The 62,749-nt window shown below is 30.6% G+C and overlaps 4 protein-coding genes across 5 annotated transcripts; 2 read left to right on the top strand and 2 right to left on the bottom strand.

Annotated features, from left to right (window-relative positions):
- Nucleotides 1-7,485: 7,485 nt before the first annotated feature.
- Nucleotides 7,486-16,707, top strand: LOC118038846 (uncharacterized). 2 transcript variants are annotated; one of them, XM_035045304.2, is made up of 19 exons: nucleotides 7,486-7,897; nucleotides 8,589-8,692; nucleotides 8,852-8,938; nucleotides 9,039-9,114; nucleotides 9,213-9,287; nucleotides 9,391-9,444; nucleotides 10,601-10,660; nucleotides 10,756-10,872; nucleotides 11,072-11,166; nucleotides 11,259-11,467; nucleotides 11,808-11,905; nucleotides 12,094-12,197; nucleotides 12,349-12,514; nucleotides 12,758-12,880; nucleotides 13,484-13,566; nucleotides 13,969-14,110; nucleotides 14,904-14,933; nucleotides 15,094-15,164; nucleotides 15,616-16,707. In XM_035045304.2, exons 1-19 carry the CDS (start codon nucleotides 7,859-7,861, stop codon nucleotides 16,409-16,411), a joined length of 2,529 nt encoding a protein of 842 aa, XP_034901195.1. In that variant the 5' UTR covers nucleotides 7,486-7,858; the 3' UTR covers nucleotides 16,412-16,707. The 2 variants fall into 2 exon arrangements, with proteins under 2 accessions (XP_034901195.1, XP_034901196.1); XM_035045305.2 differs by having other exon boundaries at nucleotides 15,619-16,707.
- A 566-nt stretch (nucleotides 16,708-17,273) lies between these two features.
- LOC118038848 (ubiquitin-like protein 5) lies at nucleotides 17,274-18,036 on the top strand. The gene has a single exon (XM_035045306.2). The coding sequence runs from the start codon at nucleotides 17,381-17,383 to the stop codon at nucleotides 17,600-17,602; it is 222 nt and encodes a 73-aa protein (XP_034901197.1). The 5' UTR covers nucleotides 17,274-17,380; the 3' UTR covers nucleotides 17,603-18,036.
- Nucleotides 18,037-25,523: 7,487 nt separating this feature from the next.
- On the bottom strand, nucleotides 25,524-29,972 carry LOC118038845 (auxin response factor 10). Its single transcript, XM_035045303.2, has 5 exons — nucleotides 29,532-29,972; nucleotides 28,355-29,434; nucleotides 26,205-27,106; nucleotides 25,952-26,020; nucleotides 25,524-25,778 (listed from the first exon to the last, which is right to left on the bottom strand). Exons 2-5 carry the CDS (start codon nucleotides 29,423-29,425, stop codon nucleotides 25,694-25,696), a joined length of 2,127 nt encoding a protein of 708 aa, XP_034901194.1. The 5' UTR covers nucleotides 29,426-29,434; nucleotides 29,532-29,972; the 3' UTR covers nucleotides 25,524-25,693.
- Nucleotides 29,973-48,816: 18,844 nt separating this feature from the next.
- LOC118038844 (GATA transcription factor 11) lies at nucleotides 48,817-52,680 on the bottom strand. The gene is made up of 3 exons (XM_035045302.2): nucleotides 52,519-52,680; nucleotides 51,901-52,151; nucleotides 48,817-49,787 (listed from the first exon to the last, which is right to left on the bottom strand). The coding sequence occupies exons 1-3, from the start codon at nucleotides 52,526-52,528 to the stop codon at nucleotides 49,086-49,088; spliced, it is 963 nt and encodes a 320-aa protein (XP_034901193.1). The 5' UTR covers nucleotides 52,529-52,680; the 3' UTR covers nucleotides 48,817-49,085.
- Nucleotides 52,681-62,749: the final 10,069 nt, after the last annotated feature.

Genomic DNA, 62,749 nt, shown 5'->3' on the forward strand with positions numbered 1-62,749 from the left:
ATTAATGAAAAAAAAAACAAAAAAGCTAACAACATACTCATCTCCTAGTTTGGCAAGGTTCTGAATTCAAATGTCAAACAAAGCAATCCTATTTTTGACAGCATTGTTTTCAGAATTATGATACATGATGACTCTTGTGGAATTTCAAATTAATGCAAGAGATTCTTGCATAAAAGAAGGCCAATATTCGAAATGCTTCCTAAAAAAAATCAAATTTGAGACTTTTTTATGAGGATGGGCTTGTTTTTTTGAATGTCACGATCTTCGCGACGACTTCATCGTCTCGAAAAATATTAAGCTCGGGAAAACCTGTGCTGTTTCATACAATATATATAGGTCTATTCATAAAGTAAATGCTCATATTAATATTGAAATCTGATTTCAAATAAAGTATTTATTCAAGCATGTCAAGAAAGGTCGGATAGATACATGATGGCTATTCAAAAGGAAAATATTGATGAGACTCATCCACATCATCATCATTACCAGCTAGATGTCGGTTTAGGAAATAACACTCTTTCATCAGATCTTAGAAAGCCAGGATGTTTATGATGGAGTGTGTTTGGTATTATGTTTTAAAAGTGTTTTTTAAAAAAAATTTAAATTTTTTATTTTATATTAATATATTTTGATGTTTTTAAATTTTTTAATGTACTAATGTCAAAAATAAATTTTAAAAAATAAAAAAATATTATTTTAATATATTTTAAAATAAAAAATATTTTAAAAATCAATTATTACTACATTTCTAAGCACACATAATATTAGCTATAAGGAGTGGTCTCCCTGATCAGGAGGATTTAGTCTCGCTCTTAAGTCATGGTAGAGGAACAACATGTTTTTGCGATAAAAATAAATAAATTTCAGGTATGATCCTCAAAAGCTTTAAAACTTTTACGCGATGATAAAAAATGGGTAGAGGTTTTTCCACGTCTCAACGAGTGTCAGAGAGTTATCTATGAATGTGTGATCAAAGCTGTGCTGGCAAAGAAATAGGTCTTCATCTTCGTCCACGGCTATGAAGGAACTGGAGTTTGGTAGTGTAGTAGCTTTTGTTATTGTAGTTTGAAAAAAAATTATTTTATAAAATATGTTTTTAGATAAGATTGATTTGGTATTTATATATATTTGGTTAAAACTGTAGTTAAAATTGAGGTTGAATAAAAAATAGTTTAATGTATTTAATTAAAAGAATGGTTTTCAGATTAAGATTATAAAATAATTAATATATATATATATATATTGATGGTTTTTTATTTTAATATTTTAAATTTAACTACTGATATTACATCATGAAATAAATAATACTTATATCAAATATTTTTTATTATTCAATTAAACTATCTATAATTTCATCACGTAAGAAATCTATCAGACAAGGACTATAATTTTCTTGGTTTTTTAAGCGTGCAACAACATCAGAGGCTACAGTTTCCTTGGTTTCTTAAGTGCGCAACAACATCAGGTAAAATATCATCAAGAACAAAATTGGGATTGTGATCAAATTTTGCAAATGCTAGATTATCAAGCGATCTTCTTCTGATTTTTTTAAATAAAACACAAATAAAAATAAAAATAAAAATTGAATTTTTTTAACTGGGTCAGACCCGGTTCAATGTATTTAGCTTTGGACCAAACCCGGTCCGACCCGAACAGTAGAGTTTCACTCTCCACTGCTCACTTACTCTCCATTGTCCGCAAGTTTGCGAAAAGCAGCTAAAAGCTGCTTTCCGCAAACCTACGGTTTAAAAAAAATTTGTCTGGTCCCACATGAACAATAAAATGCTTTTTAGCATTACCAAACATTCAATTATGTGCGGTTTGCTTTAACAACAAAAGCTACCGCGTAAACAAACGGACTTAAATCTACTCTTTTATTACTTAGAGGAAGAACCACTCATTCAGTAAGCACTATTATAATAAACTAAACATGTTAAATTTATTACCCGAGTTTTGAGACCATGATAACTCCATAAAAAACAAATCAAAATAAACTATGAAGCCTAATTTTCAATCATTCTAATGTTTAAAGATGAAATTGAAAAAAAAAATCAATTAAAAAAAGATATAAAAAAGTGACCCGAGTTGACCTATCAAACCCATAACCTAGATCATAAGACCGAGATAACCTCATTGGAAAAGAAATCAAAATAAAAAAAAAAATGCTTAAGAAAATGACCTAAAGAACGAGTCAAGTCATCCCGGGTTAACTCGTTAAGCACTATTACCAGGTAATAAGGCCGAGATAACCTAAAATAAATTATGAATTTTAATTCTTAATCAGCTCAATATTGAAGGATTCAATTAAAAAAGAAATCAATTAAGAAAATAACATAAAAAATGGCCTGAATCAATCCGTCAAATCCATGACTTAGGTCATCAGACCGAATTAACCTCATAGAAAAAATAAAATAATGACCTAATTTAACCCAGTTTAACCTGACAAATCTGTGATTGGTCATGAGATTAAGATAACTCCATAGAAGGTAAATCAAAATAAATTATGAAGCTCAATTTTAAATCTTCTTTGTCAAGGCCAATGGTGAACGATGAAGTTTATAAAAATTCTAATTAAGAAAATGACACAAAAAATAAGTCAAGTAAACTCAGGTTAACCCGTTAAGCATTTTTACCAGGTCATGAAACCAAGATGACTTCTTAGAAAGTAAATAAAAAACAATCCAATTTAACCAGGGTTAAAATATCAAAACTTGCGACCTTGATCATGAGACCAAGATATCCCTATGTAAAACAAATAAAAAAGATTATGAAGCTCAATTCTTAGTTGACTCAGTGTTGAATGATGAAATTGAAAAAAGATGACATGAAAAATGACTCGAGTCAACTCGGATTAACTCATTAAACATTATTCCCAAGTCATTAAGCTAAAATAACATAATAGCAAACAAAAAAAATCATGAAGTGTAATTCTCAATCAACCCAGTATTAAATGATGAAATTGAAAATAAAAAAATTAATTAAAAAAAACATGAGACAATCGGGTTAACCCGTCAAACTCATGATTCATGTCATAAAAGTATAATAATCCAATAAAAATATTAATATCAAAGGGAAAAAAAATCATTGGTTGAAAAAAATCAAAAAAAAAAAGGAAAAAGAAGAAGAAGCAAAGAACTATTCAAATGAATAGTATTTTGCAAGAAGGGATACAATAAATCCCCCCTTTCTTTTAGTTTATAGATAATTAATTAATAATTTTGAAGCAGTGGATTGCTCATGGCGTGATGTTCTTGCTACTAGTGATCTTGGTTGTCGAAATATACTTTTCAGTGGAAAAGTATAATTATTCGGGGGAGATTTTTTTTTATAAGTTCCGCCGATTTTTCCGAAAGGCACGATGGAAGAGATTATCATGAACATAGTTTTTAAATTCGATGTGGTTTAAAATTTAGGTTCTAGATTTTAATTGGATTATTAGGTTATTTGATTCAATTTTTATTTTAAAAAATTAAAATAATATTATTTTAATAATAAAAAAATACAAAAGTCAACAGATTTTTGATCGAGTTCTGTCGAGTCCCGGGTTATACCGGGTCATGATTTTTTTTTATTTTTTCTTAACTTGACTTGGTTTTTATTTCAGGTCGTCCGGGTTTCAAGTTAACCCGTCAGATGGACTGGATTTCAAAATTGAGTATGACTATTTAAGCATCTCTTTTCTCAAGCAAAAATCCATAATATTTACTCTGAAATAGAGTAAATGTCTTTCGTCTAAGCATCTTAAAGTAAAGCCTGGTGTGAGCTTTCAATTGGTTGAAGTATAAGAGCGTATTTGATAGTGTGGTAGCGGTTGCTTTTCAAATAGTTTTTCGTGCCGAAATACATGCCAATGATGTTTTTTTATTTTTTAAAAATCATTTTTGACATCAGCATATCAAAACGATCTAAAAAGTACAAACCGCACTCAATTTTAGTAAAAGAAAAAAAAAATGAAATTTGATGAAACACCGTTTGGAACGCAATGCCAAACAGTGTCTAAATAATTAACAACAAACTTCGCTAAGAAAACGTGGTTAAAAGTTTTTAATTAAAAATATTTATAGCATTTTCTTCTCTCTCGTTTTTTTTTTTTTTTTTTTTAACTTGGTATCATTGTTTTTAATTTGTATACTTGACAACAAGGCCCCATAAATAAATAGTAAAATATTACTGTTTAATATTTAAATTTATTAACGCATTGTTGATTCATATGTCTTTATCATAAATTATAATTAACATTTAATGAATACGACAAAACACAAGAGAAGAAAACAACATCTCAATCCCTTAAATAACGTTAAAGCTTTATCTAATTCCATTTCTATATTTATTCCAATTTTAAACTCATAAATTCAACTATTAATTGAATTAATTACGCAACCACTTATTAGCACTAACAATTAACATTAACAAAGAAACTAAAGTACATCAGTCTTTCATTATACCACCCACAACTGCTCATCCCTCAGACATCACTATTCATAACACTTTTTACTGGGCAAAAAATTGTGCTAGGTCCCTTAAACTTGTCTCCATGTTCATTTTGATCCTCAAACTAGATTTTCTTTTAATTTTACCCCTAAAGTTTCTTTTTTTTAATGCTCCAAATTCTCATTCACTTTGAATTGCAATTATTCATGTCCCTAGGGATTGTGGATCATCCTGGGTTGAATTCCACTTCAATTTTACATGGAAAATTTAGAATCACTATATAAAAAAAAGAACAACAATCAAATTTGTCATTAATAAAAACCAATAGCCTTTTTCATATTTTCTATTCAAAATGTTTGAGATTTTACATTTTAGTCTCTCAATTTTGCTTTTTTTAAAAAAAAAAACTCTGGTCCCTTAGGGTTTTGGATCTTTTGTTTAGATCCCAAACTTTATGTGTTTTGTGTTCCAATCCCTAAAACCTTGAGGGAGGAGAGACAAAGCCATTGGAAAATGTTTTTTTTGTCAAAAAACGATATAACTAACAAAAAATATATTTTTGTTTTAAAAATGCATTAATTAAAAAAATATACTAACAATTACATCTTCAACAACATTTAAATTATTATATTTATGCTAAAATTCTATTTTTATTATCATATAATTAAATAAAATAAAGTTTTGAAGAACTCTTCGTCTCATTATGTGCATTGTCTTTCAATTTCTTGTTTTGGTCTTTGGTTAGTGTTCGTAGCTCTCTTAACAATCTGCTAGTTCATGTAATTTTATTTTTATTTTATTATATGCATGCAGTAAAATTTCAATTCTCAATTTTAAATTTTTCTATGCTATAAAATATGTTCACATTACTAGGATATTTTTCTATTAGATTAAAAATTAACTTGAAATCCGTTACGGTTGGTTATTAGCTAGTTTTATAACTAACAAAATGCAGAAGCAGGGAATGACCGAAATGGCAAGTAGTGCAAAACTTCTTAGCCAAATCTTAAAAAATCCCCCAATTATGCATCTTGTCTAAACTAGTCTCGTTTTTTTTTTTTTTTACTTCAACTCTCCTAAGAGTATATAAAAGTGAGAATCCTGTCAAAACCATAATTATAAAACCTGGTAATTGGTTTTAGGCTGATTAAGTGGAAAAACCCTTTTTTTTTAATAAAAAAACATATTTTTTTTTTTTTCTTCTTCTTAAAATCAAAGGTTGGGTTGCCTTGAATCAATCTATAGTCAAACCCTTAACTCGCGATCTAGGTCTTAAGTAAAATCAATTATGGGTTGGGTGTTATAACTTTAATTTGACGGGAAAACTAGATTTAAAAATGATGAAACCTTTTTGTTTTTGATTAAGAAAAAAAGAAGAACAAGAATAATTTGATAACATCAAAAACTAAAAACTATAGAAGTAGGGACTTTTTTTAAGGTTAGACCAAAATTTTAATCATCAAACATTAAGTATTATTCTAAAAGGTACAAGTTTTTCATCGTATAAAGCTCCACTATTCATCTTTTCACACATTATCATGGATGGGTTGTGTGAATTTATATATATATATATATATATATATATATATATATATATATACATATATATATATATTTTAATTTAGTCCTTAAATGTTGTTTCTAGCAATTTAGTCCTACCAATTGATTTTGATTTTGATTTCTTATAAAAAGATGATATTGAAAAAAGAGAGATCGAAATGAAAAAGGCGTCAATCATAGATGACATGCCACAAGTTTTGCAAAAAATACACTTTATTCATTGAACTTTAAAATCATGCAAATTATACATTTAAGTACCCTAATATTTTTTCATTTTAATTTTGGTATAAAAATTTATTTTTGTTATTTTTTTAGTTCTTGATTGAGAGGAGAGAGGGAGAGGTTACTGAATTCCAGCAGTAAAGAGAGAAAAGTGTCGTTAACATCGATTAGGCTACCAAAATGGACTGTATTTTATGTCAAATGGTTCAATTTGATTAGGAGAGTTCATATTTGGTGTTTTTATACCTTTAAAATTCATGAAAAAACATATCTAAACTCGGGTTTATTTTTGGATTCGGGTTGATTTTGATTTTTGGGGCAGTTTTTGAGACCATAGATATGTTTATCACGACTTCTGCGGTATTTTATAAGTGTTTTAGGTTGAAAATGGGTTGAAAAATCTAACTCGAGTTGATTTTTTTTAAAAAATTTAGGGCAAATGACATGTTGTTGACTCCAATTGCAAACAAGAAAAAAATAAAAGCCGAATCACATGAGCCTATCGGGAAAAGCCTATATGTGGGCCCTGATAAAATGGCCTAGCCTGGCTTGGCTTTCCAAGTCTCGTAGTGCTTGGCCTTTGCTTTTTTTTTTTTTTCTAAATCTTTTTTATAATTTTTTAAAATTAATGATTCTTTTTTGTCTAATTTTTTATTTTATATTTAAATTAGTACCAATTCTCTTTTTAATTTTGTTTGGAGCTCCTATTTTAAATGATAATTATTTTTTTAGTTATACATTTAAACTTGAATAGTTTTTCTGATTTATCCATAATTTTTTAAATTTTTTTGTATGGATTTTTTTTTAATTTTTTTTAAGATAATATTTATAATATGTGCAGCCTTACATGATTTTTTTTTATTTTTTTATTGATCAATTTAATTTGTATCTCTATTGCTATTATCATTTTCTTAAATAAAAATATTATTTTAATAAATAAATTTAGCAAACACAACTAGATAAATATCCTATCTTTCAAGATTAAACATTTTGATCTACACATGTCCCTTGATTTTTCAAGTTGTATTTTTAAATATTGTTAAAGATTTATTTATTTATTTATTTATTTATTCACATACATAATTTTTTATTTAGTTAATTACATTTATGTATAAATTTTTGGATTCAAACTATAAAAATACACTAAAAAATCTTACAAATATAATTTTTTTATAAAAAATAAAAATATATGATAAATGAAGCTCAGTTCACAACTTCACATAATGATGCCTTTTCGATATCAGCATCAACATCTACACATCAACACCCACATGCATGGAATGGAATGCAAATGCAAAGGCACAATAACATCATAAATTTTTGGTTTTGTGAAATTCGGACTCCCTCATCTGTACCTTTCCGCCTCCCTCTTCCCACCCTCCACCCTCTCTATCTCAAAAAAAAAAAAAAAAAAAAGTTGCTCGCTCGTAGCTACTCTTTCGCGATATTTTTTTGTCTCTCTCGATCTCCACGATCTGGCCTCTTTTTCAATCGAAAGTTAGGGTTCCTTTTCTCTCTATCAACTCCATATCGAGTCTCGTGCTTAACCTAGATTTTACTGGTTCCTTATCTTTTGGGGTTAACAGATCTACAGCGGCTCCTTTAGCTTTTTACGTCTGTTAATTTTCTTTCCACTCTTTTAAACATGTTTTGGAAGCTCACCTCTCTCTCCACCTCCTCTCCTGTAAGTTTATTTTTTCATCTCTAGGGTTTGTAAAGATTGGTGAATTTAGCTTTAAAATCGTTGTTATTTGGATCTATGAAACCTAGGAATACGCGACTTCTAAATTGAAACGGATTTCATGGTTTTAACTGGCTTGGACTGATTGAGTTGAGATGGATGTTGTTTTTCATCGTGTAGATTTATGTGATTCCTTACAATTTATTTGTTAATTCAGCGTTTAATTAGTGAATGTTTGCGTAGAAACTGTAGTGAATTGTCATGTTTTTTGTATGCAGTGCCCTGTGTTTGCATTTGAACCTTTTATATGTCCGTGACATTTATTAGAAGAATTAATTAATTAATCAACTCTTCTAACAAATGTTTTAATTTTAATTGCAGTAGCAGTTAATTCAATCCACATCTAGTGGGTATGTGGCGGCTTCTTAGTAAATGAAAGAAATGATGTTGAAAATTTGTTTAGGTTCTATATTTACTACTATATTTAGCTTTGAATTTTGAATGGGAGGGCCGCCTTGCTAAAAGTGCTACTAGGTTTATACTCTCCTAACTATGTTAATTCCATTGCTGATGATATTAAGTTCTGCGTGATTGGTTAGTATTTTTCTAATAAGCAAACATGTTTAGTTGTTTTATTGATATTTGCTTATCTTATTTCTAGTTTACTTATACCAACTTGCTATTGCATCTGTAGGTGGAGTCATTATTAGACAAAGATAATTTCACGTTGGAAGAGCTTCTTGACGAGGAAGAAATAATCCAAGAATGCAAAGCTTTGAACACTCGACTTATCAATTTGTAATTTTTTTTTTCTCCCTTCTTACCATCAATGCTGAAATGCTCTGATTTCTGCACAAGGCCATTCTCTATCATGCATAGTTTACTGTCTCTCTACTGTTTGAGAGCATATCATAAAGTTGATCCTGGTGGATGCTTAACATAAATTATTGTATGCAGTCTGCGAGATAGAGCCCAAGTGGAGCAGTTGCTCAGATACATTATCGAGGAACCTTCAGAGGATGCTGAAAGCAAACTAGCTTTCAAGTATGTCATTTTAACTAGAGAAAACTGTTTTCTCATGTTGAAATGTTTCTTACATTAACTTTTTGTTTTTTTTCTCTTACAAATTGCTTTCGATTTTTAGGTTCCCCTTCATTGCTTGTGAGATATTTACATGTGAAATTGATGTTATTCTTAAAACTTTAGTGGAGGAAGAGGAGGTAGGTTTCATTTTTTTCATTGCACTTTGTTTTAATCTGGAGGTTGTTGTGTTAAATGCTCTTTACTGATGGTTATCTTTACTTTCTTGCTTTTTCAGTTGATGAACTTACTCTTCTCTTTCTTGGAACCAAATCGGTCTCATAGTGCCTTGCTTGCTGGGTATTTCAGCAAAGTATGTTTTCAGAACTTTGTATCCAGTTTTCACGAGAAGTTGTATCTTTAATATTTTGTTCGGCAAGGATCACATCATTGATGCTATTTGCCATTTATTCTAGGTTGTTGTTTGCCTCATGTTACGCAAGACAGTCCCACTTATGAACTATGTCCAAGTGAGAATTTTTCTTCCTATATCTATGTTGTGGTTTGTTGCAACTTTTACTCTGCTTAATTGTAAAAAAATGTTTGTTTCAATCAAAGGAAGTTGTGCCGTTCAATGCCCATCATTTAAATATTCATTATGGGCTGTGACCTGCTATGCGAATATATATTTTCATGGTTAGGTTTTCATGGCATTTGATGGTTTAGAATTCAGTTTAGTAATACAAATTACAGGAATACATAATGTTTGTGCTAACTGGAGAAAGGATGCAGGTGCATATATATCCACATAAACATTTATTGGGTCATAATAACTGTCACTTCTTTGTGTAAATAACATACTAGACCTCTCATATTTGTGTTCTCTGCTGCTTGAACATAGCATTTCATCCCAAAGTATAAATGCTGATGCAATATGATGAAGAAATCCATCTCTGACTCTTCAATTGACACTTATGTGTTTCATCTATCATACCAAACTAATCAAGTGGCATCTTTACTAACAATTGTAGTTTTTAGGAATTAAAACTGAAGACAAACAAAAGAAGATAGAAAAGTTTTGAAGAGAATTTTAGGAATTCAGATTTGTTGATTTGTAAAGTCGATGGTACTTTGTTTAAGGTTTTGAAACTTGTGCTGAGAAGAGAAGTAATAAAAGAAAACAGTGGAGAACAGATAGAGAATGAAAAAAATAAGTAAACATGGTTATGGCATGTTTGGTTATAATGTTCTAAAGAGTCTATTCAAGAATCTTGTCAGCATAAGTAGTTCTATTGTTCATAGGCTTGGAGTTAAAGTAGCTTTAAGTCCTGGTTCTTTTAGATGGACCACTTTTTATGCACAATTTTCAAACCACTTCATCTCAGTCAATCAATTAATAGAAGTGACATGAAGCATAGGATTTCTGCCTTGCATTCAAAATTTTCTCACTGCATGAACCCTCCCCTCCTGATTAGTTTCTCATTGTTCAACATGAAAATTTTCTTCACTCTGCAATTTGTTATGTATATCATGTTAGGCAAGATGAGCATTTAAGTGAGGCTTATGATTTGCTCAGAGATCTGCAAAATTTGGATTGTGTTGGTATTTCAGTTTACACTTTCTTAGAGTATCTGACCATTGTTAGTAGCCTGTTAGAGAAAATATTCATTATTCGGTTTCTCACAGGCCCATCAAGATGTTTTCCGCCAACTTGTTGATTTAATCGGAATAACATCCATTATGGAGGTAATTGAGATTCTTATCCTGTAGTGGTTTACATTTCGATAAGTTCTTGCTTGTAATATATTTTGTTGATTTTGGATATTGCTTGTTTCATGTAGGTTTTGGTTAGGCTGGTAGGAGCTGATGACCATGTTTATCCTAATTTTACTGATGTGATGCAATGGTTGGCTGATAGCAATTTGCTAGAAATGATCGTAGACAAATTGAGTCCTTCTGTAAGTGCTGCAATTTTGTCAAGAAAACATCTCTTTTTTTGATATGAACTAGAAAAAAATCTGTGGATGTAAGGTTAGTGTTGAGGGTTGACCAGACAACTGAAAATGGAAGAAGAATCTGAAATGATTAGCAAGAGACTCTTTACAATGGATGTATTATATATAAAATAGTCTGATAATTTTCTTTTATGTGAACCAGAATCCACCTGAAGTTAATGCTAATGCAGCAGAAACATTATGTGCAATAACTAGAAATGCTCCATCGGCCCTGGCTACTAAACTCTCGAGTCCAAGGTTTGTTGGATTTTGTATCTTGGCTGCTAAATCTACTCGTCCTTGTTTATGTTTTAATTTATTTGTGGTTTTGATGTTTTGGGCAAATGCAGTTTTGTGGCAAGGATATTTGGTCATGCCTTGGAAGATTCACAGTCAAAATCTGGTCTTGTCAACTCTCTTTCTGTTTGTATATCCTTACTGGATCCAAAAAGATCAGCAATGTCTTCTCCCTTGATGCATTCTTTTCGAAGCCACCATATGTATGAGTCTCCAATCCCTGTAAATCCAGAGACTATTAGTGCAATGTTACCTAAACTTGGTGAGTAAATTTCTATGGTTGTGTGAATGCTCCCCCAACCAAAAAAAAAAGCAGGAATACAGGGAAGATTTTTCTGAGATTTTTCCCGTTGTTTTTTCCTTCTTTCTTTGGGGTTTGGCGGTGCCCACAAACTTTTCAGTTTTCCCTATGCATTTTCATTAATTATATGTTGTGGATGCATCCAGTCAAACCAAGATTAGCATAACCATATTAAGTAGTATAATTTATAATGTAAAAAAGGATAGAAGAGGCATCTGACAAATGATGCTTTTATATAATTTTTTCTATCTTTTCCCTGTCAATGCCGGTATTTGTTAAGATTGCCCATTCCATTTTGCAGGTAACTTGCTTCTGCTATTGAATGTCCGGTCTGATGAGAGGATTTTACCTACAACATATGGAGTACTGAAACCTCCTCTTGGGAAACATTGTCTTAAGGTAGGTTTCATGCTTTTGCTGTAATCTTCATATGGAACACAATGCAAAACAGAAAATTTCAATAACATGGTTTTGGAAACTGCTGGGCAGCATAAAATGTATGGTTGGTGGAATATATAAACCTTTAGTTCAAATTACACTGAAGTATAAACTTGTTTGGAAATTAACTGCTCTCAATTTCAATTTAGATTGTGGAATTCATTGCGGTGCTACTAAGAGCTGGAAACGAAGCCACTGAGATGGAGTTAGTCAGCTCGGGAACCATCAAAAGAATCCTTAATCTGTTCTTCGAGTAAGTTTCTGCGTCATTTTTTAGATGGCGAATTGACAAATCAGTAGATTAATGAAGTTGGTAGCCAGGAACAGTTGTCGTCTTTTTGAAGTTGCTCCAATTATGGTGTGCTAGGTGATCATTCATGATTCTGATGTTTTAACTGATGCAGGTACCCTTACAATAACGCTTTGCATCATCATGTAGAGAGTATCATAATGTCTTGTTTGGAGACCAAGAGTGATGCTATGGTTGATCATCTTCTTCAAGAGTGTGATTTGATTGGAAAATTTCTCCAAACAGATAAAAACCCTTTAATATCCGGTGATAATGATAAGGTATATGGAGCTTTTTTATGATATTGGAATAATCTTGTATGATAGCAAAATCTTAGCAATGGTAATGATAAGGACTTATTTGCATGTTATCTGCTGAAACAAAGGGGAAAGAGCTGAAGACTATATTCCATGCTATACCCCCTCCACTAGAATTTGGTGGAATGGGAAATTAGATGCAAGTAGTGTCATTTATATTCTGCACTGGCATGTTTTATGTGTTGATAAACATGTTTCCTTATGCAGCCAACGGTTCCTGCTGCTGGAAAACAAGCACCACGTGCAGGAAACCTCGGACACATTACACGAATTTCTAATAAGCTTTCTCAGCTGGGAAACATCAGCAGCCGCATTCAGACCTATCTACAGGTGGGTGGTAAGCTGGGATGTACATTGTGCATTTGTTTCACCGAGTACAAATTTCCTTAAAAAAGGCCAGTCCTACTGGCATGTGGAACTAGTGATAAAGTTTGGTTGAAGGTTATGAGTGCTTAAGAAATAGTCTGCCCTCAAAACCATTGCTGAGAGAAAAGTTTGGAGTGACCTTTATCATCTCTGATATAAATCACATCAAGCTTGTTTTGGCTAGAAGCATCCATAACCAGGTGCTATGCTGTGTTTTGTGGCTGTTGCTACTTTTGATGATGACATTGTTTTCCACCTTGCTGCTCTTTCCTCCTGCAATTTCGAAGAGTTTTTGCTCTCTCGTGTGGGAACTGGAACTCCTAAATCTGTTCTTTTTTAGTAACCTTTCTAAGTAATAGAGTATTTTCAAATATCCTTTTTTATACTTATACTGAAGTACACAATGTTATGACTTTAATAGTTTTGTTATTTGCTCTATTCAACTCCTTGTTTCATTTGGTGCATCTTTGCATCCAACATCAATGTAGCAGTGTGATTGAACTGATGTCCCTTCAATGGAATTTTGGTTTAATATCTTTTCTAACATGTATTTTTATATATCTCCAGGAAAATACTGAGTGGATGGAGTGGCAAGCCACTGTTTTGCAAGAGCGTAATGCAGTTGAAAATGTCTACCGATGGGCTTGCGGGTATGCTCTTGCCTCTTATTGTTTATGCTTATGCACTCTTTAAAACAGCGTTTGTAGCTGTGGTATGCTCATCGCTTGATGGGTACTCAAATATGTGATACATATAGAACTAGATGTTTGTCCAAAACATATTTAAATAATAAGGATATGGTGATGAGGATTTAAATTTATTGGCTATCTGGGTGTCACACTTATAATTTTCTTTTTTCTCCCTCTAAAAATGTAACAGTATGGTGGGTTATCATTTTTCAATATGAATTATATGTTGAAATTTGCTAATAACTTTTTACTTGATAAGCATAATTTTCTTCCATTTGTGTTTCTGCTGTAAATTACTGCCACTGGAGTTCTCCCTGGAGAGAATGGATTGGTAATCTCACTTCATCCTCTTGTTATGTACAGCCGCCCAACAGCTTTGCAAGATAGGACGCGTGACAGTGACGAGGATGACCTTCATGACAGAGATTATGATGTGGCAGCTCTAGCCAATAATTTAAGTCAGGCTTTTAGATACAAAATATACGGGAACGAGGATAATGAAGAGGTACATAGTGGCTTCTCTTTTTGATGACTTTCATTCTCCTTTTTTTTTGTCCTGTTATTTATGTTTCTGGACTTTGGCTCTCAACTTGTATCACTCATAAAAACAGGGAGTAATATCTCAATAAGCCCCTTCTAGGATCTGAAATACAAATGAGTGCCTTATGAATGATTCATTGAAATTTCATCCTTCTAAGGTTATTGCATCAACACACTGGTCCAATTGATACCAGCAGTTTCCTTCATCATGTGACACGCTAGCCTGCTTCTCTGCTGCCAGTTGCCATCTCTATCCCCATCTCCACCATTATTTCTTATGCATCTCTCACTCGAGCCATCACATATTCCTCCTCACTCTCCCCTGTCTCTCTCAAAACCCATCAGTTTCTCATACTCTCCAAAATAACACCACTGTCCCCACTCTCCTCTCCATCTTTCTAAAACAAGAACTCCAAACTCCATCAATCAATACACTCCCTATCCTTTACAAGAATCAATTCTCAATCTTTCACAAAATCAACTCTCTATTCAAATAAAAACAGGGAAGATGTCAGGACATGACTTGTGCCTTGGTTTAATAGTAACTATTTATTTCCAAACTTTATTTTAACAACGACAATATAATCAATGTAGTATGTATATCAATTCAGGAATCTGTTCAGATAATAAAATCAAAAGAATGATTTTTGAGCTAATGATTCTGAGTGGCTCATTCAAATTTTGTGATATATAAGAGGGATCCTTTATGTATAAATCTACAAGAAATGGTTCTTAATTTTTTATCATTTTGGTTGCAGGACAATGGGAGCCTTGATCGAGATGATGAGGTAACAGTTTAACTTTATAATACAAGTATGTGTTTGTGTATGAATCTTTGTTTCTTTTTTTCTTTTCATTTGTCTTTGGGAGAGGGGGATTCATTGGTAGCGACTTTTCTCTATATTGCCTTCTGATATCAAACATGTGTTGTTTGGTCTTTAATATCAGGATGTCTACTTTGATGACGAGTCTGCTGAAGTTGTTATATCATCCCTTAGGCTTGGTGATGACCAAGGGAGGTAAGGGTTTTAGCCATCACACTGTTTATATTGAAATATTGGATCTTCTATAAGTTGCAAGTGCACCTGCCTATATGTTTCATTCATCCTATTTACTGGATACATAATAGAAAAGTTGTTTTAAAACTTACTAATGTGCAAGTCTCATTGCCCTTGGCCTGAAGCTTTAGCAATGTCTAGTGTGTGCATCTGCCTGCCATTCTTTCACCCTATTTACCAGAAAACTCTATTGTCAAAGTGTATTTAAAATGCTATGCCAAGTCTCGATGCTTTTGACTTGGACCTTTACATCTTTTTGGTTGCTAGCGTAAGCAGTGCATTTGGTATAATTTCTTTAACAAATCATATAATATCAATAACTTGGATGTCAAATTATTAGCATACATATTTGAGAGAATTCTTTTTGGATATGATTAGGAATCTCACTGATTTTTAATTTATTTAAATGCAGCAGTCTGTTCACAAATTCAAACTGGTTTGCATTCCAAGATGATAGAATTGGCGATTCACTTGTGAGCACATCGCCTGGAGAGATGATGGATCAGATTAACTTAAATGGAAATGCTAATGGCGGTAACAGCGGTAGTGATGATGAGGTGGTGGTGGGAGAGGAAGATGAGTTGACCGAAAGCAAGGATTCTGTCAATGGCACATCCACTTCCAACACAAACCTCATCGATCAATTTCCTGGGACTGGTCTGGATTCACAAAGCAGCGATGCAAATGCCCCTGATACAAGCTTTTTCAAATATGAGACATCAGTCAAAGAAGAATTGTTTGGAGATAGGCCTTTACCTGAATGGGTAGGGTGGGGAGAGTCATCAGATTTGCAAGTAGGGGGATCAACTGTGAATCCATTTGAAGATAATGACAGCTCTGACGACTCTCTTTCCAGCCAAGCGAAAGCAGTAACACCTGGTGCCAGTTCCCCACCAAGTGGGGAATCCATACTTCCAAATGGCTTATCACCCTCCAAGGATTCTAGTGATGCATCCGTTAGCAGTGATTCAAGTAAAAAATCTCCCACCATGCCTTCTTTGTTTGAAGAGGATGTTGAATTTGTTGGTGTTGAGTTAGAAGGCACTGAAAAGGCAATGGATCAAGCTCTCAAGGAGGGGATAGTTGGTGAAGCAGGGCCTCTGAAGAGGAATATTTCACCGAAGGTTCCAGAGAAGGAGAATTCCGATACTGCCGAGGTTGATAATAAAGAGTTCAATGATGCAAACTATTGGAGGATTGATCAATAGGGTTGCTGTCGTGAAAAGATGATGATCGATCCTGTTGAGGTTTTCTGAACCTGAAAACTTGGATCCTAAAGCCACAGACCCCATTTTTGGATGGCAAGGGATTATGCAGCAGATATATGTACAGTATTTTGGTTTCCAAATGGGGATTGGATGGTAGGTCGTGTTATGGTTTTACTGCTTGTTTAGTTGTCATTATTGTTAGTTACTCTAATTGTTTATTATTCAATGTCTCTTTCGTTCCCTCCTGTTACTGACTTGTAGGGTTTTCCTCATCCATCAAAATTTATGTTTTACTCTGGCTAAAGTCTCTTTCTTGGTTTCAAGTCAGTTGGTACTAGCAAATCTTGGAATTTGGTGCTTATGATGTGCTTGATTAGTACCAGGAATTTATTTTCCCAGGAATTTCTAGGTGGAAGGAAGATCAATTCTGAAGTTGTAAAACCCCGGAGAGGGTGATAAAGATCATATTTTAAAATGTGTTTTTTATATATATATTATTAAAATAATATTTTTTTATTTTTTAAAAATTTATTTTTGATACTACATCAAAACTATTCAAAAAAAAAAAAATTAAATTAATTGGAAGTTAAAAAAAAATATTCGTAGCCCTGGAACATTTTGTTACAGCAAATAAATTGACATCTTGATTCGGAGTTCTAGGGTATATTACATGAAATAAACCGGGTGATGGGAGTGGGTTTTTTTTTTCCTCCCCAACCAAATGTAGCAGTATATATATGTGTACATACATACATGGTAAAACGCCGTGCTCTTGTTGTGTTTCGTCACGTGTAACGCGTGCAATTGCGAAGAGAATCTACACCAATGGAGATTATTCTAGAAGGGCATGTATGGAGATTATTCTAGAAATGGCATGTCCTCATTATTATGTATATAGGCAATGCAATTGTGAGTGAAGGGGAGTGAAGAGTAGAAAAAGAGAGAAGAAACAGGAAGGGGAAGGGAAGGATGATAGAGGTGGTCTTGAACGACAGATTGGGCAAGAAGGTGAGAGTAAAATGCAATGAAGATGATACGATAGGGGACCTCAAAAAGCTGGTGGCTGCCCAGACCGGCACCCGACCCGATAAGATCCGGATCCAGAAATGGTACACGATCTACAAGGACCATATCACTCTCAAAGACTACGAAATCCATGATGGCATGGGCCTCGAGCTGTACTACAACTGATCAGTTACTCTCTGGTAATTACAACTTAAACAAGTATTTCTTTCGATTGTTCTCTGCTTCTAGTTTCAGGCGATTCGATGCTTCCTTTGCCAGGAAAGGATACAATAGAGAATATCATATCATATCATATATCTGCGCGCGTTATCTGTGTATAATGTCGATGTGTGTCCTTCAATGCTCTACCAAAATTATCTGTTCTGTGTTTCATGTTGATGTGCGTCCTTCAATGCTCTACCAAAATTATCTGTGTAGTTTAATTTAATCGTGTAAAATGCTGTCTGCCACCCATATGAGATGTTTGTTTCTCCAGTTACGAGACTCTTTCCTCTTTTTATACTTCACATGATTTCATGTGGATTGGATTCTTGCATTGTTCGGCGGTGTTCCAGAAAACCGTCTCATATATAATAGTTAAATTGATTTTCTAGTTTAAATTTCTTTAGAGGATATTAATATGAGTTTTAAATAGAATTTAATTACTACAAAATAATCAAAAGCAAATCAGGGTGTTTGATTTGATCTTTTAGAATTAACTCTTAAACACTTTGTTGCAAATATGGATGCTGAAATAATGATCCTGTTCTACTATCTTTGGAATATTCCTGCTGGAGTTGATTTTAACCCTTTTGCTTTTATTACTAAAATTTTTCTTCTGGTTATCCAAGTCTTGGATATTCAACGTCGTTCCCATGGCTGCTGCCAAAGCTGCTGTTATATCTGTTGGCGAAGACATCGCTACTTTTGGATTGCTTATAAAAAAAATAATGATTTTTGCTATATAATTTATGTTTCTCTTTTGATTTCTCTCTTTCCAGTTGTCTTCTCAGGTTGCACAAAAAATTTTTTTAATAAAAAAAAGATTTAAGAGCAAAATATGCAAAATTGTTATTTCAATTTATTATTTGATTTTAAACAAATCAATAATAATTAAAAAAATTCAGCATACAAAAAACCAAGGCAAATATCAGATATCACATGAAGCCTTTTCAATTAGGTTATTCGTCTTTTAAAGGCACAATTTATAAGCATCCATCACTTATTATTTTTTTCTTTTACCAAAAATTTTATTAAATTCGTTTGACTAGGATAAGGGAAAATAAAAACAGAAAATCTGTCTAATTTGAGGGCTGTTTCCTAAATTGATTTTGCAATAGCCATCTCAATGAGTTACATATGCTTGGCATTTCAAATGAGTAAATAAATTATATTTTTTCTGTCATAGCGAACATCACTGGTCACCCCTACCGACTACCAGAATCAACAAATTAGCCTAGGTTTTAGTTTAAATAATTAGATTTTAAATTTATTTTTAAAGTTCACCGATTCGAGTTTCATAAATCTCAACTAACTATTAAAGGTTTTATATAATCATTAATTTTAAAATCTATAGAATTAGTCGAGGTGAATATAAATTAGCTCAGCTATTTATATTAATAATAATAATAATAAAAAAAAACAGCCTAGGCCAGCCTTGAGTTGCACAACTCAAAAAAACACAACCACACCAAAACTTATCTGTTTGAGATTGTGGTTTAAAATGATTTTCACTTAGAAATACATTAAGATAATTCTTTTATTTTTAAAAAAATTATTTTTGATATTAAAATATCAAAATGATACAAAATATAAAAAAATATTAATTTTAAACAAAAAAATAAATTTCAGAATTTTTAAAAACACGAATTGAAACACATTTTCAAATTGATTACTCTATTGTTGAACTTGTGTCATCTAATTGGCGATGTGAATTGGATCTATATAATCAAAAGTAGTATTTAATGATGAAGTGTCAATACAAGTTTAAAAGATTGAGACTTTAATTAATATAATTCTAACAAGTAAAGGAGTTGGGAAAGTTTCATAGTTGCAGATTGGATAAGAAATCTTGGTAGCTTATGGATTGGATAAGAGGAGGTGGTTTTTTTATTCATGTTTTTTAATGTCTTTAACAAATATAATTTTTTATTCAAATTAAAAATTTTCTAAAACAATTTAAATGTTTTTTTTTCTATAGGGTTAAAATTTAGTAGCACTTGGAGTTTAAAAAGGCTTTGCAATAAAGTTTAGAAGCTACTGTACGAGAATTATATTATTTTACTAGTTGGTTTATGATTATTTTTTTTATTTTATTTAATTTTTTGTTATTTTTTTAGCTTTGTTTAGAATGTTTTACCTGGTATAAATAAAGTTATGTAATTTGTATTTTAGATTTTTTTTTTAGATTGCTTGTTATTTAGAAACATTATTTTGTGACCGGCAAGGTTGCTCATAATCTTGATTTTTCATCAAACTCTTATACATCATGTTCCTAATTCTTTAAAATCAACAAATTGAGTTTTTTTCATTCAATATCTTTAGTTTCTTAGTTTAGATAATTATTAAGTCAAGTTTTTTATCAATATAATTTTAATTTTTTTAGGTTGATTTTTTATCTTGATCGTGGGTTTTAAGATTCTCACCTTGTGCGCATCAATTTATATCAACCATAAGTTGTTATTTTTTTTTTTCCTTCTTATTCCTCCACCCTAATAGCATAATAGTCCGGGAAAACTGGAAAAGTAATAGAATTAATAAATCAAGGATTTTAATTTGAAATTAAAATTTGGTTATGTAAGGTGGAGAGAGAGGGAAGGGAGGTTAGAAGAAGCTAGGAGGAGAAAAAAAAAAAAAAAGAGAAACAAGAAAAAAAAGTGAAAATATAAATTTGAAAGAACAAAGAAAATCAAGTTAAAATTAGCTATCAAAGTACAGAAGGAAAGTATTATTGTTATAAAAAAAATAGAAAAGTCAAGACAATTTTCCTCTATTTTATATAAAATAAAATAAAAACTAAATTGTAAGGCTATTTCCATGTATACTTACATAAATCATTTCTCTTATAAGAAAATCATTTATCTTGATATTAGAAATATTATTATCTTTTCATATAGCATGTTAGTCATTTAACATTTGTTTAGAGGTATTTTTATTTTCTTATTATTTTTCACAATTAGAAGAACTTATTACCCTCCAAAATGGATTTCTTTAGCTTGTTTGTGGGGTGTCTTTGCCTTTGTCATTTTTTGAAAATAGATAAAGGACAGTTTTGCTCATTTTTTAAAGAAATTAAATCATGAATGCAGGGTCATTTAAGTTTTTTCAATATGGTTTTTATGTTAATTTTCATAAAAATCAAGGGTAATTTAGTCTTTTGCTACTGGTTAATAAATTAAAAATAAAAAGTTGGTGTGTGCTTACAATGCAATAGGCTGAAACTATATATTTGTCGATTTTGTTATGGTGAGGTCAATTGGCGGATCTGAGATATTAAAAAGCCGAGGGATTAGGAAATAAATAAATGGCATGTAAAAAAGGTTATTAATCTTTGTACTTTTTATATGGAAGTTGCCCGTATATATGTTTCTTTCTCTTTTTTTACTACTTTCATTGCATAACATAAAACTATAAATGAGCTCTCTCCTCTTCTATGTGGTCTTTACGATGAAACCATATCACTACTTATAGAAACCATAAAACTACTTTCATTACCTTAAATAAGTAGATGAGCCTCTTCCTCGACAAACATGTTTCTGCAATTTTTACCTGCTGGCCAAGGATATTCAGTAAAATTTTACAAATTCAACCTGGCAGGTCTGGTTGGTTTTGAATCATAGCAAATCATTTTTTTTTAATTGTGAATATCTAGATTAATTTATGCATCAATTAATTTTTTACAATTTTAAAAGTAAATTTTCAGTAATTCTATAATTTATGGCATTCAAACTAATACCTTCTAAAAAAATAAATTTAAAATCTAATTAATGAAGATACACTACTCTGATATATATATATATATATATATATATATATATATATATATATATATATATATATATATAAAAGCCACAATCATTATTTTAATTATTGCATGAAGGCACAATTATTACATCCAGTCCCGGTCAAGCATTGTGATTGGAATCAAGCTAACTTGTCACAATATACAATGTTTCACCAACTTTTTTTATTTAGTTTTTTAAGATAAAGGTCCCTTTACCAAAAAAAATAAAATAAAGAGAGCCACGCATGCGTTCATTTACGGGGCCAGAAGTTAAGGCATGATGTCTATAGCACACGTGCCTTAACCCTTATCTTTAACGCACATACTTGACCCTTCTCGATTTAAAAAATAAAATAAAATGCATTATAAAAAATATATTTAATATGATATTTGAATTATTCTTTAATTTTATCATGATTCTTAAATCATGTTATGGTTTTTTTTTATAAGAATGTTAATTTTTTTTATGTTAATTCCAATGGGCTTAATAACTAGTTTTTCTATTAAAAAAAAAAACCCTTGATATTGATTAAGGAAATGGATATACCACCTTATTTTCTAATATTTTAGTAAAATTAATTTCTAAAATAATATTAATTTTAATAAATGAGAATATTTTAAGTTAATATAAATGCTCGTAAGAAAGCTAAAACAAATCCTTTAAATTAAAGACAAACTCTTTTTAATAAATCATCTAAATAAATATTAAAAACTTAATTAACTGAAACTAAAAAAATAAAATAACTTAATGATCTCAAGTGTAAGAATTAATTATATTATTTTCACGTGAGCTTTCTATAGATACAAGTAATCTCTCCATACAGAATTTTCATGTGAATCAATTCAATATACATGTTATCTAACAAATATCTACATATTAGTTTTAGATATTTATCATACCTCGACTTATAAGAATAGTTATTTTATTTCATAAAAAGAAGAACATAGCATATATTAGTCTCAACATCTCTAGTTAATGTTCAATGTTAATAGAGCATTGACCAGGAACAATGATTTGATGCAAAAAAAAATCTTATAATTATAACAACTTTATAATTTTCTTTGTAAAATATTTTTGTTCCAAAAAATTTATCATTACTCTATATTCATTAATCAATTATAAATGAATATTACATACATATTTTTTTTATTAATAATAAATATGTTTTGCTTGAACAAAATCAATATTACATGTAACTAATTGATTGGCTAAAAGGCATATACACAAATACCTCTCTTGGGAAATAAAACTCATGAACACTAAGAATGACTCTTTTTATCGTTAAAAGGTGGCAATTGTCCAATATCTCTCTCCTCTCTTGTTTTTTGGTGACTTTCTTTTTTATTTCTCAAATTCATGGATTGAAACATGAACAAAATAAAAGTTTTGGAACAAATGTTAAAATTGTAAAACTACAAAGACCAAAAATGAAAAATACAAGAAATTCAAAGACCAAAAATATTTTAAAACTTTATTATTTATTTAAAATGAAAAAAGAAAGTAGTATATTATATCTAGTTGTACAATATGTCTAGTTGTACAATATTTATACATTAAATTCAACATGCCTTTTAGTTTTTCTTGTAATATTGTTTTTTGAAAATAAATGAAAAAACAATTTTGTTTTGGAATTAAGAAAGTTGCTTTTAATCATAAACAAAGTAGTATATTATGATCCTACTGTTTTTTTAAAGTGAAAATTAATCATTTAAAAATACAACAATCAATTGTAAAATATTATTTTTAATCTAAAACATAACAATACCAAACACCTATTAAGATATATAACTTAATTTATTGAAAGAAGAATAACAAAACCATGACATGGCACGAGCTTTTTTATTATACGTGTACATATAATAGTATGTCCATGGATGGATCAATTTAATTACAATTAAATCTGAATTAAATAATTTTAGTTCCTGGGATACCTTATCATCGATTGAAGAAAAAAAAAAAGATGTGGTGCCCCGTTTGTTTGCAGGAAAGTGAATTCCTTTTGAAAAATGAATTCCGGGGAAAGTGAATTCCTGGAAAGTAAATTCCGGGAAAGTATTTTCTGATGTTTGGTAGTGTTATGGAAAACACTTTCCAGTGTTTGGTTGTGTTATGAAAAATGAATTGGAAAATAATTTATTAATAAATAATTTTTTTTTCAAATTTATTTAATATATATAAAATATTTAATCACTTACAATAAAAAAAATAAAATCTAAAATGTATAATGATGAATTTTTTTTTTATTATATTCTATATTCATACTTAGCTTATTTTATAAAATATAACTATATATATATCATATCATATTATAAAGAAATAAGCTTGTGAAATATTTTTTACTATTCTATGAAACCATTTATAATTTCATTACGTACGAAATACATCCGACAAAAACTATAGTTTTAATAATATTTTTAGCATGTAATAAAATTGGATAAAATATTAAGGTATAAAATTCACTCTAAACTATTTTTTTTAAATGTTAAAAAAATAGCACACTTAAAAAAAAAAAAAAAGTCCCCGCAGGCAAGTGAACAGTGCACTAAAATGCACTGTTCACTATTTTTAGTGAACAGTGTATGCAATACACTGTTCATGTTAATTGCACTGTTCATTGAACAGTGCAATTAACATGAACACTTACAGCAAAAACATGACAGCGAAGTTTTGGCCAAGTCAGGAAAGTGTTTTCCGAGAATTAAAAGCGGAAAACACTTTCTTTATGTTAAACTTAACATTTTCTTTGACTCACTTTCCATGTATTGCCAAACATGGAAAAGTGAGGAAAATGGTTTCAAGGAAAGTGAATTCCTGGAAATAAACGCCCCCTAAATAAAAATTGGAAAAGATGGACACATTAAAGTTTCAACTTTGAGCAATGGGGTGGGGTGGTGGGTAGGGTGGAGTCAAATCCAAGCCTAGAGGCGGACGAAAGGCCCGGCCACCAAAACGGCGACACAAATGGAAACCACATGTGGATGTAGGGAGTTGTGTAGGCTCCCACTTCCACGTGCGTATGTTGTTTAATAGAAGTGGTAGGAGACAAGTATTAATGAATCATTGTATGTGTCTGGAGAGTGTTGTAGAGTATATTATTGGTTTTGTTTTAAAGAATTTTTTGTTTAAAAATATATTAAAATATTATTTTTAATACAATATATTAAAATAATTAAGAAATATAAAAATAAATTAATTTAAAATAAAAAAATTCAAAAATTCTTGAAAATATAATTTAACCACAATATCAAATGCAACCAAATTTGTTTAAATTTGGTTATTTTAAAATTATATTAGACTAGACCTCGCCAGCAAGCTATTTTAAAATAATTTTTTTTTTGGTTTTTAAAAATTTATTTTATTTTTGTTTTAAATTAAAAAAATAATATTTTTTAATTATTTTGATGGGTTGATGTGAAAAATAAATATTAAAAAATAATTTTTTTTAATATATTTTAAAATAAAAAATATTTTTAAAAATAACATAAAAACTATATTTTTTTTCTACGTACTGTACTTTACAAAAACTTCCTCACGTGTGCTATTTAAAAAACCTCTAAAAAGTAAGGCATCATGCAAGCTTGCATGTTACATTACACATAATATTCTATTAAACTATTTTACCGAGTACACACTCCAAATGATTTAGAATAATCAGAAGCGTTTCTTTAGCATACGATTAGGAAGAATCGATACTGCTGTTCATAATTCTTGGATTCACCGGGAAATGAGAGCAGCAACAGCTAGTAGTAGAAGGGAAGTGCTGGCTGGCCATGTTTGAGCATCAGCTTCTTTTGCAGCTCATATTCGGTGATAAATGTGTTTCTTTACCTCTTGTTTTTCATGGGATTTGGGGATTCAATAAACCTCTCTGTCAACCCTAATAAATGATTCAACCACCTCAGGGCTGCACATGTTTCTCACTCCGGTCATCGGTTACTGTGCTGGCCATTTTGGCCTTCTACTACTACGACTACTCCTGTACAAATACCCCCTGTTTAATAGCAAGCTCAGATATAATAAATGGCGCTCAGACTCAAACCAGAGGCATGAAAGGGAAACTCAGGAGTCAGGAGTCCGACCATGTTAGGCAAAAAGACACAACATAACAAAAACATCCAGTACATAGACTTACTTCGCATTTAATTAAGAAGCATAATATTCAGACTCCGGGGAGTTGTATGTTCTGTTTCCTAAACACATAACAGTAACCAACTAAAAACTCTTCAACACATATTATGCTTTTACACCAACTGCTCTCAGATCTCACACTGTATTAGGCAAATATGCTCAAGGGACCAGTCTTATTTGGAGCCTCTAGTCCATTCTCAGCATTTCGCATCCCTGTGATCCATGTCCTCCTGCAAGACAGATCATCAGCTTTGATTAAGTCTAAAACGTTTAACTGACTGAAATATCTAACAAAGTTCTTCGTTTGAATTTTGTTTCCATGTGCAGAGATAGAGAATAAATCTTTATTAGTGCAAAGAATCTCCAAGACCACTATCACTTCTTTTTCTCATGTTAGTCTTACCTCCCAACACTGTTGCCGCTAGCCCCGTTCATCAGAATCGTCAATCTTTTTGCAGTTTTCATAAAAACACTGCATTTCCAACAAGAGAATTAAAAAAAAAAAAGACGATTCATTAAATACATGTAACACTATCCTTGCTTCCAAAGTTGCAAAGTTAGGTTCAAGTAGTTCTTATCAACCCAAAATACAAGGTCTGCAGGATGAAAAGATAACCAATGATGAAAAAAAAAAAGTTTTTCCTTGCAACAGATACCTGAATGGTTCATCTCCAATCTGTTTAACAGCACCTGTCACATCTCGATAGAGAACATGGCTCAACATATCTGATCTCTCTATTGCAAACATGATGGCCAGCTTCCTGCGTAGCTCTTCATAAGAATGAAGTGCAGAGAGGTCAAGGGTCCGCCCCAAGTCTTCTGACTCCAAAAAAACCTTGCAGTGACCAGTATCCATGTCAATTTCACTGGCATTCTGAGGACTTTGGTGCCATGAAAACCCAGTAGTGCACGACTTTTCTTGTGAAATTTTTTTCCCAAGTGCTGATCGTAAAACATCAGAATTTTTTTCTCTGTTACGATCAGATGAATTTCTCTCATTAACAACTTGCGGGAATGCATCTGCGGAACAGCTAAGAGATATCTGCTGCTCCACAAGTATTGGTTGACCAAAGAGCAGAAACTGGTGTTTCTTTGCATTATCAGATTTCTCCAAATTTGGATTGCTGCTCCCCTTTGTTAATAAGCAAGATAAATTCTTATTGTTGTCAAGGTGTCCGGTCGGGTAATTTTCAGAATTTTTAGTGCGTGGATTGAACCTCTGGAGACTGGACAGAAACAGCCCTGACTGCAGCTTGTTTTTAAACTGGAAATCTGATAAAGATATTCCAAATTGAGCATGCCTGGCTCCCTGTATGCCTGCAGGAGTGTTATCGGATAGACAACACAAAGGGCTGCTGGGCCCGAGGGGGTTGCCTGAAAATGAAGGCAATTGAAATTGGCCGTCAAGGGGAAACTCTAACTGTTGTGGGAATCGCAACTTCTTTCTTGGTGGTGAGAAGGGTGATAGGTGAATGGCTGGCATATTTGACACCAACTCAACCAGCCATGGACTGACACACTTTACAGTTTGTAGTAAATCTGGCTCATCCCATGCCACCTGCCACACCATTTGGCAAAAGATATAAGAAAATAAGATGCTAAAGCAAGATCATGTGAGTTTAGAGTTTAGGCTAACATTCAGCAATTCTCAAATGCTAGAGAACAATAATTAATTCAAAGTTTCAAGACTTTTTAACAGACTCTGGAATCCACAATTATCAGCAGAGAATCCATGAGATGCCAAACTCAAGTCACACAAGTATCCATAGTGCAATATTTCTATGCTTAAAGCATGATTAGGTTAAAAAAAAAACTGAAGCCTTTTAGGAAGTCATCTAGAATAGAAAACTAACTTCAAGATTTATCCTAAATCAGCATTTTCATTAAGACTTCCCTAATTTAATCGGTAAAAAATAATAATTCTGGAGACACTAGTTTGTATATCATTTATTGAAAGCCTGTAAAGTACAAAACGTTAACTATATATGCAAACAGTAAAGTATATGGGATCATGATGCCACCTCAACAAGTAAAAAATAGCAGTGTAAAATCCCTATCAAAACCTCGAAGGGCAGTGAAATGCTGCGGACCTTGTCAATCAAGATATAATGCGATCTGTTTCAACTCATCAGAAACTTCAATTATGATAATAAATTTCCCACCATTGATTTACGGAAACTTGTCATGTACAGCTGCGTGACACTGCCTGTCATTGAGACATTTAACTGTGTAGAATACTCCTAATGTGACTTCCATAATTATCATGCCATAAACTTGTCTGGAACCAACAAATAGGTCGGTGTTTTTTCTAGCACCAAAGACAGCCACATCACTGTATAGTTGAAAGTTAGAAGTAGGTTGGGAAGTGGCATTCATCTTGGCCGAAGAGGAAATAACTGGTTACCCAAAAAAGGCAACGAAAATGAAACAAGAACAAACTTGGGCAAATGAAATGTTTAAGAGCAAACACGAGGAGAATGGCATCTACCAATTTAATCCTTGACGAATTTAAAGGCATATGGAAGCATGTAATTTAGCAAGGAAGAGGCCTGGAAAAGCAACTGGCATGTGAATCCATCTCCAAAATCAAGTAAGATCTTAAGGAACTTCACTCACGGTTTAAAATTGAAGAGGAGAGGATAAAAACAAACTGAAATATGGGAAAAACTTGCAAAACCACTTATATTGGTAATGAAGAAGAAAGCGGTTACTAAATGCTAATTGAGCAACAGGCATAATCAACAATCTTACCCAAGGAACAACAACAAAGTCGATAATTACAGATAAGACAAGACAAGTAGAGAACCTGGAGAAGACGCCATGGAGAGTTAGGCCATCGGACAGGATCAGCAACCTGAACAGAGGCAACAGTCCCCATAAACCAGCTAATCCGTGAAGAGTCCTCTGTTTCAAAAGCCATCTTGAACCTCATCCCAGAGAACCAACTGGTCCTCATTGCCGCCCTTACTGAAGAGGCCTTAACACAAAACTCTGGCGTGCTTGCTCGTGGATAATAAACGACTTGAAAAGGATTTCCATTAGCAGCAAGACCAGCAGCTTCCAAAACCTCTTCAGACTTCACTCTTCCCCTTCCCTTCACTCCCCCATTTCGCATCTCATCCTCCTTCACAAAAAGTGAAAAACCGCCATATGGGTTAGCACAGGTAGCATTGTTCGAATTCCACCCAATGTGTGATGGTGATGCTTCAGGTCCGCTCCCAATTCCAATCCCCCTCTTGGCACGGCGAATTCCAACACAAAGATCGCCATTTTCAGCCCTCAAGAACACAATTGAATCCCCAGCAACCAATTTCTTCTGGTTAACAAAGGTGCTCCATCCAGTTGTCAACAAATGCCTCCTTGGTGTCCCTCTATAAATATGCCTAAACTTCCACACCTCACCGTGCACATCTTTAGCAATCAGAGTCTGCACGGGAGGATCCGCGGAGTAGTCCAGCCTTGGGAAAATCGTCTCCGCACAGTATCTAGGCACAGAGAAACCCCCACCATTGTTGGCATCAGATTGAGTTAGTGTCTTTGCAAAAGAGGCCGGCTTCTCTGCGTTGTTACTTGCGTTCCCATCACCACAAATGTCCACATCTTGAGAGAAATCAAGGTCAGCGTCTGGTAAAGGAACAAGGCTGATCTTGGCGAATACCTCATCAGTACCAGGGTCGGCGAGGAATTTGACAGAGTCAACGCGGCAGAGGACGAGAGAAGGGATTCTTTGGGGGAAATCGACGGGGGATTGAGAGTGCTCGGCGTGGCCTTGTGGAAAGTAGAAGACTTTAGTGTTTAGTGGAGGGACTTGCACCATGCTTCCTGCACAGGCTTGCCATAGTTGTGGATCCAAGCTCTTCTTATCTGTCTTTTTCATAGCTGCTTGCTTTACAAAATGAAAGGCAACGATATTCAAGTTAAATTTTTTTTTGAAGAAAATCCCAGTTCATTCCTTAAAATTAAATTGAAGAAGCCATCTTTACCAGTTTTTGAAGGCCAAAAAGGAGAACACTGTGCCTAGCTTCTTCTCCTTCTCCTTCTCCTTCTCCCTTGGGAAAAATAATATAAACTCAGAACTTTGATTGGAGTATTAACAAAGAGCAAGAGCTTGTTTTGGATGGAATAGTGTCCACATTTAATTCTTCTTATTTGCGTGGGATGAAAAGAAGAATTCCTCAATTCTTGAAGGGCTGGGTTGCTTCAGTAATTAAAGAAAGGAAATGGGGTCGTAGGATTTTTGAAGAAGGTGACAATATATTTCACCTTGGCGCAGAGAGAGAGGCAGACAGGAAAACAGACAGACAGAGAGATGCAGGGCGAGTGAGACAGACATTAAATTCATCGATGGGATGGGAAGACCTCCTGTTGCTTAGCATAGCAACGGGTGCCACCTCTCTCTCTCTCGCTCTCTCTCTCTCTCTCTCTCCTACTAATAAAGGATTGGACAAGAGACAGGCCCATCTTAACTTGTTCACACTCTGCTAAACTCCAAAAACAAGTCGACCACTTCTGCTTCTTGCTTTTATTACTTTACAAACACATCGCCATCTCTCTCTCCCACCTGGATTTTTTTTCCCCTTTTTTTACAAACACATCAACAAATACTTCATGTTTTTTTTCCTTTTGTTTTAATGTTAGGTGTCTTCAGCCAGCTTTCCCTGCCGTTTCTTTGGATCCTTTCAAGTTTATTGTGCTTTGAACTCCACTAGTTTGATTCCATGCGCTAAGTTGCGTGACAGAGGATTTATTTTTAACGCAAAACAATTGCAAATATTATTAAAGGTTCTTTTACAATCATTTTTTTTTTAATTATGACTTGCATTTAATAAAATGAATCTCATAAATAATAACAAGTCTATGATTACAACCATATTATTTTTTTTTAAAAAAAATTATGTATTTATTTTAGTTTAAAAATGAATTTCTAAAATTTTTATTAGCTCCAACCAATTGAATTTTATTTTATCAAATTAAATTTTTATTTAATATTAAAATTTATTTTTAATATTGTGAGAGTTCTATATAAAATCAACCAAAATAAAATATCAAATTTAATCTTAAATTAACTCAATCTAAAAGTATTAAATTAAAAAAAAATCAAGTGACAATAAAAATTAAAAAGAAAAAGGAAACCCTATGTGTACCTATTACAACCCACATTAAATTGTGTATTTCTTTTATATTGTATTTCCATTATTATTTAATATTTCTACCAACTTGCATTAATTTGCATGCTTGTAATTTTAAATATCATTTCATGGTTTACTGCAATATTAATTTTGTAAAATTTAATGGAATTTATTTTTAAATTTAAAAGATCATATTACAAATTTGAAGATTTTTAGGCTATATATAATGATTTTTTTGGTTGACGATTACGTCCACAAGTCACAAATAAAAGTCTCGATCATATAAAGATGCAATTCAAGACCACAATTATAACAAACGAAACCTAATTCTTTCTTGGTTTGGTATTATGCTAAAATGGTTTCAAAAATCACTCCTTTGGTGATGGCATTTTAGCCTCCTAAAACCTTTTTTTTTTTCCAATATATTTTTTGTTTTGTGTTATGCGTTTTTGTTTTATGCTAGAGCATTCATGCATCTCACCATCACTTTTAGCCCTTGCTAGCCTTGAGAAATATAGGCCTTACTATTTTTTATACAAAAAATAATATTGAAATGAATTAAAAAATAATATAAAAAATCAATCAGGATAAATATAAAACAATGTTAATTAAAGATAAAATAATATTATTTATTTTTGGACAACGTATTCTATCCATAATAGAAGAGAAAGCAACAAAGAATAAAATTGTATGATAAAGCTTATTTTTAAGTATTAGGAGCCGCTGCACACACCACCCAAAATTCATTATAGCCCCAATGTACTAGCTGTTTTTTTTTTTTAATTTAAAAATATTATTTAAATGTTAAATTATTTTATCACCTTTGATCAAACCTACAATTAATAATAATAAAAAAACCGAGGCTAGAAAACTCTAAATACACATAACCGCAATTACTTACATTTCTTTGATTCAATGGCATGTGTGTAATTTGACTATTTTATAAAAAAATAAAAATATCAAGATACCCTTGCCCTGTTGTGTTGATTCTTTTATCCTTGAGGGATATTTTTGTTATTTTTTTGTAATTAAAAATATTAAATAGACAAAAATATCCTCAGTCAAATCTATAATGACTAATAAACTGTGTGAAAATGCAAAAATACTCATAATTCCAAAAAAAAGTGTTTTTTTTAGGAAGGTCATAGACATCACTTGACTATTATAGTGAATAGTGCATTATCCATATGGCTATAAAGAAACTCTTTTTTTTTTTTAGTTCTTTTTTTATCAGTTTATTATTATTATTATTATTATTATTATCATTATCATTATTACTACTATTACTACCATTATCATCGTTATTACTACAATTATTATTATTATTATTATTATTACTACTATTACTACTACAACTACTATCATTATTATAACCACCACCACTATTTTTAATATAAACTATTATTATTATCATTAATATCATTGTTAGTAGTATTATTAGTATCATTACTATTATTTTATCATTATTATGGAAATAACAAAAAAAAATATAAACTTGATTTGAATGTTATTATTATCACCACCATCACCACCACTATTATTATTATTATTATTATTAAAGGAAGGAGGATACAAAGGATAACCAAATGAGACGGTGGACACTTATTTTATACCACCAAGAGACGCCGCACATGCCGCCCAAATTGCATTGCATCTCCCACGAGCCAGCATCCTTTTGCATTTAAAAATAAAAAATTAAATGGTAAATTATATTATAACCCTCAACCACACCAATAATTACAAAAAAAAAAGAGAGAAAAGGATATCAATACCCTAGTTTCAATGGCTTAATTTTTTCATCCTTAACGTCATATACATAATCTTATTGTATTCTAAAAAAAAAAATGACAACACCCCTGCCTTAAAGTGTTAGATTTTATTCCGGAGGTGTTCATAAATATATTAAATAGGCATGATTGCTTCTAAAAAAATCCATATTGACCAATGCACCAAAGGCAAAAATATCCCTAGTTCAAAAGAAAATAATTTTTCTTGAGAATGATAAAAAAAAAAAAAAAAAACCCCACCACACTATAGTGGTGAAGAAAAAAATGTTAGGAAGCTAAGATATTTTTACCTTCTGTTTTTGTTGTTTTGTAATATCGAGACCGTAGTATTTTAAGAAATTATTCACTATTTATTATGTCTATATTATTATCAATTCTTCTTAGTCTCCGTATGTACACCGGTTAAAAATGTTACATATCAATCTTAATTCATCAATTTTATACATATTTCTAGCTAGTTGACTTTTAAGTATATTCTTGGTAAAGTAATCTTGTGTTAATTATAATAACCACCGTAATCAGAGAAATGATTTATTTTTATCCGATAGCAACAAATATTCTGGGCTAGTTTATGTATAAAACATAACTATTTTTTTAAGATAATTTTAAGGATCTTCACAATGGTCTAATATAATATATCTTGATGAATTTAATAAGTTTTTAAAATAATAATTTCAAAATCTAAATTTAAGAAATCAAAAGAAGAAACATATTTCTTGAAGGGGAGGTTGCCTTTTTTTTTTTAAAAAAAAAACATAAATTTATGCAAGAAAAAAATACTGTTTATAAAAATTATAATTTCTTATAAATTAACCTTTTCAAATCAATCACAATCGTAAAAATTATTACCAAGAAAACACACACTAGCTATCAAATCGCAGCAGTCCTAGATGTACAAGCCAAGCTAACCCTTGTTATTAATATATCCATATTGATTATGACCACATGAAGTTACCCGCACAAGTATCGTTTAAGGATACATTATGGATATTAATAAAATTATGATTTGATTTTTTATATTCATCTTCAACAAAAATTTGACTTTTAGGCGTCCAATTAATTTAAAATTCCAAAATAAAATATAATAAGATGTAAAAATTAAAAAAGAAAAAAAGAAGACAAGATGAGTAGTTCTTACTAAATTTTAAAAAAGAAACAATGAAATTAGATTTTATTTTTTATATTCATCTTCAACAAAAATTAATTTTTAGGCATTCAAATTTATTTAAAATTGTAAATAAAATATAATAAAAATCTCTATTTTTTATTTTATACGTTATATATTTTTTACATAAATTTTATTATAACTCATGACCTGGATCATTGACAAAAAGCATTTTCAATAAAAAATACCACGAAACTAAATTCCTTATAAATCAAATGCTAAACAATAAAAACAAAAAAACAAAATGAATTACCCAAAAAATTTTGAAATAAAAAATTATTAATAAAAAAATAAAAATAAAAATAAAAAATAAATTATATGATAACCATAAAATCTTGACTGGATGGTTAAACTTGTGTGAAAGGGCAAACAAATCTTTGGACAAAACTTATTTCTCTTGATAATATATTTTTTCACTATATTTTAAAAAATATAAATACCTTCTATCAACATGTTTAATTTTTATTTTTTTAAATTTTTTTTTTATCTTGGGGTAACAAGGCTTCTTCTCTGTTTTTTCCCCTGGGAAAGGAAAAAGGATATATACATTATAGTAATGAATAGTAAACCAAGTATAGGTTTACAGTGTTTTCCTATGCATTTTATAATTTTTGTTAACTATATGTGGATTTTATTTGAAGAAAGAATTGCTTTAGATAAAACTAAAACATAAAGTTATAAATAAAATCACAAAGTAAATTGCAGTAAATATAAAGTATTGTAAACTTCAGAAAAATTGAATATTCGTATCCCGAACATTTTAAAGAATTATAATGATGTACGTTATCTTAAATACTAATTGTAAGACATTATTCTTGTCCTACAAAATAAGAAAAATAACCAATGCAAGAGCCGGTCTTTAACAAGGACCATGATTAAGAATCCATCCTATAAAAAAAGAACCAAATAAAGGATTTTTAATTATTTTTTATGAGATTATCTTATATTTATGATGAATCATAAGTTTAATAACTTAATTCAGTTAATTCAAGTTTTTTTTTTCCCTCTCAATGTTATTCTTCAACGTTAAATTGATTGAAAATTAGACCCTATGATTTGTTTTGGTCTATTTTTATGAAATTATTCTTATTTTATGATTTGGTTCATGAGTTTGACGAGTTAATTCTGGTTGACTCGAATATTTTTTTTTTAATTATGTTTTTAATTTTAACTTTCAATACTAAGTTAATTAAGAATTGAGCTTCATAGTTTATTTATATTTGCTTTCTATTGGGTTATCCTGATCTCATAATTCGAGTTATAAGTTTGACAAGTTAATTAAGACTAACTTTTGGATAATTCTTTTAATTAATTTTTTTCTCAGTTTCATAATTCAACATTGAGTTTATTAGAAATTAAGTTTTGTAATTTGTTTTAATTTGCTTTCTATATAGTTATCATAATATCATGACTTGATATGCAAATTGACAAGTTAATTCTAGTTGATCCAAATTGATCTGATATGTTACCGTCTTAATATTTATTAAAAAAATATCTTAAATATTTATTTTGACTCAAACTATATTTTTACGGGTTATCCAGATTATTTTTGAACATGTCAAAATAATCAACTTCTACACGATTTAAATTTCTCTCTAATAAATGTTTTTAGCAAAACCTAGATATTATTTTAAGTTAAAATGTATTTTGATGAAATAGTATTCTCAAAATTTATTTTCTTTCTAATTTCAAGAAATTACTATCAAAACTTTAAACTTGATGAAATATTTTGATTTTTTTTAGTGTTATTAATTCTTTTTTCTTGTCTTGGCTTCGAAACACGATTGCTTTTCTATTATATTTAGAGCATGGCAAAACATCCAACTTGTATTTTTAAAATTAAAAAAAAATAGAAACATTTTTTTCTTTCTAAAAACAACAACATAACCATATTCCTAAACTATCTCTTAGAAATATTAGCTTGAAAGCTAAATTTAGTTATAATTGTTAAGAAATATATATATTTATTTGGTTTTATTTATTAAAGATAGAATAATATTTTTAATTTAGTCTATGTATAATTTTTTTATATTTAGATTAAAGTAACACTTCCAAATATGATGATTTGTGAAAATTCTATTTTTTGTTTATGTTCGAATTATATATATATATATATATATTGTTAACTTAAATTGCTTTAAAAATAAGGTTTGACGGAGCAAACGCTAATAAGTGAATCAACAATTTGTTTGTCAAAATTAGTCCGTTTGGAAACACGGGTCAACCCATGTTTTCAAAAAAAATTAATTTTTTTAGTTAAAAATATTTTTTTATATATATTTTGGATCGTTTTGATGTATTGATCTTAAAATAATTTTTAAAAATAATAAAAAAATTATTTTAATACATTTCAATATGAAAAATACTTTAAAAAACAACCACAATCATACTACTGAAAAATGCCTAAGAATATCTTTCATTGAAAACTTGTGTGTCCATATATATATATATATATATATATATATATATATATATATTATCATTATCATTTAATAACCGTAACAAAGAAATTGAAAGCTTTAATTTGCTCAAGTACCAGCATCAATCTCGACATAGAAACATCAAGACAACTTGCCACACAACAAAGCTCAATGTCAATTTTTTTTTCATGTAGAGCAAGAACAGAGGGAGAGAGGGCTTCAAGAATTTTGTGAAAAGTTTTGTACAAATCCTATATATTACAGTTATTTTTCTGCCGCCATTGTTTTATTGAAAGGAAAGAAGAGAGAGCCTCCATGGCCGACTATCATCAATGTCTAATAAACATCTCGTTTCTTTCGTGTTTTTTTTTTTTGTTTTTCTTCCTATTAAAAGTAATTAGATGTATAATTTAAATGTCTAGCAAGCATCTAGCATTCCTTGCCACTCTAAGTACAGCACAGTGTTTCTAAAAAGACTGCAATCGAGTATTGAAAAGCTGGGGAGATTTGATGGCATTCTTCTAGCTCTTAATGTTGAAATTGTATGGTTGGATCTGCTGTTGTAAATTCGTGCTCCAACAAGCATGGTCCATGCTAAGATGATATATAGCCAGACAGGCCGCCCTAATAATCCCAGTCTTTTTTTTTTTTTTTAATATAAAATTAATCCTAGCTACCTAGGCATGGACATATAGAGATAGAGAATTGTTAAAGTCTGAGCAAACAAATAGAGATTGATTCGAGTTAAAAGGACATAAAATCATTAAGCAAACCAACGCTGGAAATGGTAAAAACCATACCCAACTTCCATAGACGAGAGTTGATCCGAAATGATTTTCTCCGACCCATAAAATAGTCATGAAAACACTTAATTTTGATATATATAATATTCAAGAGTGGGACTAAGAGTTGTTTAAGAGTATCATAAATTTTAGAGTCATTGGAGACTTATATAATTATTAACTTTAGAACCCGTGGAATTAGTTGAGATACACGCAAACTGGTCTGGACACTTATGTTACTATAAAAAAGAGTTATTTAAGTGTGTGGTAGCAATTTTTTTAAAAATATTTTTTGTTTGTAAATATATTAAAATAATATTTATTTTTAAAAAATTATTTTTTGACATCAGCCCATCAAAATAATATGAAAATATAAAAAATATATTAATTTGAAACATAAAAAATAAAAAAATTTAAATATTTTTTAAAATATAAAAACAAACAAGAAATACACCACTTTTTCAATAAAATAATAATATAACTTGTGATCACTTGGTTATCTAGACTCTGATACTATATCGAATAACTATCTCCACCTAAAAATTTAAAAATATAATTTATATTATTTTTTTTTTTTTTTTTATTATTCCGGTACATTAAATTCAATAGTTACTATTATATTATTATATATTTTTTTATTGAGTTATTCATTTTAGGTAGGCAAGTTGGTTTGCTGTGATATTCTTAGCCAATCCCTTTCACAACCTTCACCTAAAAATGTGAGGCCAAGTTTGCGGCGAGGCTAGAGAATGGACAAGTTTGAGAAACATCACACCGCACCCTTTCTCTCCTCTACTTTTGGCATCCCCAGTTAAAGAACACAGTCAGGACCTTTTTATGGAAGATAGTCAAACCCCTTTTTAATTTCCGACCCTACTCTCAAAGACAATAAAATAAAGAGTACATTATTATTTAGTCTTTGAGGTTCTAGCAAATAATTATTTAGTCTCTCTGGTCCAATATTGCATCCCTGTATTTTATTTTCATTTATAACTTACTCCCTCCACCATTTTAGCTATTTTTCTTCCTAAAATAATACACTTTGACTATATATTAATTGAAAAAAACTACTAGGGATAGTTTGATAATCTTCTAAAAAACTAATGAAACTTTTAACAACATTGAAGGTTATAAAGAGCTCAATTATGGTTTCTTAAGCTAGAAAAATTAAGTAAAACAAAGCCTGCTTGCCATCCCGGCCTTTCCAGCATTTTAAAGTAAAACAATCTTTGTTGTTATGAATTCAATTTTTTGGTATTGATTCGGGTCTGTTTGTTGAGTTTTTCTTATTCTTAGTTTCCTTATTGTTTTTCTTGATTGTTGTGTCTTTTTAAATCCATCGGTTGAACGGTATAATCTAAAATCTTTTATTGCTTTTGTTTAGTTCCTTAAAGAAATGAAGAGGGAAGGTAAGAGGGGTAAAATACAAGGGAAACACGAGGAGAGTTACACATTCTTGGGTTTAAACATTTAAAGGAGTGTGTGAGGATTACTTATTAATTTATTTTTCTAGATTTGATGATGTCTTCTAAAAGCAAGTCATCACCTAATAAGAAAAAGTAGGATACTTTTTTTTTTGTTTTACAGGTCATGCAACAACAATTTAAGAGGATGAATGCGTTGTTTGATGAGGTAAAAGATTGAATGGACGACAATGTACCATGATTGATAGTTTACAAGAGAGGCTATCCTAAAGGGTTCTTAATACTACAAGGTTGGACAGACGTGTTACCACATCTATAGATGAGTTTGTTGAGGGGAATGAGGATGATTATTTGGATTTATTTGATCAAGTTTTATTAAGAAGGTAGTATTCGACAGCATGATATTTTTTATGATAAGAGATTTCAACTTCAAGATGATTTTGGCTATTGAGAATTTAGGAGAGATATTGAGTTTCGTGATGGTTTGAACATAAATATTGGGAGTATTAAAATGGAGATCTCTACTTTCCAAATGAGGAATGATCCAGAAGCTTACCATGACTAGATTCTTTAATGGTTTAAACCATGAGATAGTGAATGATGTGGAGGTACATCACTAAATAGAGTTAAAAGACGTGGTACATATAACAAAAGAGAAATGGTAGTTACAATAAGTTTAAAATTCAAGTTTTGTTTTTCATTATAAAGGTCAAATTAAAAGAAAAGGAAGGTTGCCAAAACTAAGCCAAATGAGAGTAGTAAAACCAAAAAAAATTAAGGTTAAGAAAGAAGTCTCCACCAATATTCGAGATAAATCTAATTCCTAACCACCTTGTAATAATGATATTAAATGTTTTTATTATTTGGGAATCGATTACATAGCTTCTCAATATTCAAACAAAAAGAGTTATAATCTTGCATGACCATTAAGAGGTGGAAAATAATTGTGACATCGACGATAAGAAGATAACACCCTTAAAAATGCTAGTGATGACGGGGTAAAGTATTTGGTGAGGGTGAGTCATTTGTAGTTAGGCATGCATTAAGTATTCAAGTTAAAGATAATGATTTTAAGTAGCAAAGAGATAATACTTTCCATACAAGATGTCATGTCAATAATAAGGTATGTAATATGATTATAAATGAATGAAGTTTTGCTAAATAACTAGTAATACTTTTGTGAAAAAGTTAAATTTGACTACTACAAAACATCATAGACCATATAAATTGTAGTGGTTGAATAAATACGGGGAAGTAAAGGTGAATAAACAAGTTTTGGTCTTATTTTTTGTTAAGAGGTATAAAGATGAGGTTTTATATGATGTTGTTTCTATGCATGCATGATATTTACTTTTAGTGAGACCATGATAGTTTGATAGGAAAGTTGTACATGATGAATTTAACAATAAGTATCCATTTGTAAGAGATGGAAAATTCATCATCCTTATATCATTATCACTAAAACAAGTTTAAGAGGATTAATTGAATTTTTTTAAAAAAGTGAGATAAAGAGAAGTGAAAAAGAAGAAGTGGCTAAAAAGACTAAGGAAAAAAAAAGTAGTGAAAGGAGAAAAAAGAAAGAGGAGCCATATGATAAGAAATGAAATGAGAGTTTTGATGGAAAAAAAGAAAGATACAAATGAGTTTTATAGAAAAAAAAGTGAGATAAATAATATTTTTTATACTTTTATGTATGTACTTTTATACAAACATACATGTTTTAAAAATAACAATCTTGATCCTTCTATTTTTAGTGTTGTTATTTATTTGTTGGAAAAATTTAAAGATATGTTTCCCGAATATGTTTTTAGTGGTTTGCCATCAATAAAAAGAATAAAACATCAAATTGATCCTGTACCTGGAGTTGTGATTTCTAATCATCCAACATATAGAAGTAATCACAAGAAGACAAATGAGCTGTCAAGGAAAGTTGAGGAGTTGATGCATAAAAGGTATATAAGGGAGAGCATGGGTCCATGTGTGGTTCTTGTGTTACTTGTGCTGAAAAAAATTTAATATTAGAGGATGTGTGTCAATTGTCAAACTATTAGCAATATTACAGTAAAGTATTAACATCTAATTCCTATAATAGATGACATGTTAGATGAATTGCATGTTTCACGTGTTCTTACAAAGATTGATTTAAAAAGTGGATATCATTAGATTAGAATAAAATAAGATGATGAATGAAAAATTATTTTTAAGACTGTGTATGGATTTTATGAATGGTTTTATGTTGTTTGGTCTTGCTAATGCACCTAGCATATTTATAAAATTGATGAATCATGTTTTGTGTGTATTTATAGGCATGTTTATTGTTATTTATTTTGATGATATCTTGGTTTATAGTAAAATTTTAGATGAGCATATTGAACATTTGCATTGTGTGCTTAATATTTTGAGAAAGGAAACGTTGTATGCTAGTCTCAAGAAATGCACTTTTTACACGAAAAAAAGTTTTTTTCCTTTAATATATTGTTAGTACAAAGTGTATAGATATAGATAAGAAAAATATGAAGGTTATTCAAAAATAACCCACACCTAAGTTAATTATTGTAAGACACTTTCATAGTTTGGCTAGTTTTTATAGAAGATTTGTTAAGGATTTTACCACACTAATGACACTACTCACTAAAGTTTTTGAGAAATCTTTATTTAAATGGGGCAGTGAAAAATAACATGTATAAAACTTAATTAAAAAATTGTCATGTTCATTACTTTTATTAGCATTACCTAACTTTTCTAAAACTTTTGAGATAAGTATAATGCCTAAAGAATATATATTATAGCTATTTCGATGTAAGAGAACCAGCTGATTGTCTATTTTAGTGAAAAGTTTAATTAAGCAATATTGAACTACCTAACTTATAATAAAAAGTTTTATGTATTGGTGTGGACTTTGGAGACTTGACAACATCACTTATGACTGAAAGAGTTTGTTATCTATTCAGATCATAATTCATTAAAGCACTTGAAGTGATAAGGTAAGTTGAATAAGAAGTATGCCAAGTGAGTAGAGTTAATTGGAACCTTCATATATGTCAGTAAGTACAAGCAAGGTAAGGCTCATATAGTGGTTTATGCATTATCTAGGAGGTGCATTCTTCTTTCTACTTGAAATTTGAAATTATTAAGTTTTGAGTATGTTAAAGACTTTTATGCTAATGATAGTGTTTTTCCTAATAAGTATGAAGCTTTTAAGAAGTCAACATATGGTAAATTCTATAGACTTAATGGTTATTTATTTAAAGAGAATATAATTGTGCCTAATAGTTTTATACGTGAATTGCTTGTGCATAAAGCTCAGAGGATGATTTAATATGACAACTTGGTGTTAGAAAGACTTTAGAAGTTTTGCATGAACATTTATTTTGGTATAAAATGAAACATGATGTACAAATGGTATATGAAAGATGTATCATGTATATACAAGCTAAATTTTAGGTCTTACCATATGGATTATATACTCCTTTATTTGTACTTAAGGAACTTTTGATAGATATTTCCATTGATTTTGTTTTAGGTTTACTTAGATAAAAAAGGAGTAGAGACTTCATATTTATAGTTATAGATAGGTTTTTTAAAATGATACATACCATGCCGTGTCATAAAACTAATGATGCAATCAATATTGATGATTTGTTCTTTAAGGAGATATTATGACTTCATGATATTCCTAGAAGTATAGTTTCATATTGAAATGTTAAGTTCTTTAGTTACTTTTGAAAGGTTTTATATGGAAAGTTAGGAACTAAGTTATTGTTTTTTCTACTTGTCATCCATAAATAGATGGTCAAATGAAAGTCATAAATAGGACTTTAACTAATTTGTTTTTGTATTGTCATTCAAAAGAATTTATGAAATTATGAGTAATCTTTGTTGTTTACATTCACCATTTAAAATTGTTTATGGTTTTAATGCACTATGTAACACCCTACCTCACTAGCAAGATATTATCCGCTTTGGGCCTCCCAGTTCACCCAAATCCAGGGCTTCCACCCAGGTCCCCCTCACGGTTTTATTCTTGGCAGCCACGCATGACCTCAAAACGCGTCTTACTAGTCAAGGTGAGCATGCACTTTTAAGGCCCTGGCTCTGGACGCTTGCTTCTGATGTGGGATCTTACAATCTTCCCACCTTAAGACGATCTGTCCTCGACTCTGATACCAAATGTAATACCCCACCTCACTAGCAAGATATTGTCCGCTTTGTGCCTCCTAATCCACTCAAATCCAGGGCTTCCACCCAAGTCCCCTTCATAATTTTATTCTTGGCAGCCACGTATGACCCCAAAACGCGTCTTACTAGTCAAGGTGAACATGCACTTATAAGGCCCTGGCTCTGGACTCTTGCTTCCGATATGGGATCTTACACATTAACTCTTTAGAATTTGTTACCTTTACTTATTGATGAAAGAGTTAGCCTTGATTAAAATAAGAAAGATAAAATGGTGAAAAAACTTCATGAGAGAGTTCGACATCACAAAGAGAAGAAGAATGAACACTATATATATATATCTAAAGCTAACAAATATTGTAGGCTTATTATTTCCGAACCTAGTGATTGGATTTGGGTGCATAGTCAGCATAAAACATGTTTTATGAGTATCAAAACAGATTGATAAATACAGTTGATGTAAAATATGAGTTTAAATTATTGAAATAAAATTTTATGAGTATGCAAATTGATTGATAAATATGATTGATGTAAAATATGAGTTTCGAGTACTGTAATGAATTGAAGAATCTAATCATATGAAAAATGGGCTATGGCGATTAAGGAAATATATTAATGAATTTGAATAGCTCAAAGTAAAAGAAATGATTATAGAATTTGGGTTAATAAACCCTATAATTAAGTTAAGGTTGAGTAAAGGGATTGGGTAAAAAATACAGTTGTATCAAGGCATAAACCATAAATAAAGAAATGGATTAATTAATCCAAAAGTTGAATTAAATCACAAGTTAAGGGTATTGCATAAGATTAATTAATCCATAATCACAATAAAGCATGAGTTATGATTATTGGAATAAACTAATGAATATGGTTGGCAATAAAGCACGAGCTATTATTATTGAAATGGAATAATGAATATAGTTGGCGTAAAGTATGAGTTATGATTCCAAAATGGATTAATGAATGTATATTGGATATAAATTACAAGTTAAGAGTATTGAAATGCATTGAGGAACATGGTTAACTTAAAATAAGATTTATGATTGTTTGAAATGAATTCTTGAACAAATAGTCGGTCAGATTTAAGATATTCATGACAGTGCTAAAATAATTAAGAAAATGATAGTTTATTGATTGACGAAGAGAATACAAAAATTTAGAAATATAGCATAGATCTAATATGCTCGAAGAAGGACTGGTGATGTTGTGTTTATTCCTAGAGTTGTAGAAAAGATAATAGTGGTAATGGATATAGATATGCTTACTCCATTATTTATATGTCCATGTATCACAAGTATATTTTATCCATCATCATCACCATAACCTTGATATTGCAATTCAAACTCTCATGAACATTTCATTATCAGAAACATATTTGGCAACTTATCAAAGCTACATAAATAACTTTTATCATTTGTACTCTCCTGAAATTGTTTTACCTCATTTTACATGTATATGATTATAGAAAAAAAAGATAAAGTTTAATTAAAATTATAGGGTGTTACAAAGATTATTTAATTAATTTCTTTGTTGAAATTTTAAATTGGTTACTATATTTTTTGTATCTCACATGTTTATAACAAAATTTTAATTATATAAATTTATATGTTATTTTAGAAAAAAATAATCATGACTTCACCTCAAGATTTGGTTACTTCAACCATTGTTACTACTTCAGTATAAAGATAACATCTTATATTGCCACCAGTTAAAGTTCAATCCGTTGAACATTTTAAACAACCTAAAAAGTTCAACGGATTGAACTTTCAAAGGTGGAAACATAAAATAATTTTTTATATAATTACCTTGAACTTGGTAAAGTTTTTAACTGAAGAAATGTCATATAATGAATATGACCCCACTATTATAGAAGCTATGGAAAAATAGAATTTTAGCAATTTTATAATACAAGAACTATATCTTAAATGGATTAGACAACATACTATATAAAATATATAGTTCAATCATGAAGGCACCGTGGAAAGATTTGAACTAAAAGTACAAGGCTAAAGATGTTGGTATGAAAAAGTTTAGAGTAAAAACATTTATGGATTTCAAGATGGTCAACTCAATGACCATAATAAAATAAGTTTAAGATTTCTAGCTCATCTTGCATGATATTTATACTGAAGGTATGGTTTTTAGTTAATTTTTTGAAGTGGTTACTGTAATTATTGAAAAACTTCCACCATCTTGAAGAGACTTTAAGAACAACCTTAAGCATAAGTAAAATGGAATGAGAGTTGAAGATTTTATTTTGAGGTTAAGGATAGAAAATGACAATAAATTATTTGAAAGAAAGACCAACTCTTCTAGTATGACTTTAAAAGCAAACATTATTGAACAAGTGATGAAATCTTATAATAGAAACCAAAATAAAAAGCCTAATGTGAAGGAAAAATGAATTGATAAGTTCAATAATAAATAGTACATTTGCAATAAGACTTGACACCAAGCCAAGAATTATAGAAATAAGGCTTAACAAGGAAAACATGAAAAAAAAGACTACTTAAGCCATTGCCACCAAGATTTATCACCTCACAAATGAAGTTTTAAAAATTAATTTGTCTATTGTTGTTTTCAAAGTTAATTTGATAAAAAATACCAAGAAATAATGGGCATATATTGGTGCAAGAAGACATATATGTGTCTAGATGATGATGTTTTCCACTTACAAAGAAGTGGTTGGTTAACACTTGTACATGAGATATTCATTAACCTCTAAGGTATTGGGCAATGGGAAGGTTATACTAAAGATGACTTGTGAAAAACTTCTCACCTTTAACAATGTGTTTTATGTTTTTAATGTTAGGAAGAACTTAGTTTCTAGCTCAATGTCAAGAAAAAAATCGTTTTAAGATGGTTTTTGAGAGTAACAAGTTTATACTCTTAAAAAATAGAATATTTGTAGGAAAGAAATATCTTACTAGTGACCTCTTGAAAATAAATGTAATGACTATTGCAATCAAGGATGAGATGAATAATAATAAAAATATATCTTTTTCTTGCTTTAAGTCGTGTGATACATGATATGACAAGTTAACATATGTTAATTATATTTTATACAGAGATTAATTAATTTCAATTTATTACTAAGTATGGTTTTTAAAAAAGTCATAAGTGTGAGGTTTGTGTAGAATTAAAATTCACAAAAATTTCTTTTTAAACAATTGAGAGAAGTAGTGAACCTGTAAATTTAATTCATTAGGACATTGATGATTTAAAGTTTGTGCAAACAAAAAGTAAAAAAAAGAGTACCACATTACTTTTAACATAATGTAATATTATAGTTATTTGTTTAAAAGTAAAGATGAGGCTCATGCAATGTTTAAACATTACAAGAATGAAGTTGAAAAACAACTAAATATGAAAATAAAGATAATAAAAAATGATAGATATGGAAGAGTATGAAAGAATTTTTAGTGAATTCTATTAAAACATAGTAGTATTAAAACCCAAAAAGATCAAGATAGGACTTAAAATTATGAATTGTGTTTTTATAGAATATGTTTATAATAATAATGCATATTAGATATTCATCTTAATACTATAATTAAATATGAAAAGGCTACATTCTTTGAATATGTGTTACTTAAGAAGCATAAGAAGTTTGTTTAATTAAAAGAATAATTGAAGTTAGTAGTCATAATCAATTGCAAGATGATGAAGGTGAGTCAAGGAGTAAAAATGCAAAAATAACCAAAACAATTTGTCCTAATTTTCTAACATGCTTGTTAGAAAATGAACCTCGAAACTAATTTGAATCAATATTATATCCTGAAACTTTCTTTTAGAAGGGGATAGACAATAGTAAAATCAAATTTATTATGAATAATTAGATATGTAAAATAGTGGATCTTCCACCTTGAAGTAAACTATTAGGCTATAAGTGGATCTTTAAATGGAATATGAAAGGTAATGGAACTATTGACAAATATAAAATAATATTTGTTGTTAAAGGATTCACAACAATCTTTCTAAACTTCAGCTGATAGAATTAAAAATGGCTATATGTGAAATGACTAGGACAATAAAAAAAACTTAAAGTAATTAACCAGACATTATTTACAGTAAGGGAATAAAAATTATGCTTGTGGATTTACTGAAACAATGCATACTAGCACGACAGCTAATGAACAATCAATTAATTAAGATTGTTGAAACTTTGCCATTGTTGTATCTTCCCCTTAGAATCAAGCTATGCCAAATTCAACATGTGACACAATATTTCATTATTGAGTAAATATCCCTTTGAAGAATTTTTTTTTTTAAAAAGTAACATTTCAAACAAATATGCATGCACCAATGGATATATAAATGTAGAAAATATCTAAAAATTTATAATAGACATCAATAACATCACACTGAGTTATTCACACTGTTATACAATTAATAACATTACATTGAGCTGAAATCATGACTTAAAAGTTAAAAGTAAAAAACTAACAAAGAAGAAAAATCATGAAAAAAAAAATAAATCTAAAATAATTATAAAGAGTAAGTTTGGTTTATTGTTGGGTAGATTAAGGTTACTCCTAGGTTTTAGTGAGAGTTGTTGGTATGGGTTTAGACAACAGAGATCGAGAGATTGGGTTTTAGTGAGGGCTATTGGTGGAGGACAAATTAGGGTTTTTATCGCTGAACATTAAGAGAAAATGTGAGAGTTGTGATTTAGATGGATGAGAGAGGTTCTACCTGTGTATGGCTATGCTCGATTTCAGATGAAGATCGAGAGAGAATCAGCGAACGAGAGAGTGGTGAGAGAGGATAATGAGATTGGGGGAGTGGGGGCTAAGGGTTTGTGAAGTTTAATTTTAAGGTTTTCTTTTTACATGTTAGCTTTTTATAGTTGGGTTAAATATTGGTTGAACCGGTTTGGTTCTGTTCGATTAATCAATTTTGAATTTTTAAAACTAAACCGAACAAAAATATTTTTTTAGGTTTTGTAATCCTTTCATTTGGTTTTTTATTCTTGTTTTGATTTTTTCAATTAAATTTTTATAATTTTCTTGATTTAATCAGTTATTCATGATTTTGTTTATAGCTAATTATAAAATTTTGTTAGCTATTATACCATGTGTTATGCAGAACAAGAATTAAGCAGCAGCAAGTAACATCAAGCTTCCACAAACACGCAGTAAAATAACAAGGTACAAAAACTAAAAGAGCTTGACGGAAATTTCAAATTCTGATGGCCCCAGAGGTCGGAGACTGGTCCGGTTGGATAAAGCAGGCTGAAGTTCAGCAGAATCATTGTCGACAGCAACGATGCCAAAATCTGAAGATAAAGCAGCCTAATCATGAAGGAGGCATGACAAAAGAATATAACAAGTAGCGGTCTTGTCTAATTAGTGCACATCAGACTGTATTGGATAATTATTATGTTTTGCATTTAACAATTATTATAGCACATAATAAGACAACATGCTATGACACCCTTAATTATATTCTTATTTATATAAATATAAAGATAATAATCTAATATTTCTTAATTGTGATAAAGTTTATAAATAACTAATTTATTAATTAAAAATTAATTAGTTTTATTAACGTTGAAAGAATACTTAAATATCCCGTGTCAATTCAAGCCTGCGGCTAAAGGCGCCGCCCACCTGACAGTCTCTTTCTTTCTTTCTTTACTTTTGAACAAAACCTTACCTGACACTCTTGGAGCCCAAACGAATTCACCAAGGCATGTAGTTGATCATTATGATGGCAGCCATGCGAGCGCAGAGAGTAGATCTTGTTTTCTTGAAGGAGAAAGAAGTTCAACTGGACACAAAATGTTCTTTAGAAGAGGACTCAAATCTTTTGCCCAGGAGCTTACCACTGAGGAGAAAGGGAAGGGAGGCTCAAACTTCATGTTCCCTGAGCAAATTAGAGGCCTGCGAATTGGCAGGTGGTTATTTCTCCGATTAATAAAGAAGCTGTGCAGATATATCAGCATACAAGGTGTCACGATATGATTCATGCAACCAAGTATTTCTCGAGCCTCCCAAGTTGTCTGAAAAGATGGCCTACGGAAGGATTTTTACTTTTAAGCAAGTAATAGCTGGTGGGTTTTGTTTCCTAGGCTTTATGCCCTGTCTGTAACCCAGAAAACAAAAGAAAGAAAATACTTTTTAGGTATCAATTTTTCTCCCCCCTTCAGAACAATACTTTCTGTACCGACATATTCAAGGGCAAAACCAAACTACGGTTGGATGTATTTATGAGCTAGCGGTCATAATTGCTTTGAAACCGCCATCCATTTCCCCTAATAACAGGTCAACTCGCGGCTTCAAATTTTGCTAAAGGTCAAGAAAAACCATCCAATATGAGAACAAACACTGCCTATGCATGCGTGTCTTTTAAGCTTGATAATTCCATTCGAAAGCCACCTCTCTGTCCAAATACGGAGATGCATGTGTTAAGCATTGCTGATGAGTGATTGGCATTTGGGCAGAACACATAATCATTGGTACTTCTCTGCCTCATTAGGATGTTCTCTACCTCCGCTGCTACTAAACAACCGATCATCTAGGGTTCCTAGATCTTATTCCATCAATGTACAAAACGAAGAAATTAACTAGCATGAAATAAGCAGAAAATTGAGAAGACAGCTCCCCACTACAAGGCTCCCTAGTAATAATCAGGCAAATACTGCCAACAGAGCTAATGTTCTGGTGCCATAGGCACTAACACATCCATTGCTGCCGTAGGGGTCACCTGCTCCGTCTGCTTTCTCATCTCTAACACCTTCCTGTGAGAGTTGGAGTGCAAAAGAGGAACAAAGGTAGGGCTGGCAGCTGGTCGATACTCTGGAAGGAGGCGGCCTGATCTGTACCGAACTCCACAAGCATTGCAAAGGGTTTTTGGCCCCAATGGTCCTTCTCTCCATTGTGGAGTCTTTGTCACATGACAATGTGTGCATCTCCTGGTTTCAACTGGCTGCTTCATCTTCGGGGCCATCTCTACTGCAGAAGATAGCAGCATCAGATTCCTTTTCTTCTGTGTTTTCCTGGAAGAATCCAATATTTCCTCATCATTATAGTATTCTAATTCTGGATCTGAAGAAGCCGAACAATAAAACTTTTTAGAGGCACAGGCAGTGGGGATGAAAGGGAATGTTTGTCGCCCCCGGCGTGGCAGCTTGCTTCGAGGGCGCTTTACTGGTGTGACAAATTTGGGGTAATATGTTGTCGCATTTTCGGTGGGACAAGAACTGCCACTGCTTTCCAGGACAGAAACTGGGCTGGTGGCCTGGAACAGATGAGAATATTTGCTGTCTGAAGACCGACAAAGGATGGGTTTGCTTCTGCTTGAAGATGCTTCAGCAGAGCTTGCCCAATGTTTTAACTCTAAAGATCCATCAAGCTGGGAATTATATAAAAGGTCAGTTGATAAAAGATTGAGAAATCTCCGTTGCATTTATCTAGAGAATACTCGGATAAAAGACATTCTATCTTTGTTTCATTGAAAAACAAACTAAAGAGATCTACATTGTTTCTTCCAATTAACAAAAACATATTTAATTTAATGAGGAAACATGAAAAGAGAGCCACTATGGAACAAGTTATCCAAAAACCTAATGCTGCGATGTTGATATTACTTAACTATACTGAAGGAGTTCAAGTTATGAGATTAATTCCAGCAGGAGTGACCAAACAATAGTTGAATACAAGGGCTTCAACAAGATTCAAATTACTATTTCTGTATGGTCCCAACATCTACAACAAATTTTAATCAAATGACCCAAGAGATTCAATTAAGAATAAAATAGTAGTGATGTGAGGGAGAACAAGTCCAACATCTATGAAATGATCAACATGAACAGATATGCACATTCTGCAGCAGCATCAACGGCAAGTGGGCATACTCTATACAGGCCTCTTGATCAGAAGCAACAAACAAGCAGTTATTGACAAATTGATATTTCTAATTTGTGCATTGCTTCATTGTTAAAAATGATAACAAGGAAGAGCTTTTAAGAATCCAGTCAAATATTGTTAATTTCTAGGCAACTGTGTGCAGACATGCATGTCTCATGTTAATGATAAGTCCTAGTGCTCCTAAAGCTTCATCTGATCACTTTAGAGGCCATTTGCTACTGGTGATTAATGATGATTCTTAGTCCTCCGTGCTCACATTTCTCTCATGCATGTGAATGAAAATGCCATTTAGAATTGAGAGTCAATGCTATTTCTTCCTAGAATAAAAGTTTCTTGTTTGCCTCTTGGTTCTTGCTAAAAAAATTTAATGATGAGACTTTAACAAAGAGCTTTCAGGGAAAACGAAGCATATACTTCACTAGCTAATATTCCTTCACACAAAGCATCTATTTAATTTTACACAATAAATGAAAACTTGATAAATGCAACACAAGCTCACAAATTTTGCACTTTCTCCCGAACCACTAATTCATTCTTTTAATGAGCAGCTGTGAAACTCCCTTCTCAACAAAGGATATAAAGGAAAACAAGGCATGAAAGACCAAAATGAAAACCTAAACATCCTAGCAGATGGAGCTGAAAACTAATGGCAAATTAAGTAAGAGCATAGTGCAAAGAGATAGGTGATCAAATTCGCTTTTCAAAATAATAATTCTAATACCATAATACCAACAAACTTTTTCCAGACACCTAGTTTGAGCCCTTGGCACTTTATTATCCCACCTGTTGCTAATATTGTGACAAGAAATAACTTATCAGCTGAAAAATATAGTTGCTACAGAACTTGATTTTCTTGTAGTTTTTCACTGGATGCTCATCTAGATTAACCAACATTGCATAGCACTTGAAGCATGAGTTCCTTTTCAATGTGATTATTCAAGTTGTTCCATCCAGCAATGTTTCTTTGGTTCACGAATTACATCAAAATTGTAAGTATGCCTCAGGATAATAAGAACACCTACCTTTGAAATATGCTAATGTAACTTGCAGCAGCTGCTGAGCAAATAAAACAAATGCTTTAGCAAAGTAGCAATGACACAAGCTCTCCACTAACCATTTGAACACATGAAAAGACATTAGCAATTTGCACTTATTTGTGCATTGCAATTCTAAAAAGAAAATGCTAGTCAACACATGCTAAGGAAACCAAGAGGAGAATCGACCAGATGATTTAGTTTAACAGAACCTACACCAAAGTTTACAGAAGCAATGTAGAGATTAAGGAACAAAACCATGTTCCTCAATTTAGAACACATAGCAGACGGGTGCATGCCCACACTCACGAACGAAAACAATGGCACACAGAAGAGATAAGAAAATCCCCAGATGTCCAACTTCAAACAAGATATCAGTCATTAAAACAAGCCCCGGCCCCCAATGTGTGTGTAATTGACATCAACAAAAGGAAGTCATAGCAAGAGTACGGATTGAGTCTGTAAAAAATACAGTACGTTTTGCAGAGATAAGATAGTAAACAAGATAGAGCAGAAGCTACTTCATAATACAGATGTGTGAATGAAATAATAAATAAAACTCACCAAAACCGAACAAGAGTTATAGTTGGGTTCCAGGGAGGAGGCATCTTCACCACTGAGAACGGTTGAAAAAGTGGTTAACAGATTAGAGGAAGGGGGCTCGAGATGTCGGAATTTAGACTCCCAGTCTTCTCCATCATCACCATTTGGTTCTACATCTTCCAATGGGAAATCAAAGCACCCCAAAGTATCCTCGAAAAAATTATCCGGAACCCCACTGAAATCCTTGTCGAAAAACCAAGATTTACTCATCCCTGAAAAATTATTATTATTATTACAAGATGAAAAAAAAAAAAAAGAGAGGTTAAGAACACTCTATTCATTATTTATTTATTTAACCCATCCTATTCAAGGTCATTTTCAACTCGGATACTCTGTCGTTTTCTTGAAGCTTTTTTTTAATCAATGCACAAATACACAATTAAGAGAGAGAGAGAGAGAGAGAGAGAGAGAGAGAGAAAATGCAAACCCTAAAATGAATAATGAACAAAATAAAAGAGTGGTAAAAATTAAGAAACAATGAGAAGGGAAGAAAAGAAGAAAGTAATTTGAAATTTGAAACAAAGAAAATGAAGATGGATGGAGGAGGAGACAATGCAAGTGAAAAAGGAACAAACAAACCTTCCTTCATTGCTTCCTTGCTTGCTTGGAAGAAATCAAGCCATGAGCGTCAAGAACGACGCAGTATTTTGAGTTTAGTGAAAGAAACACTTGTGTTGTGGAGAGGAGAGAGGGGAAAGGGAAAATGGAGGTGACAGACAGAAATGATGGATTAATTAATTGGTTGGATAGAGAAAAGCAGAGAAATGATGTGTGGTGTGGTGCGGTTGCATGCTTTTTTTAACAGAGTTTATGATTTTTGTATTTTGTATTTAAAATTATATTTGAATAATATATTTTTATTTTTAATTTTTTTTTTTAATATTTTTTACATCAAAATAATTAAAAGATATTACTTTAAAAACAATATTAATTTTTAAATTTTAATAAAAACATAGAATGCACTGCAACCCCAACCAGGGTTTTGCTTGAGCTAAAGCTAAGGGTAAGATTATATTTTTTAAATAAAAAAAGTAATAAATTCTAAATAACAGAAAAGCTAAATATATGATAAATAAATAAAAATAAAGTAACAGAATAAAAAAAACATAATAATATTTTAAAAAAATATTGACACAGTGATGTATTATATCAATTTAAATTAATTTGTTATATTAGTAATTTGGGTTATGATACCTTGAAAATAATAAATTCTCTATCATAATTTTTTTTTCTAATTTATAATATTTTAATTAATAATGAAAAGTAATAGAATAAAAATAAGTGAAATATATCTTCCTCATTTAAAAAAGAATTAGTATATAGCATCTTAAGAAATTCTCCCACGTTATTGGAAAAGGCAAACCTCAATTTTATTCATTATTGTTTGATAATAAATTTTTATTCTTATAAAAAATATTTTAAAACCTTTCTAAAATTAAATTATTAAAAACAATTTAAAATATTTTTTGTCATCCTCTAAGTTATTTTGTGTTAAATTTGTATCTCTAATAACATAACAAATATAAAGCAAGTACATCAATTTAATTAGATTAAAATCAAGTAATTAATACTATAATAAAAAAGTAATTAATGGCAAATCTTTTATTAGAAAGAGGCCGCCCATATCTACGGTACAAATAAAATTATATTATTCTTTATTAAATAAAAATATGTTAATTAGGAATTAATAAAAGGACTTAAAAATTAGAAAAATAAACCTTTAGACTAAAAATGAACTTTGCTTCCGAATATTAGATATATTATGTTTCTCTGTATTTTTCTTTTTAGTCCTCTATCATTGAATATTTTTAATCCTTAATAAATTTTGATAAATTAGTCATTAATTGAAACATATAAGGATGCAATAAAAAAAAAATTAAGAATGAAAAAAAAAACCTACAGTAAATGTCCTAGGCATTTTAGTATATGTCATAAATTTTTATTGTTAGCCCCTGGTTTTCTTAAGCTATGTCTCGCTTCATCAATCATTCACGTGGATTTCATTTCTAATAATCACAATGTTTAATTAATCTGAATTTGATAAATATTGATTCTAATAAGTGAATTTTTTGAATATCTATTTAATTTAATGAATAATATATAAATATTTTCAAACTTGATTTAAAATCCAAACCAAACCAAACCAAACCCGAGATATGCAAATTTGTATCTCTGATCTCACACACACATATAGAACATTAATATTTTTTTTTTTAAATGCGATGAAATATATACATCTCTACACATAAAAATGTATAGCATTAATAATTTTGTATATATATATATATATATATATATATATATATATATATATATATATCTATATTAGCAAAGGGTTCCATCTACATATATTTTTGTCAATGATATTCTCCAATTAAAATAAAATAAAATTTAGGAGATAGCATTAGTGTTGCACATGCTAGTTAGGGCCTGATTTTTCCCTAGTCTTGGGTGAAAAATGTGGCAAAACTAGATTCTAGACAACTAAGGCAAGTCTATACTTTGATTTTACATGTCTTCTTTCATGTGTGAATGGAGAAGTTAGGTATTTCCACACCTCAAGATTGTCCATTGCATTGTTATAAATGACATCCATCCAATTTTCTTAGGAAAGGGACCGGTTGAGAAAAGGTATAGAGATAGGAGACCTCATTGATAAAATTGAAAGTTATGGGGACTGATATAGAAATTATATATAGTAGAGTGACTCATATGAGGTTTGTCCCGAGACTCTACATATACATGGCAATAACGTATGTTATTGAGGACACGCCAATACATGTTAGCAAATCTGCTCACATGATGGGATGCATTTCAACATCTTAATTGACCAATCAAAATAAAATGTAGGCATATGAGTTGAAGTTCACAAAGTACCTTGCCTTTTTTTCCTTACATTTTTTTCTTTCACTTGACTACTTTAATAATCTAATGAGATGAAATTAAGTTTTAAATTACCAAAAAAATACTAAATTAAAAGATAGAAGACTCAATTATAAAACACCGAAAAAAAACACATGACTCACCCTAAATTGAAGACAATTTTTTTTTTTTTCAATTCTAAAGTTCATTTTGTTTATTTTTTAGTTAATTGATTTGAGAGAGAAGGGATTTAGCTGGATAACAATAGAAGAGAGAGAAGTTGTTAGTTGTAACAATTCTTATAGCAAAAATAATCAAACTTGGTGTTAAAGAGTTTTATTAGACAAGAAAAATTCAATACTAGTTGTTTTTCCTTTTAAATATCACACAATCAACAAATCAAGTTCAATTTTGATTTTTAAGATTTAGTTTATTTTGTTTTAGTCATGATAAGGTGTATTTGAGGATTGTTGGATGGTTTTTATTGTTTTTTTTATTGTGTTTTTGGGTGAAAATTGGTTGAAATAGAGATTTTTCAAGAAAAAAACCCTTATCTAATTTTTGTAGTCGCCATAGTGGTATGGAGATTATGGGAAAAAATAGGTGACTTGTCACCTTCTTAATTAAAAAAAAAAAGGAGTGGCAACGCATAATCATAAAAAAAAATCTCAAGTGCGCTTGCACCTTTCTGATTCATATAAGAACTTGTATGCCTGATCTGGTTTTTTTTTTTCCCATTAATTTAAATTTATATTTTTTTATAATTAATTAGTTTAAAAATATTATTAATATATTAATTTACTAAATTCTTAAATTAATTAAGAACATATTTTAGATGTTATTTTATTAAATACCATTCAACATTTACTTTGTTTTTAAATAACAATATAATTGTTTTTTTTTATATAATATTAACAAGTCTTTTTTTAACCTATCATTATTTTTTTAAAAAATTCTATCTGGTTGTTTTATAATAGCGTATATTTGTTTCTATGCAATTAATTGTTTCTATGCAATTAACCAAAAATTATTTTAGAAAAATGATACTATTAAGTCCAATTGAGTCTAAGACCTGAGTCGCTAGTTTGACATGTTAAATTAGGTTAGTTTGAATTGATTGAATATGTCATAGTGTAAGATCTCACATTGAAACGAGCGTTCCAGAGCCAGGGCCTTATAAGTGCATGCTCACCCTGATTAGTAAGATGTGTTTTGGGGTCATGCGTGGCTGTTAAGAACAAAACCGTGAGGGGAACTTGGGTGGAAGCCCTGGATTTGGGTGGACTGGGAGGCCCAAAGTGAACAATTTCTTGCTAGTGAAGTGGGGTGTTACATTTGAGGACGACTCGTCTTAAGGTGGGGGGATTGTAAGATCCCACATCATAAGTGAGTGTCCAGAGCCAGGGCCTTATAAATGCATGCTTACCTTGACCAGTAAGACGTGTTTTGAGGTCTTACATGGCTGCCAAGAACAACACCATGAGGGGAACCTGGGTGGAAGCCCTGGATTTGGGTGGACTGGGAGGCCCAAAGCAGACAATTTCTTGCTAGTGAGGTGGGGTGTTACATTTGGTATCAGAGCCGAGTATGCCTCGTCTTAAGGTGGGGGGATTGTAAGATCTCACATCGAAAGCGAGCGTCCAGAGCCAGGGCTTTATAAGTGCATGCTCACCTTGACTAGTAAGACACGTTTTGGGGTCATGTGTGGTTGCCAAGAACAAAACCGTGAGGGGAACCTGGGTGGAAGCCTTAGATTTGGGTGGACTGAGAGGCTCAAAACGGACAATTTCTTGCTAGTGAGGTGGGGTGTTACACATAGTCTTCGTATTTGAAAAACAAATATTTATTTTATATACATTAACTTTTGAGTTCATAATTAAAACATTACTTTCAAATATAAAATAAATTAGTAACACATGTATAATTTGTTTTACGGTTAAATGTTTTTTGGTTGTTTTGGTATGACTAGTAGTGAAATATGGAATAATTACTCTAATTAACAGAACCTAAGCCATGTGGAAAAACCATTATAGTTATGCCTTTAATTACCGTTGATTATAATAGTGAATTGATGTCTTTGCCCTTCACGCAAAATCACACAATGTTGTCTTCTAGGGGTAAAATAATCTTTTTCCTTAGATTCATTTGTTATTTTAGATTTGTATGGGGGTGTCTTGGTCTTTTTATAATTTTTTACACAGTTAAATTACTTCGTTATCCTTAAAAGCAAAGAAAATAACTTTGATCTAAGGGTTTTTTTTTTATATTTCCTTTGGGCATGCATAATATAACTACTCTGTTGACTTTGGAATAAAAAGTTCTAAAGCTTGACTTTAGGGGCATATTGGTCATTTCATTTTTTGGGAATTATTATGTGATTTTAGGGGCAATTTTATTGTTTACTTAATAAACAAATAAGAAAAAAGAAAAGAAAAGATGGTGGTGTATTCGTAGAATGCACCAACAAATGAGCCACCTTGCCATCTTTGGACGATGATTGTGAAGTCCCACGACAGAGAAAAATCAACTTTCTTGGTGCATTCTGATTCACAATAGCGAGGGTTACCTTTCTAGGTGACACATATAGCTTAATTCCCAGTGGTTTGGCAATTATTGACTGTAATGTTTTTCCTTTTTATTTTTCCTTAGTTTTCGTGCTTGCCCTTGCAACATTTTACAACAATTTTTTAATTTTTCGCCTAAGGATTTGAATTTTTTTTAATTGCTATTTTTTATTTGAATTAGTTTAAAGAATTGAATTTATTTTTCGGTTTCATCCTCCATTAATTTTTTTCATTTCATATTTGATTATCATTCTTTTGATTGTTATTTATTTTATTTGAGATGGTTTTTAGAATTGATTTTCTTTTTTCTTTTTTCTTTCATACATTTTCATCCTTTTTCATTATATTTACATATCATATTTTATCTTCATCCTTTTGACTATTTGTTTTAACCTTGACAAGTTTTTAAAATTAAATTTTTTTATTTCATCCCTTAACATTAAATTGAACTTCCTAAATAACTTCAAGTTTAGGATTTAACGGGTTATAAATTTGAAAGATTAACCCAAGTTTAGGAGATTCGCCTGAGTTCATTTATTTTTTTTTTCTTTTTTAAACTCATTTTTCTCAATTTTATCCTTTGGTATTTGATTTCATTAGACATGGAGCTTAGTATTTGTTTTCTTTATATAAGATTTTCACTATTTTTAAATAGATCTCAGGCCTTTTTATATTTCATTCTATGTTCGATTTAGCTTTTTTTTTTTTAATATAATTTTTTTAATTAAATTAAATTAATTACTCAATATTTATTTTAAAAAATTATTGTCTAGTATATCATCATCTTGATTTATTTTAATATTTTTTGAAGTTAGAAAAAAAATACTTAACCCACAACATGGCGTAGGTAAAAAAACTAGTGATCAACTAATTACAGTGAATTACTTACTATTGTTACTACAACAAACTAAGTGGACATTTAATTAGGAGTTTTTCAATCAAATGTTATCAGAATATTTCAAATATGATTTATTAATATTTTTTCAAACATGACAAAATATGTTATGCTAGTGTAATGTAGCAACAATAAGATTAACTAAAGTAAAAAAAAAAATTTATGGTAAGATTTGACTTGAGAGAGCACCGACGATTAGATTGACAAGAAAAGGAAGAAGAGGAGAGGGTAGGCTAGCAGTGGCATCGTCATGTTCTTTGGCATGAAGGCCCACCAACACCACTGATAGTAGTAGTAAATTTTTCGATGATGTTATACATTATTATGTATTTGTTTGGAAACGCTTTTTCCCATCATTTCCCCTAAAAATGAAATAATTTCAAATGGAGATTATCTATTTTCCACTTCAATAAAACACAACACTCCCAACAATTTCATTGCCATTACCAAATTTTCGTCCTCAATTTAAATGGAGTTGTTGTCCCACACATAAGGAAAAAAAAAAAAAACTACTCAGAAAACTAAAAGCAAGTTGAAAAGAACTCGACTCAGTAATTACCTTAACTAAAAAACCATAGTTGTTAGATGAAAAACCCCAACACATTAATTATAACGAACTAAAAACTAAAGGTATAAGGATAAATCTTGACTTATTGATTATAACAAACCAAGAACCATAGTTATAAGAATGAACATTACAAAGATAGTTGATGTTCGATAAGTTCTTGAAAAAACGTTTCATGAGGAACCAAAAGTAAAAGTAAACTCTTATTCATAAGTTTTATTTTTGAATAATCAATTTATTTTTTTTTATATATATAAAAATCTAAATACAAACTAAATAACCCTTTTATACTAGGTATAACATTTTAAACTAGGTTGCAAAAATAACAAAAGATTTATAAATAAAATAGGGGAAATAAAATCCTAAATCAACTAGGAAATTAGCAATTTCTTTATAATATCTTCTGGTCTTTATTGCAAGGGCTTCCTAATATTGATCACTATGAGAATTTAATCATATAAAAAGGCTTTTAGAATCATCTTGAAAAGTATCAACCTGATCAACCGGTCATATTGAAAATTATACATGTTAACATAAAATTACACATAAGAAAAATATGCCCAATCCACAGGTAAGTAGAAAAATAAGTTGAATTTACAAGTCTTGTAAGAAATACGACCCTAATATCTTAAATTATCCCATTAAATACCTATTTAGCCTTTCTAGCTCTTAACTTTGTAATAGGTCTAATTGGCACATGTAATTGATCATGTGGTGTTGTTTGATGATTTTCATCATGTAACATATTAGAAAACCTATCTATAACCACAAGAATTGAATCCTTATCTTCTTCTTCTTCTTCTTCTTCTTTTTTTTTTATCATAGGCAAACCTAAGATAAAGTTCATAGAAATATCTACCAAATATTACTTAGTTACAGGGAAAGAAGTGTATAACCCATGTGATAAGACCCTAGATTTAACTTGTCTAGACTTGATACATCTATCATATACCCTTTGTACATCATGTTTTATTTTAGGCCAATAAACATGCTCATGTAAAACCTTTGAAGTCTTTCTAACACCAAAGTTTCTTATTAAACCACCCTACAAGCTTTATACACACGCAATTCACGCATAAAACTATCACACACACACTTTTATTTTATCTAAACAAATAACCATCAAGTCTACAATTTTGCTTTCAAAGTAGAAAACAAAACATACCTCCTAGATAATGCATCGACCACTATATTATCATTACTTTGCTTGTACTTAATCATACATGAAAAGATTTCAATGAATTCTACCCACTTGGAATGCCTCCTATTAAACTTATCTTATCTCTTTAAGTGCTTTAGTGACTAGTGATCCAAATAAATAATGAATTCTTTTGGTCATAAGTAGTGTTGCTAAATCTCCAAAGTCCTCACCGATGAATAAAACTTCTTATCATAAGTTGGGTGATTTAATACTTCTCTATTAAGATTTTCAATAAAATAGATAATTGGTCACTTCTCTAGCATTAAAAAAAATCTTTAATACCACTTATTGAGGCATCAAGCTCAAATTTAAAAGCTTTAGAAAAATCAGGTAATGCAAATAAAGATGTTCAACACAGTCTTTTTTTTTATTATTATTAAATTAAATGCATTCTATTGTTCAATGCCCCCATTTAAACCCAATATATTTCTTAACAACTTTTATAAGTGGTGTGGCTAGTATGCTAAAATCCTTAACAAATCTCATATAAAAACTAGTTACATCATAAAAACTTTTTACCTTTGTAATAACTTAGATATGGGCCATTATTGGATAGCCTTCACCTTTTTTCTCATATATCTCAGTAACTTTTGACTAACAATATATCCAAGAAATACAACATTTTCCATTAAAAAGTACACTTATTTAAATTAGCATAATTTTTTGTTTTTTGAAACATTAAGCACATAACACAAATGTTCAATATGCTCATCTATACTTTTACTAAATACTAAAATATAATCAAAATACATAATAATAAACCTGCTTATAATGCATGCAAAACAGATTCATTTATTTCATAAATATGCTAGGTGTATTAGTAAGACCAAACAACATGACTAGTCATTCATACAAACCATACTTAATCTTAAAGTCAATTTTTTATTCATCTCATTCTTATTTTATGATATCCACCTTTTTAATTAATTTTAGTAAAAATATATGAACCATGTAATTCATCTAACATGTCATTTAGCCTATGAATATGGTGTCTATACTTTTTTGTTATGTTGTTGATAGTGTAATAATCAACACATATCCTCCAAGTTCCATATTTTTGAGGCATTAACTTCTCAACTTGCCTTCTATGGACTAGATTAAAGGGTTCTGTCATCCTAAAATTCAGATTCATTTCTTGTTGCAAATATTCACCATATATGGACTTATACTCTCCTTTATGTACCTTTTAGACATCAACTTCTCAACTTGCCTTTGAAGCTTCTTTGTCTCATCATGATTACCTTTATAGTCTGGTCAATTAGGAATCACAGCTCTAGGTATAAGGTTAATTTCATGCTCTATTCCTCTCAGTAGTGACAAACTATTATGAACATCTTTACAAAATATAATTTTAAATTTCTATAACAAAGAAACAATAACACAAGGAATAAGAGGATCAAGTTTGTTAACATTAAAATGTGACAGGTTATTATAAAAAGTACTCTTGATCTCCCTTTCTTTTGCATAAAAACTCACTTGTTTATTTGTTTTTATCTCAACACTCTTTTTTCTCTTCCTTTCTTTCTTCCCTTGATTTTTCTCTCCACTCTTGACCAAGTCTCTAATTTTTTTTTGGCCGAATCTAGCCTTTCTCTCATCTCAAGGCTTGCTATCAAATTTGTATTTTCACTTTCCTGAGCCTTACTATTTCTTTTTAATTTTAATTGACTATCATGAACTTGTTTTAGTGATAATGGTGCAAGAGTGATGGATTTTTCATCTTTTACAAATAGATATCTATTCTTAAATATATCATGTATAACCCTCATTTCAAACCACCATGACCTCCCTAATAATAAATGACCTGTATGCATATGAATAACATTGCATAAAACTTCATCATTATATTTTCCAATAAAAAACAAAACCAAAACCTCTTTACTCACATTCATTTCACCAAATTCATTCAACCACTAAAATCTATAAGGTCTAGGATGTTTTATAGTATTAAAATTCAACTTTTTGACAAGTGTAGTGTTAGCCATATTAGCATAACACCTATAATTTATACTCATATTATATACCTTATTATTGATGTGGCATTTCATGTGCAAAATATTCTTCTTTTATTACTCCAAATCATTATTTTTAATTTGAACATTCAATGCTCACCTAATCACAAGTGACTTACTTTTAACCAGAAACTCAATATCATTATCACTAACATCTTTAAGTGGTGGGGTCTTCTCATCATTGGTTTCAATTTTAGATTCAAACTCTTTATGATCATGTAATATTATAATTCTCTTGCTTGAACATTAAGATGCTATGTGATTTATTCTTAAACATTGAAAATACTTAATATCATGATTACGAGGTGCATGTTCGAGTAATCTCTTTATGATCATATAATACTTAATTTATTTAGTTTTTTAATATGGTTTGAAAATAGCTCTTTTTAATTAGAAAACTTTTCTTTCTTTCTTTCATTCTTTTTTTTTTTAAAAGATGTCACACACTCAAGAATTGAAAACACAAAGACTAATAATGTGGAAAATTAAAGATAGATAGATTGCTCAGATACCAATTGATGTGAATCTAGAGGTTAAGAACCCTAGAACCCATGATCAAGATAGAAAAAAAACCCAATAAAGCTAAAATCACGTTATTAAAAAATCTGACCTAATGATTAGCTGAAGTAATAATCCAAAGTTATTGAATAAAAGGCTCCAACCTATTGATTACAAAGAATCAAGAACTTGAAGTGTAAGGATAAACACCAC

The sequence above is a fragment of the Populus alba genome, chromosome 4 (assembly GCF_005239225.2).
Source record: "Populus alba chromosome 4, ASM523922v2, whole genome shotgun sequence".
NCBI classification, from domain to species: Eukaryota; Viridiplantae; Streptophyta; class Magnoliopsida; order Malpighiales; family Salicaceae; genus Populus; species Populus alba.

Excerpts from the sequence above, each read along its gene's own strand:
- LOC118038845 (XM_035045303.2), bottom strand. The coding sequence starts at position 29,425 with ATGAAAAAGACAGATAAGAAGAGCTTGGATCCACAACTATGGCAAGCC. Across the intron at positions 27,107-28,354 it reads CTCCATGGCGTCTTCTCCAG|GTGGCATGGGATGAGCCAGA; the intron begins GTTCTCTACTTG and ends ATGGTGTGGCAG. Across the intron at positions 25,779-25,951 it reads AGCGGCAACAGTGTTGGGAG|GAGGACATGGATCACAGGGA; the intron begins GTAAGACTAACA and ends TCTGTCTTGCAG.
- LOC118038846 (XM_035045304.2), top strand. The coding sequence starts at position 7,859 with ATGTTTTGGAAGCTCACCTCTCTCTCCACCTCCTCTCCT. Across the intron at positions 8,693-8,851 it reads AACACTCGACTTATCAATTT|TCTGCGAGATAGAGCCCAAG; the intron begins GTAATTTTTTTT and ends TATTGTATGCAG. Across the intron at positions 14,111-14,903 it reads GGAACGAGGATAATGAAGAG|GACAATGGGAGCCTTGATCG; the intron begins GTACATAGTGGC and ends TTTTGGTTGCAG.
- LOC118038848 (XM_035045306.2), top strand. The coding sequence starts at position 17,381 with ATGATAGAGGTGGTCTTGAACGACAGATTGGGCAAGAAGGTGAGAGTA.
- LOC118038844 (XM_035045302.2), bottom strand. Across the intron at positions 49,788-51,900 it reads ATAACTCTTGTTCGGTTTTG|CTTGATGGATCTTTAGAGTT; the intron begins GTGAGTTTTATT and ends TATAATTCCCAG.